The following is a 50,527-nucleotide window of genomic DNA, read 5'->3' on the forward strand; positions in this document are numbered from 1 at the left end:
TGGCACAACCCCCACAGTACACTCTCCCCCCCCCCCCACCTTTTTCCAACCTACCCGTTATGTTCCTTTTTTTTGTAAATAAACCTACTTGTCTTTAACTGCCTCACACGGTCCCTGTTTTATTCCCCCATTGGATGTCAGCGTTTCCCTCGTAACAAGTGGGGGCTCGTCCGGGATATACCTGTTTTTTTTCTTCTTCTGACAACCAATGGGAAATTATACATGGGGTTTGTTTGGCATGTGATTGAAAATGAGTTTCAATTTACAAGATTTTGTTGACAATCCCTCTTTCGAAACGGTTGATGTGTGTCGCAAGGATGATCTATTGTGTATTGCAGCACACTTTGATATTACTGTTCACAAGTACGGACTTAAGAAAGAAATAAAGACGCAGGTCCTAGAAAAATTAGTTGATTTAAATGTCCTTAGTCCTGCCCAGTCCGTGGCTGAAGTTTCAACTAATGATGTTCCTTCTACTACAGCAGGGGTTTTGTCTCAGAGTGCCGAGGAGACCGCAGCATTATTCACACCTCCTGCAGACCGTGTTGGGAAGTCTGCGCCAGCTACGTTACCTCGTTTTGATCCTTTCTCTCCTTCATACCCTCCAGGGTTCAGTTCAAGTTCCAAGCTGAAGGTTCGCTTGACTCGCCTTCAGCTGGAGGCCCAAGAAAAAGAGTCCATGCGTAAGGCAGAGTATGATCTCCGCCTGCAGGTACGAAAGTTAGAAATTGAAGCGGATAAAGAAGTAAGACTAAAGCAACTTGAGGTTGAGGCTCTGAAAATCTCTTCCAGTCACTCGTTGAACATGTCCGACCGGTCGACACCTTTTCAAACGGTAGCCGGTAAGCAAAGTTTTGATGTCAGTAAAAATATTTCTCTGGTGCCAGCATTTCGGGAGGCCGAAGTCGAATCATATTTCAGTGCTTTTGAACGAATAGCCTCCGCACTCGACTGGCCGAGGGACATGTGGCCTATCCTCCTCCAATGCAAACTGATTGGAAAAGCACAAGAGGTAGTCTCTGCCCTTTCCTTACAAGATAGTTTGCAGTATGATTCATTAAAGGAGGCCATTTTGCGTGCTTATGAACTTGTTCCTGAAGCATATCGGCAGAAATTTAGGAATCACAGAATATCTAATGATCAGACTTTTGTTGAGTTTGCACGGGAAAAGGGCACCCTCTTCGATAAGTGGTGTGCCGCCAGTGATGTCAAAAACGACTGAGTCACTTCGCCAGCTTGTTCTGTTGGAAGAATTTAAAGGCTCTTTGCCAGATAAGGTGGTGATGTTCTTGAATGAACAGAAGGTGTCGTCAATATCCAAGGCTGCTGTCCTTGCAGATGAGTTTGTGCTAACACATAAGAATGTCTTTGTATCTGCCCCTCGATCTGACAGAACTTTTGTTTCACGTTCAACCAGACCTGGTTCTGGTCATTCTGCCTCTGAACAGGCAAAAGGACCCTGGTCGCACACACAAGAGAACCATGAGTGTTTCTATTGCCACAAAAAAGGCCATGTTGTTGCTGACTGTTTGACGTTGAAACGGAAACAGCAATCTTCCCTAGCTTCCCAGCAAAAGGATGTGTGTTTGATTAAAACACTTCCAACGCTTGTTACTGAACAGTCTGAGGACGTTAAGGATAAACCTGATCCTTGTTTCAAACCGTTTATCTCAGAAGGCTTTGTGTCGTTAACTAGCAATCCAAAAGACCAGAAAGTGGTCACCTTACTGAGAGACTCAGCTGGTTCTCAGTCAATCATTAGGGATGGGGTCTTACCATTGTCATCTTTTACCTCCTGTCAGTCTAGTGTTAAACTCCGGGGGGTTGGGATGGTTAATGTACTTGCGCCACTACATAGAATCCATCTTCAGTGTCCTCTACTTAGTGGGTGGTTCAACGTTGCAGTACTCCCTGACTTGCCTGTTGCTGGTGTTGATTTCCTCTTATGTAATGATATTGCTGGGGGAAAGGTGAGTTCAACTCCTGTGGTCATGGACGTTCCTGTTGTAACAGACCCTGCTGGTGACAGCCAAGATTCGTCTGAGATTTTCCCGGCTTGTGCAGTCACAAGGGCTCAGACCAAGAAATACGGAGCTGACCTGTCTGACTCATTCATCTTTGTAGATCAGCCGTCTGGTACTGAAACTCCGTCGGAGGATCAGTCAGTGTCTAAATCAAACCATGAGCAGTTTGGTATCTCAAGGATGGAGGCAGTGGAGCTGCCAGCCACAAGAGAGGAGTTTATGGCAGCCCAACAGAGTGATAAGACACTACAAAACTGTTTTTCATCTGTTCTCAGTGTTGAAGATGCTAAGGAAAAGAAAGTGGCCTACCTCATGGATCATGGGTTGCTGGTTCGCCATTGGAGTGGCAATGACTTGGATGGGGGGGACTGGAATGTAACCTATCAAGTTGTTGTCCCCACGGCATATCGATCTCAGGTTTTGTCTCTGGCTCATGACAACCCGTGGGCGGGACATCTAGGTATCACAAAGACTTATAATAGAGTTCTTCGACATTTTTTCTGGCCAGGACTCAAGGCTGACGTGGTGCGCCATTGCCGATTGTGTCATGTGTGTCAGGTAACTGGCAAACCGAACCAAGTGATTTCTCCTGCCCCACTCTGTCCCATACCAGTGATGGGTGAGCCATTTGAAAAAGTAATCGTTGACTGTGTGGGGCCGTTACCGAAGACCAAATCTGGCAACCAGTTTCTTTTAACCATAATGTGTGTTTCCACTAGGTTCCCAGAGGCTGTTCCGCTACGGAGGATCACGGCTCCAGTGGTCAGTACAGCACTTATAAAGTTCTTCACGAAGTTTGGCCTTCCTAAGGTTGTTCAGACCGATCAAGGTACCAACTTCACGTCTCGAGTGTTTGCCCAGGTACTGAAAACCTTGGGCATTAAGCACATAATGTCAAGCCCATACCATCCTGAAAGCCAAGGGGCACTAGAAAGGTTTCATCAGACCTTAAAGTCCATGCTCAGAAAGCATTGTTTTGAGAGTCAAAAGGACTGGGATGATGCTGTGCCATTTGTGTTGTTTGCTGCTCGCGAAGCTGTACAGGAGTCACTCGGATATAGTCCTGCCGAACTGGTGTTTGGACATCAGGTTCGTGGCCCCCTAAAACTTTTGAAAGAACAACTTCTCTTGCCTGAAGGGAAGGTCCATAGCATCCCTGATTATGTTGCGAAACTCAGAGCTCGGCTTCAGAGAGCCTGCTCTTTAGCCAGAGAATCGCTATCCTCTGCTCAGGTGAAAATGAAGAAATACTACGATCAGAAAGCCACTGCCCATTTGTTTCAACCTGGTGACAAGGTTTTGATTCTTTCTCCCATCTCTGGTTCTGCCCTGTCGTCGAAATGTTCCGGTCCCTATCTTGTGGAAAAGAAAGTCAGTGACACTAACTTCATCATTCAAACGCCCGATCGCAGACGGAGAAACAGATTATGTCATGTGAATATGATGAAGCCATATTTTACAGCAGAGAATGAAAGTGGAACGTCTGGACTTCCTAAAATACAAAATGTGTCAGCGGTATCTGCTTGCTCAGCAAAGAGCTCCACTGAGGAGGATGGGTTGGTTATGTGTAGTGCCACCCCACAGGGGTTAAGACTGAAAAACACTGAGGTACTTTCGGATTTGTCTCACTTTTTGTCCCACCTGCCTGATGACCATCGTGGTGATGTGGAGAATTTAATATCTGGCTTCCCATGCTTATTTGGTGATATACCCTCTCAAACTTCTGTCCTTATGCATGACATTGTTTTGACTAACCCGAAGCCCATCAAACAGCATGCTTATCGAGTTAATCCTGCAAAGAGGGAATGCATGAGGAAGGAGGTGAACTACCTTGTGGAACATGGATTCGCTGTACCCAGCTCCAGTTCATGGAGCTCACCATGTGTCCTGGATGCGAAGTCCGACGGCAGTCAAAGGTTCTGTACTGACTTTCGTAAGGTGAATTCCGTGACTGTCCCCGATGCACATCCCTTACCTCTTATTGAAGACTGTATCGATGAGGTCGGTCCAGCAGAGTATGTCAGTAAACTTGACATGTTAAAGGGTTACTGGCAGGTTCCGTTAACCCCACGTGCCTCGGAGATCTCAGCTTTTGTCACCCCTGACAGTTTTCTTCAGTACACAGTAATGCCCTTTGGACTCTGCAATGCGCCTGCTACTTTTCAAAGACTTGTAAACAAGGTTTTGCGAGATGTTCCACACTGTAAGGCATACTTGGATGACATTGTTATATACTCTGATGATTGGAATTCTCACATGGCTACCTTAAGGGACGTTTTCAAACGTCTAGCTGAGGCATCTCTGACTCTCAACCTCTCAAAGTGTGAATTTGGGAGGGGTTCTCTTTTGTATCTAGGTCAGCAGGTTGGTCGAGGCCAGGTGTGTCCTGCGGATGCAAAGATCACTGCAATCGCTGCCTTTCCTGAGCCAACCACCAGGCGGGAGTTGCGGCGGTTTCTTGGGATGGCCGGGTACTACCGCAGGTTTTGTAAAAACTTTTCGACGGTGGCCGCCCCATTGACTGCACTTACCAGTTCGTTGAAGCCATTTACTTGGTCTAGTGAGTGCCAACAGTCTTTTGAGGATCTCAAGTGGCTTCTCAGTTGTAACCCTGTCTTGTCTGCGCCAAACTTTTCCTTGCCATTTAAGTTAGAAGTTGATGCCAGCGCTGTGGGAGCAGGAGCTGTACTCCTACAGGAGGATTCCCAGGGCATCGACCATCCTGTGGCCTACTTTTCAAGGAAATTTGACAAACACCAACTAAAGTACTCCACAATAGAGAAAGAAACTCTTGCATTGTTGTATGCTTTGCAACATTTTGAAGTATATCTTGTCTCCACTGGTAAACCTATAAAGGTTTTCACTGACCACAACCCTCTAGTCTTCCTCTCCAGGATGTACAACAGTAACCACCGCCTAATGCGTTGGTCCCTGATTGTTCAGAACTACAACCTGGAGATTGCGCATAAAAAGGGTTCTGAAAATGTACTCGCTGATGCCCTGTCTCGTGCGTTATAAATAAATGATTGTCCAAACCTTTGGTTGGACTTGTATGTGTGGGGGTGTTACGTGTAGAGATGTGTGCCTCTTACCCCCACCTTTTCTTTGTTTGTCCTGCAGGTGAGGGGCGGAGTATTGGCTGGCCCTGCCTCCAGAGCACCCCGGTATTGGCCCACACTCCGGCCAATCCGATATGGAGGGCAACTATAAAGCCTCTCACTGTGCTCTCTCTCTCGGTCTTGCTTTTTTCCATTGAGGTTTGTGGTGGGGGGAAGTGGGACTGAGGTAAGGCTGGGGTACCCTGTACACACCCACATACACGCAGAGTTACTGTTGTTATTCCACTAGGTTATGGGTTGTTGCCACTGATGTATTTCTGTTATTTTGAGCATTTGTAGAATAGAGTCAGGTCTTTTGTTTTCCTTTTCTTTCCACAGAGTTGAGCTAGGCCTGGTTTTATTGTACTTGGATAATTTTGTTTGGCACAACCCCCACAGTACACTCCCCCCCCCCCCCCCACCTTTTTCCAACCTACCCGTTATGTTCCTTTTTTTGTAAATAAACCTACTTTTCTTTAACTGCCTCACACGGTCCCTGTTTTATTCCCCCATTGGATGTCAGCGTTTCCCTCTTAACCGGAGGACACGTAACAGAGTGTAAGAAAGTAATAAATATATTGAGATGTTTAACAGGAACAGAATGGGGAGCAGATTATAACTCATTGAAATACATATATGTGAGGTTAATAAGACCAAGAATGGATTATGGAAGTATGGTGTATGGATCAGGGACCAAAACGTTACTTAGGAGGCTTGATGTAATACAGGCAAAAGCATTAAGATTATGTTTAGGAGCAGTTAAGACATCGCCAGTGTGTGCTCTACAGGTGGAAGCGGGAGAAATGCCATTGAGCATAAGACGAAAACAATTGATGGTAAATGATTGGGTTAATCTAAAAGGACATGGAGATAGTCATCCAACTAAAAGAATATTACAAGATAATTGGGAAAGGGAGAGAGCACAAAACTTCAGTTTTGGGTGGATAGGGGATCAAGCAGATAGAGAATTGGGAGTATATGAAAAGGAATTCTGCTCAACTGTAATATGGCCTGATACACCGGTATGGAAGTTAGAAAGTATGACTGTTGATTTTAAATTAAATTGGGCAAAAAAAGAAAGGAAGAATATTGACTTGGTAGCCGAATGTTATAGACATATAGAGGTTAAATATAAAGAATATGTTCAGATCTATACAGATGGATGAAAGGATCCAGGAACAGGAAAGACCGGATCTGCAGTTTACATTGGTGAGATAAGTAGACGAACCACAAATGATCTGAGTGTGTATGCAGTTGAGTTGTATGCTATATTGATGGCACTAGAATGGATTGAGGAAAACAAAATAAAAAAAGCTTTAAATGGCAGTGATTCAATGTCAGCTTTATACAGTCTCATGACTGGGGTGTCGAAGAGTCATCAGGATTTATTATATGCTATATTGACAATCTATACTAGAATAAAAGGAAAAAGTCACGAAATTCAAATGGCTTGGATTCCTGCTCATATTGGTATTGTGGGAAATGAGAGAGTAGACACGTTAGCCAAACAAGCTGTTAAAAAAGAGTATATTGAGGCAAGTATTAAGCTGTCAAAATCTGAAGGAAAAAGTGTAATATGGAAAGAAACCATTAGAAATTGTCAACAGCAGTGGGATAGGGAAAATAAAGAAAGACATTTGTACACTATTCAAAATAAAATTGGAGTTGTGAAGAAAAAGGGAGGAAATAGAAGACAAGAAATTGTTATGAACAGATTAAGGATAGGTCACAGTGATTTGAACAGCACACTTCATATTATAAGGAAGCACCCTACGGGTTTTTGTGGTTTTTGTCCGGTTGCAGAAACAATAGAGCATGTGTTAATGAATTGTAAACAATATGAAGGACATAGGAAAAAGATGATGGAAGAGTTAGGAAAGATCGGAATAAAAGGGATAGGAGTGAAGGAAATACTAGAGAGTGGGGAGAATGAACAATGTAGAAAAACTATTTTAATTTTTTTATTAAGAACAGGTCTGGTGAAAAGAAAATGAAATAAGGATATGATATAACAGAGAACTAAATCCGGAAGATGGCGGTAGTGAATTTGAATTTTTGAATTTGTTTATTTATTTGAGCAGTACACATGGTGCTCAAAAGGAGTGGACTGAAGCAAGAGCTTATAAGAGCCCACCCCCAAGTACAATAAAATAAATAAAGTAACAATAATAAAATCAAACAAACAAAAAGTAAAAAATAAAAAAGAACATTTCTGAGCATTTCAAACAGCTACATTTCAAGCATTCATTCATGCTCCCCCTAGTGGCAACACATTTCTTCTTGTCTGTATATTTCAAAAGTGTTTGTATTTAACTTTGAACAGGTTGATGTTTGGACATTGTTTCAACTCCATCTCCAGTTTGTTCCACAATTGTACACCAATAACTGTTGGACTAAAATTTTTCAAAGTTGTGCTATGTTTCTGAATCCTAAAGTTTAATTCATCACGTAATTCATAACAGCCAGTACGTTCTTGGAACCTTCTTTGTATTTGGTTTGGTAACAATTTATACCTTGCTTTGAATAACATCTGTACAGTTTGGAAGTCAACAATGTCACAAAACTTCATGATCTTTGAATTTAAAAATAATGAGTTTGTGTGGTCCAAAAATCCAACTTTATGAATTACTCGGATAGCTCTTTTTTGCAACAATACTATTGGTTTAACTGTGTTTTTATAAGTACTACCCCAAACCACAGTACAATAATATAAGTAGGGCAAAATCAGAGAACAATATAAGGTATGTAGAGCTTTGATGTTTAAAATGTGCTTTGCTTTTGCTATTACTGAAATGCTTCTAGAAATTTTCGTAGATATATATTTAATGTGAGATTTCCAAGTAATTCTGTCATCAATAATCACACCAAGGAATTTGATTTCATGCACTTGCTCGATAACAGCACCCTCTATCTGAATTGCTTCCTGAGCATTGGAATTACAGTTGCCAAATATCATCATTTTGCTTTTACTCAGATTTAGAGATAATTTATTTTGTTTGAACCACTTGACACTTTTGAGTTCCCAGTTAACAATCCGACACAGCTGCTGTAAGTCGTCTCCTGATGCAAAAATATTTGTATCGTCAGCAAACAAGATAAATTTAAGTACTTCAGACGTTTTACAAATATCGTTAATGTACATATTAAACAATTTTGGACCCAGAATAGAACCTTGAGGTAAACCACAGACAACTTGTCGACAACTCGACTGATAACCACCAATTTTCACACATTGTTTTCTATTTTTTAAGTAACTGGTAACCCACTGTAGAGCTACCCCCCTAATTCCATAATGTTCTAGTTTATTAATTAATATATCATAGTTTATTGTATCAAATGCTTTACTCAGGTCAATAAATAACCCTATTGCACATTTCTTGTTATCTACAGCATTAGTTATTTCTTCAGTTATATCAAAGAGCGCGTGTGAGGTTGAGTGATTGTTCCTAAAACCAAACTGATTGTCCGAGATTAAATTACACCTTTCGATAAAGCTGTCAAGTCTAGAGTTAAAAACCTTTTCTAAGATTTTAGAGAATTGCGGTAAAAGGGAAACAGGCCTATAGTTTGTAAAGAGATGTTTATCTCCTGCTTTGAACAGAGGAATTACTTTTGCCACTTTCATACTATCCGGAAATTGTCCAGATTGCAACAATAAGTTACAGATGTAAGTTAACGGCTTAGAGATACTTTCAATAACAGTTTTTAAAGTTTTCATGTCCATGTCATGGTAATCTGTTGAAGTCTTATTTTTACACCCTTTAACAATGTCCAGTATCTCCTTTTCCTCCACAGGACTGAGGAACAAGGACTTAGGATTTGTGTCTATCAGTTCACAATCATAGTTTTCAACGTTTGCAATTTTTGCAGCAAGGTTCGGTCCAACATCTACAAAGAATTTATTAAATGTTTCGACTACTTCATTCATATTATTTAAAGTGTTATCCTCATCTTTGAAATATTTTGGATAATTAATCGTTCTTGGTTTATTTCTAATTATACTATTTAAGATGTTCCATAAACGTTTAATATTATTCTTATTAATATCTAACAACTTATTATAATAATCCTGTTTACATTTTCTAATGATACCTGTCAGTTTATTTTTATATTTCTTATATTTATCCTCAGCTTCTTTTGTTTTGTTATTTATAAAGTTTTTGTAAAGATTCTTTTTTTTCTTGCAAGCATTTAGTAAACCTTTAGACATCCATGGTGTTTCTTTACACTTTCTGTTTTTACAATATTTCTTCATTGGGCAGTTTTTGTCGTATACCTTTTGAAATACTCGCTTAAACTCATCATTAGCCATATTCGTGTCATTCTCTCTGTACACAATACTCCAGTCTTGAGCTAAAAGCTCCTTTTTGAATGCATCAATAGTTTTCTCTGTTTTTACCCTTCTAAACCAATACTTGTTTTCCTCTTCATCTTTTACATATCCATTTTTATACAAAACGAAAACTGGAAGGTGATCACTAATATCGTTTATCATTAATCCGCTGACTGTGTCACTCTCTATTTCATTTGAGAAAATGTTATCAATCAAGGTGGCACTATGGGTTGTTATTCTACTCGGTTTGGTTATTAGAGGAAACAGACCTATGCTGAATAAGGTATTTATAAATTCGTCCGTCTTTTTATGTTTATATGGGTTAAACAGATCGATGTTGAGGTCTCCCCCCACAAACATGACTTTATGATTTAATCCTGAAAAGTGCTCCTCCATCCAATTGGAAAAAACATCTATATCAGACCCAGGTGTTCTATAAATAGAACTCACAATAATATTTTTCTTTTTTTGCCTTGTAATTTCTACAGTAAGGCATTCAAGTGTATCATCCACCACCATTGTCTTATTCTCCATTACTTTATAACTATAGTTGGAGTCTATAAACATAGCTACGCCTCCACCATGCTTGTTCTTTCTGTTCATACTTACAAATTCATAACCATCAATAGAAAACTCAAATTCTCTGTCATTATTAATCCATGTTTCTGTTATTAGAATGACACTGAATGGTGTGGAAAACTGTTTTAAGAAGCTTTTGATGTGGTCAAAGTTTGCATAGAGGCTTCGACTATTGAAGTGGATTACAGTGAATGCCTTAACGTTCTTAAGTTTACTATTGTAAAGATCCTCTGTATAGTATTGACAGTCATTGGTAGCTCTAGAAAAAAAGTTATTTTCAGGGTCGATGTCGATCTCGGTGTTCTGTAATTCGTATTGAGAGAATGTAAAATCCTGGGAGTTTGCTTCAGCAATTCTCCTTATTGAAAAGTCCAAGTCGGTGTTTCCTATAGAACTATATGTATTACTAGACATGTGAAATTATGTGCTTTTACATACCAAAATCCATACGTTTTTCCCGGTGTTTATACTGGATGTGGTGTACTGCTGCGTGGACGTATAATGAGTTTGTCATATCTCAAGAAGGCGATCTCCCCCTTTCTCGTGCAGCTCTCAGCTCCGGCATCAGTTCTTTACGTTTTCTTTTTATTAATTCGGTGTAGTCCTCGTTAATGAAGATTTTTGTTCCTTTGAGTCGTTTAGCGCGCTGCAAGATTTCCTCTCGATCCTTCCACCGCAGTAGTCTGGCGATGATGGGTCTCGGCCAGTCTCTCCCGCTGCCCGGTTTCCCTACGCGGTGAGCCCTCTCCACCTCGACCGCGTGATGTAGCTGGAGCTTCTCCTTCAATATTTCCTTCACTTTTTCCTCGGCGTCGGCCCAAGTCTCTCCGGGCGACTCCCACACTCCCTCAAAGACCAGATTGTTTCTGCGGCTCTGTCCCTCCAGATACTCCAGTTTATCCGTGATAATGTGCAAATTGTCACATACTTTATAAAAATCGGTTTGCAAATTGTTTGTGCGCTCCGTGAGTTTCAGATTCTGTTCTTTTAAAGTTTCCACCTCACCTTGCGTGAACTGCAGGCTTGTTTTTAGCTCTTGAATGTCCTTTGTCTGTAAATCCAATCGGTTGTTAGTAGATTCCATTATTATTTTTATGAATCCTCTAAAGTTCTCCTGTTGTTGATGGAGCAGATCCTTAAAGATGTCCTTTTGTTTATCCAGTAACTCAGTAATTCGACTCAGGCTTACGTATGAAATAAGGATATGATATAACAGAGAACTAAATCCGGAAGATGGCGGTAGTGCAACACAAAAGGATGCAAGCTGCCGATAAACCCAAAAGAAGCAGAAGAACAACAAGTTTGGGGGGGGGCCTGCCTTATATGGTCATAGCTACAGACGCCCCGGATGTTGGTCTCAGAGCAACATGGCGCCGATCGGTCGTAGAATCAGCACAGTGTCTTTGTTACGTTGATCAAGTATCAGTTATCTCCATCCGTTCTGATCCACCAGAGTCTCTGGACGTCTGGACAAACCTCCGATGGACTTTCAGCTGCTCAACTTTTTTCGAGATCACTTTCCTCTTTGCTAAACTATCGGAGTTAGCTTAGCATGCTAGCTGGAAGCAGAGGGAAGTTAGCAACACCGCGCTAGTCCGAGTTTAACGGAGTTTATCTGGAGGAAACGTGTCTGATTCAGTGAAGATGTCTAAAGCCCAAATGCTGAGATGTTTAGTGAAGCAGCGACTCACTGAGGCTGCTGAAGAGATATTTGGGCTGTTTGAAAGAACGATAGCAGAGTACGAGGAGGAAGCTTCTAGATTAAAAGAGGACAACGAGCGACTGAAGAAACATCTGCACGCTGTTTTTATCCCTGAAGTCCGCATCCAAAGAGCAGGTTGGTTCTCTCTCTCTTCACACTGACATCAGTAAAACGTTTCAACCCCCCTAACGTGTAATGAGGTGTTTCAAAATTCCGTAATATACGGCTGACATTTGTACATTAACAGACTGTATTTGACATGAACTAAGCGGAAGTTAAACGGGAGCGTACAGCCGCTCACAATACGCCTCTTCTTCTAGTTTTGAATTCATTTAATGATGCTGAGATCCTTCGACAAGCTGTTAGGAGTGATTGGCGGAGTTTTGAATCCAGGAACGCGCTTGAAGAGGCACATGAGCCGCTGTATCGTAGTGGGGGGGCAGCGGCTTTAACGGAGCGTGCAGACGCATAAACCCGACAGGACATGAGGGAATAACCGCAGTAGCGCCGAGTGCGGAAAGTGGTCGGTGGAAGGATCCTTTTTCTGAGCTCAGTTGGGTATTAAGCGGCATTCAAAGTCCACGTAACGTTAAATGAGTCTTCATGACCATGAGTAAACTTTCAAATCGGCTGCGCTACACACTCGACCAACCGAGTTTATAGGATTCCTGCTAAATTTCTATAGTTGTAATAAAGTTGTATATCGTCAGTGGCAAGCAAACGTTTTGTTTCAGGGTGAACATTATATGTTCTTTTATGTATTTCTTCATACGTTGCCACATTGACATAAAGAAGAGTTAAAGCCCCGTTATTATTGGACATGGCTACAATCCGAAGCCAAAGGTGTTTTGGGTGCTCGCTCCTTTAGCTTGACACACGCTTCTGATCTTTAATCTAGAATCGATTGCTTATCCTTAGTGTCCCGGATGTTGGTTTCTCAAGGTTGACATTTTTTGGGTTGAATATTGTAACCTCCATTTCTTTTGCGGCTGAATATTTCAACCTTTTTTTTAGGTTGAATTTTTTTGCGGTGTTTTAATGTTGAAAAACATTCAGGTACCTAATTTCAATGCATAAATATTCAGTGCTAGAAATTCAATCACCTCAAAAACAAATTCAAAAACCCCCGATGGCACAGATTTACTTCCATAGAAATTGCCCTTTAATTATGTGTCCATTTTCTTCCACCTCAAACACATCTGTAAAATGATGTAATTCATACTTATGGAAATAACTGTAGTCAGAATAGTCAGATACGGACAATAGGCCCACATATAGCCGTGTAAAATCAATGCTATGATTTTACCATGTCGTTTTCATGAATATCTTGCTGTCGGTTAATACTAATATGAATGCCATTTGTTAAGTGTTCAAAAAGCTGGGCAGGAACAAGCTGATTAAAAGGGAACCTTACAGATGTTTTATTTATTACTATCAGATAAATATTCCAGTATTTTATTTGTGGTATCGTATCTGGTATCATAATATTTTGGCAGGTATTATCAAAGTCATAATGTTGGTATCGTGACAACCCTACTTAGAAACGAGTTATTATAAAATTGCATCATTGTTGTTAGGACTGTAAATTCACACCAAATTTAGATCTTGGATTAATAAAGAATGCTGTGCAATAACAAATCTGCCTGCTGCGTCTTGTATAGTGTTGAGGACTCGTATTAGAACAGATGGGTGGATAAATATTCCTACTCCTCTTGCTTGGGAGGTCAATGAGGCAACTATGACCTGATCAGGCACCTTTTTTCCGTGTATTCATTGGGGAGCAGATGGGTTTCTCGGATAAAAGCTGTCTTTTTAGCTGCTTCAGTCTCGACATTACTTTAATTTAAATATCTCCCGGAGACCCCTAAGATTCCATGAAACAACATTTATTTTGGTGTCACCAACCATGATAAAGTCAGCAAATTAAGCTTAGTTGCACCCAATTCTTTAATCATGCCATGTTATAGAGTTAATAATGTGCCTTCAAAATAATCCAAAAAAACAATAACAAGGGCCTCTCCCAATTGAGGCCCCCTAAGTAGGCTTAGCCTACACCCTGTGCGGGTGAACACACACATCTCCCCTATCCCCCATCGTCTGGGTCCCAGTTAGACTTTCAACATTGCATGAAGTGTATCCTATCTTGCTTTAGGTAGAAAGGTACCAATATATTCATTTTGCCGGAGCCTCGCTCCACACGTCTCCTCAGTTGCGTGTCATAACCGGAAAGCTCTCCATAAGTGATTGTAGACCATTATTGAAACGTTAGTACGCAGAGAGACCTGTGCAGGCCAACGCGCCAATGGTTACTGAACCCAAGGACCCAGAAATAGTGACTTCATTCAATGGATTTAATTTCATAACCTGTTTAGGACATGTAAGTTAAAGTAGACAGATACAATAAGCAAATGGTTCAGTATGTACTTTTAATGTCTTTGAGATAAACATCTAACTAGCTTAGTGGACTATATTGTTTGTCCACAGACCTCCAGCAGCTGTTTGTGCTTAAAGAACATTGGGAGGATTCAGAGCCCCCTGTACAGTAATAGCCTGGTCACAGCATGAAATAATGAACTAGCTAAGTGGATGGTAATAGTTAATATTTTAGTTAATCAAGTATATTGTTTGCATTTTATTATTATCAACAGACCTCCATCAGTGGTTTGTGCTTAAAGAAGAACAGCAGGAAGATCCGGAGCCCCCCCACATTAAAGAGGAGAAGCTTCAAGGGCTGGAGAAGGCTGACATGACTGTGTCATTCACTCCTGTGAAGAGTGAAGATGTTAAAGTGGAAGCTCATTCCTCGCAACCCAATCACAGAAAAACTGAACAGATGGAGACAGGAGGTGATGGAGAGGACTGTGGAGGACCAGAACCAGACCGCAACTCTGGTCCAGCCAGTCCTCCAGATACTGATAAGAAAACTGGAGACTCTTCTGAGACTGAGGACAGTGGTTATTGGAATGAGACCAGAGAACCTCTGTCTGGTGAAGAGTTTGTCAGTGATTCTAGATGTAGAACAAGTGAGAAACCTTTGATCTGTTCTGAATGTAAGAAAACATTTGGTTGCATTCAGAAGCTGAGGAAACACATGATGACCCACACATCAGAGAAACCTTTCAGCTGCTCACAGTGTGGTAAATGTTTCACTGATAGTGGAGCGCTGAAGAAACACATTTGTTGTCATACAGCGAAGAAATCTTTCAGCTGCTCAGATTGTGGTAGAGGTTTCACTACAAATGGAGATCTAAAGACACACATGCGACGTCACACAGGAGAGAAACCTTTCAGCTGCTCACAGTGTGGTAAATGTTTCACCACAAGGGGAAGTCTAAATTTACACGTGAGATGTCACACAGGGGAGAAACCTTTCAGCTGCTCACAGTGTGGTAAATGTTTCACCCAAAGGGGAAGTCTAAAAATACACGAGAGATGTCACACAGGGGAGAAACCTTTCAGCTGCTCAGATTGTGGTAAATCTTTCACTTGTTGTGGAAACCTGAAGTTACACATGTATTGTCATTTAGGGGAGAAACCTTTCAGATGCTCAGATTGTGGTAAATGTTTCACTAAAAGTGATCATCTAAAGAGTCACATGAGAATGCACACAGGGGAGAAACCTTTCAGCTGCTCACAGTGTGGTAAATGTTTCACCCAAAGGGGACATCTAAATATACACGAGAGGTTGCACACCGGGGAGAAACCTTTCAGCTGCTCAGATTGTGGTAAATGTTTCACCCACAGGGGAAGTCTAAATGTACACATGAGATGTCACACAGGGGAGAAACCTTTCAGCTGCTCACAGTGTGGTAAATGTTTCACCACAAGGGGAAGTCTAAATTTACACGTGAGATGTCACACAGGGGAGAAACCTTTCAGCTGCTCACAGTGTGGTAAATGTTTCACCCAAAGGGGAAGTCTAAAAATACACGAGAGATGTCACACAGGGGAGAAACCTTTCAGCTGCTCAGATTGTGGTAAATGTTTCACTGATATTAGAGCGCTGAAGAAACACTTGTGTTGTCATTCAGGGGAGAAACCTTTCAGCTGCTCAGTGTGGTAAATGTTTCACTAGAAATAAGAGATGTGAAGAGACACATGAGATGTCATACGCTGTGTAAATCTAAAAGTCCACATGAATCCCCTTTAACGTCTTTCCCTAATTTACATAACCGTTTCCCACGTGAGTTTTGAATATCCGTCGCAAAGCAATAATGACACATATTTGAAGCTACTCTTCATGTTCACAATTACAACCAACTATCTAAGAATTCCTCAAAGGGATTTATTGGGACGACACTCTTGTTTAGTTTTTTTTCTATGCTCCCGAGGGTTTTGTGTCACAGGATGTCACGTGTGATAAAAAAAAATGAAAATAATTTAAATATCTTCTGACAGATGGTCAGAAGTTCATATTCCAAGAACAAAATGTTCTTGTCAGTCACACACAAACTATAAACTGTGCTAAGCTATTAATTCATTGGAAAGGTGTAATCTAAGGCAGTGATTCTAAACCATCGGTCCGCGAGCGCCACCTAGATGGTTTTTACCCGTTGGCTGCAGTTGAAATATTTCTACTCTGGGCAAAGAATTATTATAACCGTCTTTACGGAGACAAGTAACAGAGATAAGCCACGCCCCTTCCAGGCGCACATAAAGTGGGACATGAATGAAACAAAATAACTAGTTGGGTGAGTAAACAGTGGCGAAAATCCCCTTGGCATTTTAAGTGTGAACGTAGAATAACGCTCTCCACCAAAGCATTGAAGCCATCAAAATTTAAGCGGATGGCGTCATCTCACTGACTTGCAACTCTAAATCTTACTTAAAAGCCAGCTGTCTTTTTCTTTTCCATGAAGTGTTAGTGTTTTTTTTGCAGGTTTACATAGAGATAATAAATAAATGTTCTTGTGATGATCACTGAATCAGGTTTTTCCTTTTTTTATTTTATTTAGTCATTAAATGAAAATCCAACCTATAATTATATCAATTAGTTAATATAAAATAGTGTTGATATTTTAACGGGCGCCTTGGCATATTTGTTCATTTGGGCCCTGAGGTCAAAAAGGTTAAGAACCCCTTATCTAAGGCATGTTTCCCACTGTTAACATTGTAACATTACTCAACCTTATATTGTCCTGTCCAATGTTGAAATACAAGTTTGACTGATTTTTATGTTCCAATTGTTACTGCAAGCTGTCATATTATCAATGTATTAATGCTAGGGCCGGGACTCGATTAAAAATATTAGTCTAATTAATTAGAGGCTTTGTAATTAATTAATAGAAATTATTCGCATTTTAATTGCATAAATATTTGACCTGAGAACAATGAGAAGTAATTTTTTTCACATGGATTTTTATTTTTGTTCAACCAATTCCAGCAGACAAGTGTAGAAATAGCATATTTAGAAATATAGTACTTTCAGAAATTCAGGTAGCTTATAGGTAAGTAGACCTTCTGTAAACTATGTTTTTTTAAGTAGACCAATACTTTCAAGTACATTCAGAACATTGGTTATTTTTTCAGACGTGGACTTAGTTACCCTGGTCCTTAAAACAGTCATCTGGTGCAGTGTGGGTTGGGTGTGGGTCCTTGTACTCGGGTCGGGCTAACGTCCACTCTAGCTGCTAATTGTTTTGCGTTGAGGTGATACTTGAGGCTCGATGCGAATTCCTTGTTGCACAGCTTGCACACAATCATGCTCTTATCGACGCTTCCATCCGTGTGTTTATTATAATAAAATGTCCCATTCACGGGGCCACCCGACACGGTCTCGTCAGCTTCTTCGTTCATGTTCACTGTGGCTGAAGTCATGAACACTAGTTGGTGCTCCAGTATAATTGGTCCTCCGAAACTCATCCAGTGAGAAACGTTCCGCGGTGCAAAAAATAAGTGTAAAATGCGTAAAAAATGTTTAATGTGTTATTTTTTGTGTAATTAATTAATCTTGATTCACATTGTAATAATTAATCGTAATTAACGTGCTAAAGTCCCGGCCCTAATTAATGCATACATTTCCGTGAACTAAATTCTGTTTTGCATTTTTAATGTGCAGAAAAATACCAGAAGGCTCTTTAATGTTTTTCATGCATTGAGTTCTTACTCTTGTTTATATTGTTTTAACGTTTTTTTAGGAAACTTTTTTTAGTCTTTAGTTTTCCTAGTCAATCCTCATATTGAGCTGCTTACATGTTTATATATCGAACTAATACATCTTTGTGTGTTGAGAAACAAAAAGTAGAAAACATTGCTGAGCAAACACAGGTGCAAAAAAGTTATGAAGGCAATGAATGGATTTTATTTTGACTTTTGCAGAATTGAATAAATGTTTGAAAAAGAAAAATGAGAGTTGTCTTTTGCCATTTCTAACCCACACATGTTACATATGGAGAAGACTAAAGGAGGTAATTACAGACCGCAGAAATGTTTTAACGAAAATATTTGTATTTATTTCGTGAGTTACCCCACTGTGCAGCAGAACCCACAACGAAGGTAGATACATTTTAAATGATACTTTACTAATTTACAGGGACACTTAATTCTCGTGTTGTAAAGTGAATGTTACAGATGGTCTTGGGGAATTAATGTACATATACTGTGTGTATATATAAGGACGGGTGGCCTATCTGTGTGGAGTGCATGTCAGTCTTAGCCATACATCCCTCCCCCACTGCGCTGCTACAAATGACCGAGGTATGGGCACATAGCAGCAGCCTGTAATGGGAAACAGAGGTGTCCCAAATGTGGAGAGGATCATAGAGCTGAGGATTGTCAGGATAATGTGCAGCATAAATGTTGTAATTGTGGGTATAATACTGTAACATATAGTGGATGTAAAGTCGGGTAGAGGGCTGTGCAAATCCAGAAGGTAAAAGAGGAAACTATTCAAGCTATTCAAAGGTGATGAAAAGGGTGCAAGGACTTTGAAAATTATTGAAACAATGACAGGTAATTATAATAATTATAATATTTAAAATAATGATGATGATGATGATAGCAGCAGCAGAGCCACAGCAGGAGGCAGGATCAGGGTCCAGATTAAACCATGATCCATGGAAAAATGTGAGGCAATCTGTGCAAGAAGCTTAATTGTTGATGTGCATTAAAGAGTGAACTAGCAAAGTGGACAGTAATAATTCATATTTTAGTTAATACACTATGTTGTTTATTTTTTTACTATCCACAAACCTCCAGCAGCCGTTTGTGCTTAAAGAACATTGGGAGGATTCAGAGCCCCCCCACATTAAAGAGGTACAGAAGGAACCAGAGCCCTATTCACTTATAGTTGGCATTTGAAGAGACTCATGAGATGTCACGCAGTAGAAACCTATTAGATCAGGGGTATCAAATTAATTTCAGGTTTGGGCCAGATACCGCCGACTTTGATCGAACATGGGCCAGAGCATTAAAATCATAGGGTGGGGAAGCCTGTCTGTCAGACGCGACTGTGCATGCGTATGGACCTTTTCTTTTAGTCTCACAATGGCAGTCATCTGGTGGGCTGTCCACACTAAAATCTTGGGGAGGGATGGCGCAGACGATCCGACTGGCGGACGGTACGGCTGGGAAGACACGGCCAGCCTGTCACCCGTTTGAAGCGACCGCACATACGTATGAACCTTTGTTATTCTAACAATGGCAAAGTCAACCAGCGGGACGTAGAAACTGCTGCAGGCGGCCGCTAGTGTGACACATGTGTTTTAGATGCTCAAAGTGTGGTAAATACTTCACTAGAAGTGGATATCCGATGAAGCACTGCTGTCAAAATCTAAATGAAAACCCCTTTAGCCCTTTTACCCAGTCAACCCTCTCCTGGTTACATCACCGTTGTACCACCTGAAGTACTATAACAACAGACATTTATTGACAGCTACTGTTTGTGTTTCCTGTGCCGATGTTACATTTTTATGATTTAGGTTGGATGTTTTCCTAGTCACTCTGCACATTGAGCTGTGGAAATATTTGTATATCAAATAATCTTTGTGGATTAAGAAACAAGAATTAAATCACACTGTCATTTTAAATTGCTGGGCGAGAAGCTAGAAAAGATGGTAATGAATGAATTTTATTTTGTATTTTTTAGAAGTGAATAAATGTTGAAAAACAAATCAAATGAAAATGATCTTTTTCCATTTCCAACCCACATATTACAAACAGCGGGTGAAATAAGTATTGAACACGTCACCATTTTAGTAAATATATTTATAAAGAACTTATAAAGAACTTCAGAAATAAAGTATACACATACATACATATAATTTATATGCACAGGAAAGAAAGGAAAAAGGGAAAAGAAAAAGCAAGAGGGTGTCTGGATGACTCAGAGACTGCCACAAAGCAGGGAGACAAACAAGCAAGCTGCAAAGACGGACAAGTTTATTGTCATCAAAACAAACATTAAAGGATAGTGAGCCCAGAACCACGATGTTCTGCCCAAGCTACCAGGTCTTCCTCTCCCTCAACCCCGGGTTTCTGAATGGAGAGATCTTTATGGCCATCCATATCTCCCACTTGTCACAACATTATTCATCTTCGGTTCTGTTTTCAGCTAAGAAAACTTCTAGAAAACTGTTACAAAGCATCATTTCATGCGTCCATCCAGGCAAATTAGTGGATCCAAATGTGATTAACAAACATATATTGTAATGCCTTTGTAATCATCCAAAATATTGTTAAATGTATGGGTATTTTTACAAGTAGGCCACAGACTTAATGAAACGTTCGATGCATTGTATTGTGAGCCATACAGCAACGGTTCCCTTATGTCAGTGGTCCCCAAACTAAGGCACACGGGCCGGATACGGCCCGCCTCCACATTTGGCCCGGCCCCCTGAACAATACCAGAGGGGCATTATGATTTTTTTTTCAGTCTGGCCACGCAAATCCTAGACTAGCCCCTGTGAAGTAAAACGGAATAATGGAGAAAAGGTTGATTTAGAATGCAGGGTATTTAACCTGCAGTGGTCAAACGATTATTTGTTTGTTCAATGCTCTCATCTGTCAAGAGGCGGTGGCGGTTATTATTTATTTCAATTTTTTCTGTAAAGGCCCCAGAGAAGAATATTTAGTTATTATTTATTTCATTAAGTGATATTATTTATTTCATTAAGTGATATTATTTATTTAATTAAGTCATATTATTTATTTTCATCAAGTGATATTCTTTTTTTTCTGTGAAGATCCCGGATTGTTATTATTTGGTTATATGTGGCTTTCTGGAAAACAATAAATGTTTACATTTAGGCACCCACTGATAGCGTCACACTTTTTCTGACCCCGACCCCCTCCAGAGAAGGGAAAGGTTATCTGGCCCTCACAGGAACAAGTTTGGGGGAGAGCCAGGTGTGTCGGTTGGGAAAAGTTTGGTTGTGTCACGGTTTGGTCTCTTTCCCTGTCTTAGTTTGAAGTTTCATGTTCCTTGTGGTCCTGGGTTAACTTCACTTCCTGCCTTGTCCCGTGATTGCCTGAGTGTTTCCACCTGTGTCCAATCACCTGCACCTCCCTCGTGTATTTAAGCCCCGTGTGCCTGTTGTCCCCTGTGGCGTCATTACATGTCAACGTTCAAGTAAGTCAAGTCAAGTCAAGTCTGTTTCATGTTTCCAAGTCCAGGTCCCTGTTTTTGTCTGTTTTGTTTTCTCCTCCTTCCTCCCCTTTTTTTGGTTGGAGCGATTTTGATTTTGTGAGTTTTGACAATTAAAGTCTTTTTATTTTTCAACTCCGCGTCTGGGTCCTCCCTCCTTGCCCTGGACCTCGTCTCCCTCGTGACAGAATGACGCCACCAACTAAGGACCCAGCGGAGTGGGGTCCCCAGAACCCATTCTGGGGAACCCGCCTGGCCCTTGGTGGGCCCCGCAGCGTGCAGCAGGCTGCCCGGCGCAACGCCAACCCCAGCTCGCCAGCAGGCTCCGGGCGGCGCCCCGGTCACCGCCCTCGCCTCTCTCCAGACCCAGGTTGGGCCTTGCCAATGGAGGCCAGCGTCCAGCCCCCAGTCCTCAGCGCACGCTGGGAGCAGGTGCTGGAGCTGGCCACCCGCCTCCAGGCCAAGTACGACCCCCGCGCCCTGGACCTCCGCATTCGGCGGCAGCGACGGCGCCAGCGACACCCGTCTCCGCCCGAACCGGCCCCAAGACCCACGCCCCCAGCTCCAAGACCCACGCCCCCAGCTCCAAGACCCACGCCCCCAGCTCCAAGACCCACGCCCCCAGCTCCAAGACCCACGCCCCCAGCTCCAAGACTTCCGCCCGTTTCGGCCCCCAGAGTCTCGTCTCCGCCCGTTCCGGCCCCCAGAGTCTCGTTTCCGCCCGTTCCGGCCCCCAGAGTCAAAGTCTCCGCCCGTTCCGGCCCCCAGAGTCTCGTCTCCGCCCGTTCCGGCCCCAAGGCTCCAGTCTCCGCCCGTTCCGGCCCCCAGGCTCCAGTCTCCGCCCGTTCCGGCCCCAAGGCTCCAGTCTCCGCCCGTTCCGGCCCCGTCCCCACGGCCCCCGACCGTGACCCCTCCAGCCCCGTCCCCACGGCCCCCGACCGTGACCCCTCCGGCCCCGCCCCCACTCTGTCACGGTTTGGTCTCTTTCCCTGTCTTAGTTTGAAGTTTCATGTTCCTTGTGGTCCTGGGTTAACTTCACTTCCTGCCTTGTCCCGTGATTGCCAACCAGGTTGGAGCGGGAGCGAGAAGTTGCAAGTGGCGAGTTCCCGGTTCGGGCTGTTTTTGAGGCAAAAAACAGCGAGAGGAAGGAAGCAGCTATTTGCTGGCTGGAACACAAAGTTTATACTTGTTCGGTGTGGGTGAGTTAAATCAAGTAGGAAGTGGGGTGGGATAGTATCGGCCGACGGCCTGTATAGGTCCGGTAGCGGTACTATCTCACACACACAGCCTCTGATTGAATTAAAATAATAAAAATTAAAAAAAAAAAAAAACTTAAATGGAGCTGCTTCAGGGGAGACAGGAGGAGGATAGTATGGATTTTAGTGGAATGGAGGAAAATGGAAGTGATGGGAGGAGGGAAAGTGATTGGGAGGAGGTAGGGAAAGTGCGTAGGGAAAAGGAGGTTAGTCGTAAAAGAAAGAACAATAAAGATTGTGCTAGTTCAAATGGGACGGAAAGTGAAGAAGATAAAAGGAAAGCTCCTAAAGCAGGAATGCTTAATGTAGTGGTACGACTTAAGGGAGAAGGAGTTAAAAAAATGGACCCACTTAAGTTAACTAAGATAATAAGAGAAAGTAGGAGTAGGAGAGGTGAAGTATGCAAGGATCCTCGGAGATGGAAATCTACTTGTAGGATAATAATAGTAATTAAGTAATAATGAAGAGCAAATGGAAAAATCAAAGAAGATGAAGTGTATAGGAAAAGTAAAAATTGAAAAAGTAGTAAGAGTGGGGGAGAAAAGAAGTGGAGGAAGTAAGGGAGTGATATATGGAATCCCACTTACTATGAATATGAAAGAGTTGGTACAGAATCTGAAATTGAAGAATAGATCAGTCAAAAGTGCAGTTAGAATGACAAGGGGAATGGAAAAAATGGAAACCGAGTCTGTGTTGATTGAGTTTGAAACAAAGGATGTATCAAAAGAGGTATACTATGGATTTATGAGATACAGCATAAGGGAGTATGTGCCTAAACCATTGAGATGCTATAACTGTCAAGACGTTGGGCACATGGCTAATGTCTGTAAAGGAAAGAGAAGGTGTGCTAGATGCACTGGGGATCATGAATATGGAAAGTGTGGAGAAGTAAGACCAAAGTGTTGTAACTGTGGAGGGGATCATAGTGTGGCATTTTGGGGATGTGAAGTGATGAAGAAAGAAGTTAAAGTACAACAGATAAAAACACAGGGAAACATTTCATATGCTGAAGCTGTTAAAAGAGTGGAAAAGGAAAAGAAGAATCAGAGCGAAGGAGTTGAAAAAAGTGTAGTACGAGAAGATCATCAAGAAAAGAAGGAGAAATGGGAAGAGAAGAAGAAAATAGTGACATTCCTAGCAGGGGTGATAAATGCTACAGCTGAAGTTAAGTCTAAAACGGAAAGAATTCAGATTATTGTTAAAGCAGCAATACCCCATTTAGATATGGCAGGATTAAAGTAGGAAGAAGTAAGGGATGAACTTAGTGTACAGTCGAGTCAAGAGACAGAATGGGTGGGCTAACCATTTTAGTAATGTTAATCCTACATTGGAATGCAAGAAGCTTGATCGCGAATGGGCAGGAGTTTGTTGGGAGTAGAAAAGAAAAACGAGATGTAATATGTGTCCAGGAATCCTGGTTAAAGCCAAATTTGGAGTTTATAATACATGGATACATATCAGTTAGACAAGACAGGGAAAATGGTGGTGGAGGGGGATGTATTACATTCATAAGGCAAGGGATTCCGTATAGGGTGTGTTGAGCTGAATCTGGACTACATTTCCCAGAGTGCACCAGCAGCAATCCCTGTAATTGTGGAGCACCTGTGTAGAGGTCCTCATTCCCCTTTTTAAACAGCCACAGCGGAGTAGGGACCAAGTTACTCTACGGATCGGTCCAAAGACGCCAATGGTTGGTAAGATTTTATTTACTTTTGTTTAAAGCGCTGATTTATGTTTAAAGCATGGGTGTTACGTCTCCCCTAGTCTAGGTATAAGGGAGCGCAACCCCCGCAAACATGAGCCCTGATGACCGCGGCGACCAGAGGTGTGGGGTCGTGGTGTGAGTGACTACTACGGACACATAGGCAAACGGTGCAAACAAAATAGGAGGTTTATTCTCTCCTTACAAGGAAAAACCAAACAAATGTTCAGGGGAAAAGGGGCTGGGCGAGACCAAAGCAAAGAAACAAACAAAAAGGGTGAACACTTCCCTAACTGACCTAATTCCCCCCCCCCCTTTACTCTACCTCGGGCACGGATTAGGCCCGCTAACCAAAAGTACAGGGAGTGGTCCGCCCAGGTCTTGCCTAGTGTATCTAGACAGGCAGTCAGCTACGGGTTGTGTATACCCATGGGTCTCTTCCCTAACAATACCCCTTCCCCCCCCTGCAACACAGGACGAAAAAAATGTAACTCAAATAACAAACAGTATACACAACAAATGTAACATACACACTAACCCAAAGAGCCCACGCTCAGAGACTACCTTTTAACAAACAAAAACTCTCTCTCTTACAAACCCCAACGACGGAAATAAACACAGAACCATGAGCGAGGACACCAGCGATCCACCAGAAGCGCTCTGCCATCAGAGCTGCAAAACCCTCCTCTCCGTTGTCCTCACGATCTACAATGACAGGTCTTTATAGACCTGCACCAGCTGCATCCAATAATGAAGGGGAGGAGTCCCCTTTGGTCGTATCCAATCGGCTGCACCTTGGTTGAAGGGTAGCCATCTTACCTGCAGATTTCCAGTACCTGGAGAAACAGGACACAAACCAACACAAACACCCCCAAAACGTAACAATGGGTAAGCATGAGTGGATTTGCTAGAATATTTAATTAAATTTGAAAGTATCTAAAGTGGTTATTTTGATACAAACCCAGTTGAAAACTTAATTTGAGAATGTTTAAATGTGAATGTTTAATTTTGAAAGGTAACTTGTGTTCTTTGTCTTTAAAGGTTTACAACCTAACTCTGAACTGGCAAATCAATGGACAAAGGCAAAAGAAAAACCAAATAAAAGTGATTGAGCCAGAAACTTTGAGTTGTCCTCGTGTCCTTTGGATTTTGAGCTGGAGATAACCTGACAGGGTGTTAGGTATAGGTAAGGAGCAAGAGTATGTAGTAGTAGAAACGTGGGGGGAAAGGAAAAACATTAAAATTATAAATTTTTACAATCCATGTAGGAAGTTAGACTTAATCAATTTAGAGGAAATAGAGGGACAAGATAAAAATACTATTGTATGGTGTGGGGATTTCAATGCACATAATACATTGTGGGTAGTGAGAAAATGGATAGTAATGGACAAGTAATCGAAGAACTATTGGATGAGAAAAACGTAGTGTTGTCAGGCACCGACAGGAGACGACCCAATAGCAATATTTATGAGCAGCGTGGCCTGAGCGGGGGCACGATGCGGGAAGGTCAGGCAGGCGGGGTTCAGGCAGGAGACGGATGTAGTCAGCCAGGTGGGGGGGTCAGGCAGGAGGCGGGCGTAGTCAGCCGGGCGGGGGTCAGGTCGGAGACGGACGTAGTCAGCCAGGCGGGGGTCAGGCAGCAGGCAATCAGGCAGGCGGGGGGTCAGGCACGAAGGGCAGGCCGGGAAAGACAGGGAGACAGGAACGCTGGAAGGCTTGGAAAAATCACAAGACGATCTGGCAGGGAGCCGACAAACGAACAGAGGTTAAATACACCGGGGAGGCAATTAGGGAACGAGAACCACCTGGGAGGTGGTAGAGACAAACACTTGACGAGACACCGGCTGTGACAGTACCCCCCCCATCAACGGGCACCCCTGGGCGCCCTACCGGGTGCCGCGCCTGGTTGACCGGGAGTGCGGCGATGGAAATCTTGTATAAGTGTTGAGTCCAGGATGTGCCGGGTCGGGACCCAGCAGCGCGCCTCGCTGCCATAACCCTGCCAGTCAACCAGGTACTGGAAACCCCGGCCCGTCTATGGTCCGGGGGGCGGGAACGGGTCTGGGGGATGAAGACAAAGGACTGTGAGAGACAGGTTTGACGCGAGAAACATGGAAAGTGGGGTGGATACGAAGGGAAGAGGGAAGCCTGAGCCGGACCGCCGCCGGATTGATCACCCGCGTGATAGGGTAGGGACCGATGTAGCGGTGAGCCAGCTTGCGATTATCGGCCTTGATGGGCAGGTCCTTGGTGGACAACCAGACCCGTTGGCCGACAAGGTAGCGAGGGGCGGGGGTCCGACGACGGTTGGCCTGGGTTTGGTATCGACGGTTGGTCGGGCGCGCCCCCAGACCCTCCTACAGCGACGGACAAAGGCTTGGGCCGAGGGGAATCCCACGTCAACCTCTTGGTCCGGGAACAAGGGGGGCTGGTGCCCCAAGGAACACTCGAACGGGGAGAGACCGGTGGACGTGCAGGGCAGGGTGTTCCTGGCCATCTCTGACCAGATCAGTTGCTGGCTCCAGGTGGTCGGGGAGGCGGCTACCATGCACCGGAGAGAAGTCCCTAGGTCTTGGTTGGCCCTCTCAGCTTGGCCGTTGGTCTGGGGGTGGTAACCAGAGGAGAGGCTGGCAGTAGCCCCGATGAGGGCTAGGTGTGTGGTGACAAGTGTGTTTATATGATGGAAGTAAAACGAGGATAGAGGTCAAGACTGGGAAGGAATCTGCACTGGATCTAACAATGGTATATAGTAATATGGGAGCGATATGTAAATAGAGTGTTTATAAAGAAGGAACAATAGGTAGTGATCACTATCCAGTAATGTGTGAAGTTAATATGGCAGTATCTCAAAGTTTACGAAATAGAGGAGGAAGATGTTTTTTTAAGAAGGCTAATTGGGAAAGATTCCAGGAGGAAAGTGACAGGTACCTGAACCAGATTGAATATAATGATGATATAGAGACACTGGAAAGTAAAATTAAAGAAGGTATAATAAGGGCAGCAATGGAAACAATTCCAAAAAGTAAAGGTAATCTGAAGAGGAAAATAGTACCATGGTGGAATGAGGAATGTAAAGAAGCAGTTAGAAATAGAAATAAAACATTTAAAGTAATGAAAAGAACACATAATTTTATGCATATGATTTAATATAAGTATGCTCAGGCAATAGTAAGGAAAACAATTAGGCATGCAAAAAGAACGCATTGGAGGAATTATTGTAGTACAATTGGGAGTACAACTCAGATTGGAGAGGTGTGGACAATGATAAAGAAGATGGGTGGTGAAAGAAGAGAATGGAATTACCCAGTTTTAAGTAGTGGAAATGAAATCGCAGTGACGAATAAAGAAAAAGCTGAAATGTTGGCAAATACATTTGCCGAGGTGCACAGCTCTAATAATATGTCTGAGGAAGAGAAGAGAGGCAGAGAAAAAACTAAATCCGAAAATGTAGAGGCACTTGCAGAGATGGGAAAAGTAGATGATGAGCTAAATGTATTATTTAATATGGGAGAACTAAATAGGACAATGGCCAAAACTGGGAAGACGGCACCAGGAAAAGATGACATTTGTTTTAGCATGTTGAAACGGTTAAGTGAAAAGGGGAAAGAAAAATTGTGGATGCTATATAAAAACGTACGGGAGAAGGGTAAATTGCCAAAGAGCTGGAAGGAGGCAATTATAGTTCCCATAAGGAAACCTGGGAAGGACGTTAGTAAACCAGCAAGCTATAGGCCTATTGCCCTGACTTCTCATAGTTGTAAATTAATGGAAAGAATGATAAATGAGAGGCTAATGTATATTATGGAAAAAAAGGAGTATGATGGCTGAATGTCAAAGTGGGTTTAGAAAAGGTAGAAATACTATGGATGCAATACTGTGTTTAGAAGATAACATAAGAAAAGCACAAGTAAACAAAGAGATGACAGTAGCAGTATTTTTCGATGTAGAAAAAGCATATGACATGTTATGGAGAGAGGGATTAATGATTAAATTATATAACATAAGAATTAGAGGAAATCTTCTGAACTGGATTAAGGATTTCCTGGAAGGAAGAACAATCCAGGTTAAAGTAGGGGAAGACTTGTCAAGGGAGCAGGGTGTAGAGAATGGAACACCTCAGGGGAGTGTTGTAAGTCCCACATTGTTTTCAATAATGATTAATGACATATATGTAGACATACCAATGGATATGGGAAGATCGCTATTCGTGGATGACGGGGCAATATGGAGAAAAGGAAGAAATATTGAACATATAGTTAAAAAGATACAAGAAGGGGTCCAACAGTTTGAAAAGTGGGGAACAAAGTGGGTTGATAAATTTTCTGTAGAGAAAACTAAAGTGATGTTTTTTTCAAGGAAGAAAATCAAGGAAAATATAAATGTTAAACTATATGGAAGTCATTTAGAGAGAGGTAAAACATTCCGTTTTTTAGGAGTACAATTTGACACAAAGTTGACATGGAAAGAGCATATTAAAAATGTAGAAGATGAGTGTAAGAAAGTAATAAATATAATGAGATGTTTAACAGGAACAGAATGGGGAGCAGATTATAACTCATTGAAATACATATATGTGAGGTTAATAAGACCAAGAATGGATTATGGAAGTATGGTGTATGGATCAGGGACCAAAACGTTACATAGGAGGCTTGATGTAATACAGGCAAAAGCATTGAGATTAGGTTTAGGAGCAGTTAAGACATCGCCAGTGTGTGCTCTACAGGTGGAAGCGGGAGAAATGCCATTGAGCATAAGACGAAAACAATTGATGGTAAATTATTGGGTTAATCTAAAAGGACATGGAGATAGTCATCCAACTAAAAGAATATTACAAGTTAATTGGGAAAGGGAGAGAGCACAAAAGTTCAGTTTTGGGTGGATAGGGGATCAAGCAGCTAGAGAATTGGGAGTATATGAAAAGGAATTCTGCTCAACTGTAATATGGCCTGATACACCGGTATGGAAGTTAGAAACAATGACTGTTGATTTTAAATTAAATTGGGGAAAAAAAGAAAGGAAGAATATTGACTTGGTAGCGGAATGTTATAGACATATAGAGGTTAAATATAAAGAATATGTTCAGATCTATACAGATGGATGAAAGGATCCAGGAACAGGAAAGACCGGATCTGCAGTTTACATTTTGAATCAAAGAGGTGAGATAAGTAGACGAACCACAAATGATCTGAGTGTGTATGCAGTTGAGTTATATGCTATATTGATGGCACTAGAATGGATTGAGGAAAACAAAATAAAAAAAGCTTTAATTGGCAGTGATTCAATGTCAGCTTTATACAGTCTCATGACTGGGGTGTCATCAGGATTTATTATATGCTGTATTGACAATCTATACTAGAATAAAAGGAAAAAGTTACGAAATTCAAATGGCTTGGATTCCTGCTCATATTGGTATTGTGGGAAATGAGAGAGTAGACAAGCTGGCCAAACAAGCTGTCAACAAAGAGTATATTGTGGAGCGGACCAACCCGGACTCTTTGGTTATTGTCCTCGGTGACTTTAACAAAGGAAACCTCAGCCATGAACTTCCGAAGTTCAAACAATTTATTAAATGCGCGACCAGAGAGGAGAACACACTGGACCACTGCTACACTACAGCAAGCAGGGCTTATCACGCCGTCCCTCGTGCTGCGCTGGGACACTCCGACCACGTCATGGTCCACCTGATTCCTGCATACAGGCAGAAACTAAAGCTCTGTAAACCTGTGGTGAGGGAATCCAAGAAGTGGACCAGCGAGGCTCTAGAGGATCTTCGGGCGTGTTTTGACTGCACAGACTGGGATGTTTTCAGGACTGCTTCTGACAATCTGGATGAGTTCACAGAGGCTGTAACTTCCTACATCGGCTTCTGTGAGGACATCTGTGTACCATCATGCACAAGGGTGAGTTATAACAACGACAAACCCTGGTTCACAGCGGAACTCAGGAAACTACATCTGCAGAAGGATCAGGCATTTAGGAGTGGGGAAAAAGACCTGTACACAGAGTCTAAATACAGGTTTAGCAAGGCGGTGAGAGACGCTAAACGACTGTACTCTGAGAGACTCCAACATCAGTTCTCAGCTAACGACTCTGCTTCGGTTTGGAGAGGCTTTAAACACCTCACGAACTACAAGCCGAAACCCCCCCACTCCATGAATGACCTCCGCCTGGCAGATGAGCTGAACGAGTTCTACTGCAGATTTGAAAGACAATGTCCTGTCTCCATCCCCCACAACTCCACCACCTCCCCCGACCCATCAGGTGCTCACACCTCTGGACTACTCTCCCCTCCCCCACTGCCCCTCTCTGTCTTGGAGAGTGACGTCAATCGGCTCTTCAAAAGACAAAACCCCCGGAAAGCAGCCGGTCCGGACTCAGTCTCGCCCTACACCCTGAAGCATTGTGCTGACCAGCTGTCTCCTGTGTTCACCGCCATCTTCAACACCTCCTTGGTGACATGCCACGTCCCAGCCTGCTTCAAGGCCTCCACCATCATCCCTTCTTCCAAGAAGCCCAGGATCACAGGACTGAATGACTACAGGCCCGTCGCACTGACCTCTGTAGTCATGAATTCCTTTGAACGGCTAGTCCTGTCCCACCTAAAGTCCCTTACCGACCCCCTCCTGGACCCCCTGCAGTTCGCCTACAGAGCCAACAGGTCTGTAGACGATGCTGTCAACATGGCCCTCCACTTCATCCTCCAGCATCTGGACTCCCCAGGAACCTACGCCAGGATCCTGTTTGTGGACTTCAGCTCTGCCTTCAATACCATCATCCCGTCTCTACTGCAGGACAAACTCTCCCAGCTGCACGTGCCCGACTCCACCTGCAAGTGGATCACTGACTTCCTGTCCGACAGGAAGCAGCACGTGAAGCTGGGGAAACACGTCTCTGCCTCTCGGTCCATCAGCACCGGTTCCCCCCAAGGCTGCGTTCTTTCCCCTCTGCTCTTCTCCCTGTACACCAACAACTGCACCACCAGTCACCAGACCGTCAAGCTCCTGAAGTTTGCTGATGACACCACCCTCATTGGACTAATCTCTGGTGGGGACGAGTCCGCCTACAGGTGGGAGTCTGACCACCTGGTGACGTGGTGCAGTGAGAACAACCTGGAGCTTAACGCCCTGAAGACAGTGGAGATGGTCGTGGACTTCAGGAAGAACACAGCCCCACCTTCCCCCCTCACCTTGGGTGACTCCCTCGTCACCACTGTAGACTCCTTCCGTTTCCTAGGCGCCATCATCACCCAGGACCTCAAGTGGGAGCTGAACATCAGCTCCATCACCAAAAAGGCTCAGCAGAGGATGTTCTTCCTGAGGCAGCTGAAGAAATACAACCTGCCAAAGACGATGATGGTGCACTTCTACACAGCCATCATCGAGTCCATCCTCTGCTCCTCCATCACCGTGTGGTACGCTGCAGCCACAGCCAAGGACAAGGGCAGGCTGCAGCGTGTCATCCACTCTGCGGAGAGGGTGATTGGCTGCAATCTTCCGTCTCTTCAGGACTTGTTCGCTGCCAGGACTCTGAAGCGGGCCAGAAAGATTGCAGCCGACCCCTCCCACCCTGGACATGAACTGTTTGTGCCCCTATCATCCGGCAGGAGGCTGAGGTCCGTCAGGACTACCAGTCCCGCCACACGAACAGTTTCTTCCCTTCGGCAGTCGGGCTCATCAACAGAGCCCGGGCCCCCCCTGACTGACTCTGACTCCCATGCTCATCATCACTGTGTCACTTTCACTTGTCACCCGTCACTTTGTTTAGCTGGTGCACTTTATCCTTATTTTTATTCCTAATTTTATCTTATCTCCTCTAACTTACTAACCCATAGCTTTAGTTTTTAGCGTACTAACCCATAGCTTATATTTTACATTTTATTATACTTTTATTTTATTCTATTTTTATCTCATTTGCACTATGTTGTCTTTATTGTACTGTCTTCATGCACCACTTCAAGACAATTTCCATGTATGTACAACATACTATGGCAATAAACTTTTCCTGATTCCTGATTCCTGATTGAGGCAAGTAATAAGCTGTCAAAATCTGAAGGAAAGAGTGTAATGTGGAAAGAAACCATTAGAAATTGGAAACAGCAGTGGGATTGGGAAAATAAAGGAAGACATTTGTACATTGTTCAAAATATTATTGGGGTTGTGAAGAAAAGGGGAGGAAATAGAAGACAAGAAATTGTTATGAGCAGATTAAGGATAGGTCACAGTGATTTGAACAGCACACTTCATATTATAAGGAAGCACCCTACGGGTTTTTGTCCGGTTGCAGAAACAATAGAGCATGTGTTAATGAATTGTAAACAATATGAAGGACATAGGAAAAAGATGATGGAAGAGTTAGGAAAGATTGGAATAAAAGGGATAGGAGTGAAGGAAATACTAGAGAGTGGGGAGAATGAACAATGTAGAAAAACTATTTTAAATTCGTTATTAAGATCAGGTCTGGTGAGAAGAATATGAAATAAGGATTTGATATAACAGAGAAATAAATCCGGAAGATGGCGGTAGTGCAACACAAAAGGATGCAAGCTGCCGATAAACCCAGAAGAAGCAGAAGAAGAACAAGTTTGGGGGGGCCCTGCCTTATATGGTCATAGCTACAGACGCCCCGGATGTTGGTCTCAGAGCAACATGGCGCCGATCGGTCGTAGAATCAGCACAGTGTCTTTGTTACGTTGATCAAGTATCAGTTATCTCCATCCGTTCTGATCCACCAGAGTCTCTGGACGTCTGGACAAACCTCCGATGGACTTTCAGCTGCTCAACTTTTTTCGAGATCACTTTCCTCTTTGATAAACTATCGGAGTTAGCTTAGCATGCTAGCTGGACGCAGGGAAGTTAGCAACACCGCGCTAGTCCGAGTTTAACGGAGTTTATCTGGAGGAAACGTGTCTGATTCAGTGAAGATGTCTAAAGCCCAAATGCTGAGATGTTTAGTGAAGCAGCGACTCACTGAGGCTGCTGAAGAGATATTTGGGCTGTTTGAAAGAACGATAGCAGAGTACGAGGAGGAAGCTTCTAGATTAAAAGAGGACAACGAGCGACTGAAGAAACATCTGCACGCTGTTTTTAACCCTGAAGTCCGCATCCAAAGAGCAGGTTGGTTCTCTCTCTCTTCACACTGACATCAGTGAAACGTTTCAACCCCCCTAACGTGTAATGAGGTGTTTCAAAATTCCGTAATAGACGGCTGACATTTGTACATTAACAGACTGTATTGGACATGAACTAAGCGGAACTAAGGGAGCGTACAGCCGCTCACAATACGCCTCTTCTTCTAGTTTTGAATTCATTTAATGATGCTGAGATCCTTCGACAAGCTGTTAGGAGTGATTGGCGGAGTTTTGAATCCAGGAACGCGCTTGAAGAGGCACATGAGCCGCTGTATCGGAGTGGGGGGGCAGCGGCTTTAACGGGGCGTACAGACGCATAAACCCGACAGGACATTAGGGAATAACCGCAGTAGCGCCGAGTGAGGAAAGTGGTCGGTGGAAGGATCCTTTTTCTGAGCGGCACAAGCCGATCTCAGTTAGATATTAAGCGGCATTCAAAGTCCACGTAACGTTAAATGAGTCTTCATGACCATGGGTAAACTTTCAAATCAGCTGCGCTACACACTCGACCAACCGAGCTTATAGGATTCTTGCTGATTTGTATAGTTGTAATAAAGTTGTATATCGTCAGTGGCAAGCTTTTTGTTTCAGGGTGAACATTATATGTTCTTTTATGTATTTCTTCATACGTTGCCACACTGACATAAAGAAGAGTTAAAGCCCCGTTATTATTGGACATGGCTACAATCCGAAGCCAAAGGTGTTTTGGGTGCTCGCTCCTTTAGCTTGACGCACGCTTCTGATCTTGAATCTAGAATCGATTGCTCTTCCTTAGTGTCCCGGATGTTGGTGTCTCATTGACATTTTTTGGGTTGAATATTGTAACCTCCATTTCTTTTGTGGCTGAATATTTCAACTTTTTTTTTTTTAGGTTGATTTTTTTTGCGGTGTTTTAATGTTGAAAAACATTCAGGTACATTATTTCAATGCATAATAGTTCAGTGCTAGAAATTCAATCAACTTTTTATTTCAACCCCCGATGGCACAGATTTACTTCCATAGAAATTGCCCTTTAATTATGTGTCCATTTTCTTCCACCTCAAACACATCTGTAAAATGATGTAATTCATACTTATGGAAATAACTGTAGTCAGAATAGTCAGATACGGACAATATGCCCACATATAGCCGTATATAATCAATGTGTGACAAAGTACAACTTTGGACTAGCCACCATGTAGTTCCATATTGCAGGTTACCCAAAATAAATGGATAAAACCAGAAGCAGTTACAGACAGTCAATAGTTTATTCAGTCTCTTTGCTTGTACTTGGCAGGGGTAACAAAGCATAGATAATTTACTATACATCATGACAAAATACCAGGAAACACAAAGAATAAACACATAACATAGGCACAGAGAACCAACCCAAGTAATTAGTTGTACTGCTGAATTTACAACGGACAAATCAGCTATGCATGATTTCTGATATACTCATGCACATGCTAGTGAACACTGCAAACTTTAAAACACCTAAATTGGGTCACACGATGACATCAAGCAAAAGAATCACAAAAGAAACAAATTATATCAAAACTCAATCATTAAGAGTGTTTACACTGTAAGCGTTGCAAGGGCAGAGAAATGCCCGCTATATTCTCACAGTAGAGCCATACCTGGGTTAGGCCCACAAGGGGATCAGACATCAACAAACCGCACAAGACACGTGGCTTTAACTGCCTTAGTATGCCAAAGAAAAAAAGAAAAAAATGAATCGGGGAAAACAGTGGTCCGGCTACGAATGATGATCGTTTGTAGATCTATAACACAAATTGTTCATGTTAGCAGATATTCCACATTTTCCCAGTACATCATTCCTCTACTACTCACAAAATTGAGAATAACTAGAATAAAAATTAACTAATTTAAAATAGGGCAGTATGATTACATTACACGTATCGTAATCTGACCAACTAATAATATGGCCCACGTCACGGTCGCTTTGCCCAGGTGAATGCACTTAAAACCATGCCTGAATTGCATACCTGGTCGTCCTTTGTTAATTCCAGTGAAAAGACTTTACATGTACGTCTATGGGTATCGCGCCGCCACAGTCAGACAAACCAAGGGCTATGAGGAGTAAGACACACACTAGTGAGCTGTATGCCTGCTAATAACAAAACACAGGGCGTAACATGCACGGCATACCATAGCTAATCAGAAATAGTAAAAAACCAACTGAGCATAACCGCTTACCTCCTAATGCCCAGTGTATAGTTGGGCAGCCTCAAATAGCGTGCCAACCAGCGACGGCAACGTGAAACTCAAACAATTCCCGAGGTTATTTCCTGGTGTATCAAGCCGGATGTTATGGGCTCATTAGTCCTCATCTGGTGCACCTGTGGGTGCCAGCCAATACACGCCTACTTGGGCCGACCCTATCGCACTTGCTATGATTTTACCATGTCGTTTTCATGACTTTCTTGCTCTGGGTTAATACTAATATGAATGCCATTTGTTAAGTGTTCAAAAAGCTGGGCAGGAACAAGCTGATAAAAAGGGAACCTTACAGATGTTTTATTTATAACTATCATAAATAAATATTCCAGTATTTTATTTGTGGTATCGTATCTGGTATCATAATATTTTGGCAGGTATTATCAAAGTCATAATGTTGGTATCGCTACAACCCTACTTAGAAACGGGTTATTATAAAATTGCATCATCGTTGTTAGGACCGTAAATTCACACCAAATTTAGATCTTGGATTAATAAAGAATCCTGTGCAATAACAAATCTGCCTGCTGCGGCTTGTATAGTGTTGAGGACTCGTATTAGAACAGATGGGTGGATAAATATTCCTACTCCTCTTGCTTGGGAGGTCAATGAGGCAACTATGAGCTGATCAGGCACCTTTTTTTCAGTGTATTCATTGGGGAGCAGATGGGTTTCTCTGATAAAAGCTGTCTTTTTAGCTGCTTCAGTCTCGACATTACTTACTTAATTTCAATAATTCCCGGAGACCCCTAAGATTCCATGAAACAACATTTATTTTGGTGTCACCAATAAAGTCAGCAAATTAAGCTTAGTTGCACCCAATTTTTTAATCATGCCATGTGATAGAGTGAATAATGTGCCTTCAAAAAAACAATAACAAGGGCCTCTCCCATTTGAGGCCCCCTAAGTAGGCGTAGCCTACACCCTGTGCGGGTGAACACACACATCTCCCCTATCCTCCGTTGTCTGGGTCCCAGTTAAACTTTCAACATTGCATGAAGTGTATCCTATCTTGCTTTAGGTAGTAAGGTACCAATATATTCATTTTGCCGGAGCCTCGCTCCACACGTCTCCTCAGTTGCGTGTCATAACAGGAAAGCTCTCCATAACTGATCATAGACCATTATTGAAATGTTAGTACGCAGAGAGACCTGTGCAGGCCAACACGTCAATGTTTACTGAACCCAAGGACCCAGAAATAGTGACTTCATTCAATGGCTTTAATTTCTTAACCTGTTTAGGACATGTAAGTTAAAGTAGACGGATACAATAAGCAAATTGTTCAGTATGTACTTATAGATGTTTATCTCAAAGACATTAAAACGTAATAGTCCGTTTAAAGGATGAATTAGCTAAGTGGACTATATTGTTTGTCCACAGACCTCCAGCAGCTGTTTGTGCTTAAAGAACATTGGGAGGATTCATAGCCCCCCCACATTAAAGAGGTACAGGAGGATCCTAACCCCCCTGTACAGTAATAGCCTGGTCACAGCATGAAATAATGAACTAGCTAAGTGGATGGTAATAGTTAATATTTTAGTTAATCAAGTATATTGTTTGCATTTTATTATTATCCACAGACCTCCATCAGTGGTTTGTGCTTGAAGAAGAACAGCAGGAAGATCCGGAGCCCCCCCACATTAAAGAGGAGCAGCTTCAAGAGCTGGAGAAGGTTGACATGACTCTGTCATTCACTCCTGTGAAGAGTGAAGATGTTAAAGTGGAAGCTCATTCCTCGCAACCTAATCACAGAAAAACTGAACAGATGGAGACAGGAGGTGATGGAGAGGACTGTGGAGGACCAGAACCAGACCGCAACTCGGGTCCAGTCAGTCCTCCAGATACTGATAAGAAAACTGGAGACTCTTCTGAGACTGAGGACAGTGGTGATTGGAATGAGACCAGAGAACCTCTGTCTGGTGAAGAGTTTGTCAGTGATTCTAGATGTAGAACAAGTGAGAAACCTTTGATCTGTTCTGAATGTAAGAAAACATTTGGTTGCATTCAGAAGCTGAGGAAACACATGATGACCCACACATCAGAGAAACCTTTAAGCTGCTCACAGTGTGGTAAATGTTTCACCCAAAGGGGAAATCTAAAAATACACGAGAGATTGCACACAAGGGAGAAACCTTTCAGCTGCTCAGATTGTGGTAAATGTTTCACTATGAGTCACAATCTAAAGAGTCACATGAGATTGCACACAGGGGAGAACCCTTTCAGTTGCTCAGATTGTGGTAAATGTTTCACTATGAGTCACAATCTAAAGAGTCACATGAGATTGCACACAGGGGAGAACCCTTTCAGTTGCTCAGATTGTGGTAAATTTTTCGCTAAAAGTCAATATCTAAAGAGTCACATGAGATTGCACACAGGGGAGAAACCTTTCAGCTGCTCACAGTGTGGTAAATGTTTCGCTAAAAGTCAATATCTAAAGAGTCACATGAGATTGCACACAGGGGAGAAACCTTTCAGCTGCTCACAATGTGGTAAATGTTTCACACACAGGGGTAATCAAAAAATACACGAGAGATTGCACACAAGGGAGAAACCTTTCAGCTGCTCAGAGTGTGGTAAATGTTTCACTGATAGTGGATCGCTGAAGAAACACATGTTTTGTCATACAGGGGAGAAACCTTTCAGCTGCTCAGATTGTGGTAGAGGTTTCACTACAAATGGAGATCTAAAGACACACATGCGACGTCACACAGGAGAGAAACCTTTCAGCTGCTCACAGTGTGGTAAATGTTTCACCACAAGAGGAACTCTAAATTTACACGTAAGATGTCACACAGGGGAGAAACCTTTCAGCTGCTCACAGTGTGGTAAATGTTTCACCCAAAGGGGAAATCTAAATGTACACATGAGATGTCACACAGGAGAGAAACCTTTCAGCTGCTCACAGTGTGGTAAAGGTTTCGCTACAACTGGAGATCTAAAGTCACACATGCGACTTCACACAGGAGAGAAACCTTTCAGCTGCTCACAGTGTGGTAAATGTTTCACCCAAAGAGCAAATCTAAAAATACACATAAGATATCACACAGGAGAGAAACCTTTCAGCTGCTCACAGTGTGGTAAATGTTTCACCCAAAGAGGAAATCTAAAAATACACATAAGATATCACACAGGGGAGAAACCTTTCAATTCCTCAGAGTGTGGTTAAGGTTTCACTAGAATATATTTGAAGCTACTCTTCATGTTCACAATTACAACCAACTACCTAAGAATTCTTCACAGGGATTTATTTGGACGACACTCTTGTTTAGTTTTTCCTATGCTCCCGAGGGTTTTGTGTCACAGGATGTCACGTGTGATATACAAAATGAAATTAATTTAAATATCTTCTGACAGATGGTCAGAAGTTCATGTTCCAAGAACAAAACATTCTTGTCAGTCACACACAAACTATAAACTATGTGTAGGAGCCGCATTTATGTTTTTGTATTTTGAATGATTTATATATATTTCTTTCCTCTTTTGTGGAATCGCAAGTGTGCGCCCTCTGTAGGTGGTGACGGCGCCACCCTTGAAAGGACCGAAGGACACGCATGTCGGGAGGAAGGCGGGCGCAAATACCTTCATTGACCTCAGGGCTGAGGCTGTGAGCGAGGCTGTCTCCGTTTTGGGCCCGTTCAGCTTGTCATAGTGATTTTGTTTTGTGACGACCTTTTTTTGTACAATAAACCGGCAACATTGATGGTCAAACTCCCCTTTTCATTTGAATTATTGGACAGAACTGCGAGTCTTGACATTGCTTTCCTGCTTTCCTCATGGTGGTAAAATCAACAAGAACACAGGAATAGGATCTAAGGGTTTAAAGGAAAAAACTAGGGCTGTCAAATGATTAAAAATTTTAATCAAATTAATCAGAATTTTCAGCGGATTAATCATGATTAATCACCTGAATCCTAACCATTTTTTCTTTCTGAAATGCATAATAAAGATAAATAACAGGACACAGATACATAATTATCATTATTATTATGATAATTTTTTTTTTTACATAAATACATGTTATTGATATTTGATTTTTTAATTCATTCCAGAAAATAATCAAATCAATGTTATTTGATAAGTTAGAGACTGATTTCCCTGCATGGCTCTAGAAGGGTCTCGAGCCTCTGCAGTTTATCCCACTCTGCTGTGAGTTAGTGCTCCTGCAATGACCAGACATGACCAGACATGACCAGACATGTCAACCCTCCCGATGTTTCAAAGCCCCTCCCGAAAATCTCCCGGACCGAGCTTTCTCCCGATTTCCACCCGAACAACAATATTGCTGGGCGCGCCGTTTCAGACCGAACAATAATAAAGGTTACACCTTAAAGTCAAGCGCGGCGATTACAACGACTACCACCCCCATTTCAGTGTGAAATATCCCCTGTTTTAGAACAGTATTACGGGTCTTTTCAATGGTCTTTCCTCTATCTCAGCGCTGCTCTTTATTTATTTTTCTTAGCAAAGCTCTGCTGGGCGGAGCTTTTCTTCTTCTCTGTTCCGCTGCGCGAGAACCGGGGGGAGGGGGGGGGGGTGCGGGTCACTGGCGCAAACGACTTGCTGAACCTGACGGCCTGACGTATGCCTGCAGGTGGCAGTAATGTGCTGTATAGGATGAAGTGCATTCCCTAGAAGAAGAGGTTCTTTCCGGACCTGAATAATTTGTCACACTGCGCATGCGTGAAATGCGTCAAAAAAATTGACGTAATTAACAACAAACAGCTAATTAACGCCGTTAACGCGCTATTTTTGACAGCCCTAGAAAAAACTCAACTGTTTTTGCCACTACACTATGCTAAGCTATTAATTCATTGGAAAGGTGTAATCTAAGGCAGTGATTCTAAAGCATCGGTCCGCGAGCACCACCTAGAGGGTTTTTACCCGTGGGCAGTTGAAATATTTCTACTCTGGGCAAAGAATTATTATAACCGTCTTTACGGAGACAAGTAACAGAGATAAGCCACGCCCCTTCCAGGCGCACATAAAGTGGGACATGAATGAAACAAAATAACTAGTTGGGTGAGTAAACAGTGGCGAAAATCCCCTTGGCATTTTAAGTGTGAACGTAGCATAACGCTCTCCACCAAAGCATTGAAGCCATCAAAATTAAAGCGGATGCTGTCATCTCACTGACTTGCAACTCTAAATCTTACTTAAAATCAAGCTGTCTTTTTCTGTTCCATGAAGTGTTAGTGTTGTTTTTGCAGGTTTACATACAGATAATAAATAAATGTCCTTGTGATGATCACTGTATCAGGTTTTTGCTTTTTTTATTTTATTTAGTCATTGAATACAAATGTTACGTGCCGTGTTTTGTTTTGAGCTGTGTGGTGTGTGTGTGTGTGTGTGTGTGTGTGTGTGAGTGTGATTCTCAGGTGTGATGGTGACGTCACTCCTGCAGCTGCAGCTGATCAGCTGATCAGCGAAGGATATATGGTGGTGCCAAGCCAGAGTTTGGGGTGGTGGTGGCAGTGGAGCCCAGAGTGAGCAGAGAGGTGGATTCAGTTGCAGACCAGTTGCAGACCAAAGAATCCAAGCTCGTCTTCCGTTTGAAGATTGTTTTCATTTGCTTTTTGTTGAGGCTTTTCCATTAAATAATTGTCTGTTAAGACCTCCCGGGTTTATTATTTTACATTGTTTGCGTCCCCCACCCCTAGACCGTATAGGGATGTAACAACAAATCCAACCTATAATTATATCAATTAGTTAATATAAAATAGTTTTAATATTTGAACGGGCGCCTGGGCATATTTGTACATTTGGGCCCTGAGGTCAAAAGGTTAATAACCCCTTATCCAAGGCATGTTTCCCACTGTTAACATTGTAACATTACCCAACCTTATATTGTCCTGTCCAATGACTGATTTTTATGTTCCATTTGTGTTACTGCAAGCTGTCATATTATCAATGTATTAATGCATACATTTCCGTGAACCAAATTCTCTTTTGCATTTTTAATGTGCAGAAAAATACCAGAAGGCCTTTTAATGTTTTTCATGCATTGAGTTCTTACTCTTGTTTATATTGTTTTAACGTTTTTTTAGGAAACTTTTTTTAGGCTTTAGTTTTCCTAGTCAATCCTCATATTGAGCTGCTTACATATTTATATATCGAACTAATACATCTTTGTGTGTTGAGAAAAAAAAGTAGAAAACATTGCTGAGCAAGCACAGGTGCAAAAAAGTTATGAAGGCAATGAATGGATTTTATTGTCTTTTGCAGAAATGTTTGAAAAAAAAGAGAGTTGTCTCTATTACGCTTCAGTTACTCAGCCACCCTGCAATGGTTAACCGATTTTTTTATACGAAATACTTTCCCGGCCATACAGCAACGGTTCCCTTATATCAGTGGTCCCAAACTAAGGCACACGGGCCGGATACGGCCCGCCTCCACATTTGGCCCAGCCCCCTGAACAATACCAGAGGGGTATTATGATTTTGGCCACGCAAATCCTAGACTAGCCCGTAATCATATGCATAATTTTATGCATATGATTCAATATAAGTATGCTCAGGCAATAGTAAGGAAAACAATTAGACATGCAAAAAGAACGCATGTTCTTTAACAGGACTTTACTGGCAGCTGGGTTACCATTATTTTCATGTTAAATCACCATTTATTTAGTTTCCTTTTAATATTGCTTTTAAAATGTATTGGTTATTATTTTAGCATAGTAATGTGTACCATTGATTGTAATATACATATTCTAGCTTGAGTTATTATAAGAATAGGCATAATACATCACATAACACTTAAGTGAAAGAAAACAAATAGTTCCATGTTCAAATTAACTTTTTTATTGTAATAGAAACACTGAAAGTTAAATACTTACAAATATAGGCACATATGGATCGGATCAATCACAGAAAAATACAGTACATTGCCCAGAACGCACCTGAACACACCTCCACTGAAAGAGAGAGAGAGAGAGAGACATAAATAATAGAAAGTCTAAAAAGTAAAATTTATTGAAACTATGGCAAAGAGCATGAATGTATGTATATATCTCACCTTTTAGAAATTAAATCCCACTGGAAGTCCATCAGTCTGCGCAAGAGGCTGGCGATGTGTGAATTTACCGTTCTTTTTTTCCCCTTTGCAGCCTTTGTCTCCTTTTCAAGGTTTATATCCACAAAGCGTCTGAAAAATTATACACGGGTTGGAAATCTAGTAATTCACACAGACTAACACTACAACAAGACAACAAATGTACATGAACTATCCTCAACATACTATCCTATGCATCTATGAATATTGTAAGTTGCTCTAAAACTTTCTAAAGCAAAGTTAATTGCTAAATCCCATCACCAGACCTGCTGAAACCATGCTTGAGCCACAGCTAGGCCAGAACAAATGCAGGTGTTAACGGACAATGTCTTACCTCTGGATGAATTCAAGTGTGCACGCTGCCTCCTCTTGGTACTGTAGGTTGAAGATATAAAAACCGGAGAAAAAATACGCCAGCCCTGTCACAAAGGTTGACTGGATCCCTTCGCCCACAATCTGGCCCTCAATGCTGAGCATCCAGCGTTGGAAGTGGCTTCCTGTTTCTCCTGAAACAGAAATGTTTTAACTGTCAAATTTCTGTTTTAGTTTTCATTTTGAATACAGAGTTTAGTTTGATACCATTTAATTCACTACATACAACACTAAAACCAACTTACCAAGAAGTATCAGACGAGGCGTTGCAGGTAAAGCTAGTGAATTCTCAAGGTCAGCTGCACTGGCATATCAATGAGTCCTGAGACATCTTCGGAAAAGTGAGACAGAAGAAGATGGATGACTTGATAGGACAGCTCGACATCATCATCAAGCTGACGAAGAACTTCCCGGTTGTATATACACACAGTGCTGTCATTAGCATTATTTTTACTTACTACTTTATTCATTTATATATATATATATATCTATATATCTATATATATATATATATAGATATATATATATCTATATATATATAAACAGCATTATTTATAGTCATTTTTCTCAAATAACACTGAACATATTTGCAGTAACAGATCACCTCGTCCTTCTCCAAACAATGTGTGGACCAAGTGAAGAAAAGAAGCTGTAATCAGTAAACAATAAGCACGTTGCAGAGGGAACTTGTTGGCTGAATAAAGCTTTGTACACTTTACAGGAAGGTGATCTGACCGCAGGTATGAATGAATCACTCTTCACGGCGATAGTTATTTTGTCTCCACAAGGAAAGACTGCAGACACCCCCCACCCACTGGGTGCAAAGTGTGACGTCATGTGTCCGCGGAGGTGAAAGTGGTTTGCGGTTCTCGGTGCTACAAAGAAATAAAGCAGTGAACGCTACGTGGCTATCTAACAGTTTAATACAACGTTAGTATGTTGGCACTTTGAACAACAGCATTTAGGAAACGTGCGCTAAACAACTGCTGTTGTTACGCTGCCTTCACGTTAAACAGGAACTCACAATTCAAAGCTCCTCAGACACATCTCGCCCGGTAGAAGCCATGAGCTGCTCGCAGCTTCTAGACGCGCTACAGGAGCAAAGTGCTGGGATCGATTGCTTCTGTCTCGCTCCTCTATTTGACCAATCCTGCTCAAGAATGAGGTTCGGCTCGCCTGAGCTCATTTACATATGGACACAGAAATACAAGTATATATAAATGAAGAAATACAGAAATGTAGAAATAAATAAATAAATAAATGTAGAAATAAGGAAATGTTTGGGTGTAAACTTATATTAATACATTAATGTATTTATTCTTTTATTTACATTTATTTATTTATACGTGTATTTACGCATTTATTCATACATTTATTTATTTATTTATTTATACTTAAGTCATTTTTCGTCCTCCATACGGTTAAGTGAAAAGGGGAAAGAAAATTTGTTGATGCTATATAACAAAGTGTGGGAGAAGGGTAAATTGCCAAAGAGCTGGAAGGAGGCAATTATAGTTCCGATAAGGAAACCTGGGAAGGACGTTAGTAAACCAGCAAGCTATAGGCCTATTGCCCTGACTTCTCATAGTTGTAAATTAATGGAAAGAATGATAAATGAGAGGCTAATGTGTATAATGGAAAAAAGGGGAATGATGGCTGAATGTCAAAGTGGGTTTAGAAAAGGTAGAAATACTATGGATGCAATACTGTGTTTAGAAGATAACATAAGAAAAGCACAAGTAAACAAAGAGACAACAGTAGCAGTATTTTCCGATGTAGAAAAAGCATATGACATGTTATGGAGAGAGGGATTAATGATTAAATTATATATTATGGGAATTAGAGGAAATCTTCTTAACTGGATTAAGGATTCCCTGGAAGGAAGAACAATCCAGGTTAAAGTAGGGGAAGACTTGTCAAGGGAGCAGGGTGTAGAAAATGGAACACCTCAGGGGAGTGTTGTAAGTCCCACATTGTTTTCAATAATGATTAATGACATATATGTAGACATACCAATGGATATGGGAAGATCGCTATTCGCGGATGACGGGGCAACATGGAGAAAAGGAAGAAATATTGAACATATAGTTAAAAAGATAGAAGAAGGGGTCCAACAGTTTGAAAAGTGGGGAACAAAGTGGGGTGATAAATTTTCTGTAGAGAAAACTAAAGTGATGTTTTTTACAAGGAAGAAAATCAAGGAAAATATAAATGTTAAACTATATGGAAGTCATTTAGAGAGAGGTAAAACATTCCGTTTTTTAGGAGTACAATTTGACACAAAGTTGACATGGAAAGAGCATATTAAAAATGTAGAAGATGAGTGTAAGAAAGTAATAAATATAATGAGATGTTTAACAGGAACAGAATGGGGAGCAGATTATAACTCATTGAAATACATATATGTGAGGTTAATAAGACCAAGAATGGATTATGGAAGTATGGTGTATGGATCAGGGACCAAAACGTTACTTAGGAGGCTTGATGTAATACAGGCAAAAGCATTGAGATTATGTTTAGGAGCAGTTAAGACATCGCCAGTGTGTGCTCTACAGGTGGAAGCGGGAGAAATGCCATTGAGCATAAGACGAAAACAATTGATGGTAAATTATTGGGTTAATCTAAAAGGACATGGAGATAGTCATCCAACTAGAAGAATATTACAAGATAATTGGGAAAGGGAGAGAGCACAAAAGTTCAGTTTTGGGTGGATAGGGGGTCAAGCAGATAGAGAATTGGGAGTAAATGAAAAGGAATTCTGCTCAACTGTAATATGGCCTGATACACCGGTATGGAAGTTAGAAACAATGACTGTCGATTTGAAATTAAATCGGGAAAAAAAAGAAAGGAAGAATATTGATTTGGTAGCGGAATGTTATAGACATTTAGAGATTAAATATAAAGAATATGTTCAGATCTATACAGATGGATCAAAGGATCCAGGAACAGGAAAGACCGGATCTGCAGTTTACATTTTGAATCAAAGAGGTGAGATAAGTAGACGAACCACAAATGATCTAAGTGTGTATGCAGTTGAGTTATATGCTATACTGATGGCACTAGAATGGATTGAGGAAAACAAAATAAAAAAAGCTTTAATTGGCAGTGCTGGGGTGTCTAAGAGTCATCAGAATTTATTGTATGCTATATTGACAATTTATACTAGAATAAAAGGAAAAAGTTATGATATTCAAATGGCTTAGATTCCTGCTCATATTGGCATTGTGGGAAATGAGAGAGTAGACAAGTTAGCCAAACAAGCTGTTAAAAAAGAGTATATTGAAGCAAATATTAAGCTGTCAAAATCTGAAGGAAAGAGTGTAATATGGAAAGAAACCATTAGAAATTGGCAACAGCAGTGGGATAGGGAAAATAAACGAAGACATTTGTACACTATTCAAAATAAAATTGGGGTTGTGAAGAAAAGGGGAGGAAATAGAAGAGAAGAAATTGTTATGAGCAGATTAAGGATATGTCACAGTAATTTGAACAGCACACTTCATATCATAAGGAAGCACCCTACGGGTTTTTGTGGTTTTTGTCCGGCTGCAGAAACAATAGAGCATGTGTTAATGAATTGTAAACAATATGAAGGACATAGGAAAAAGATGATGGAAGAGTTAGGAAAGATTGGAATAAAAGGGACAGGAGTGAAGGAAATACTAGAGAGTGGGGAGAATGAACAATGTAGAGAAATTATTTTAAATTTTTTATTAAGAACAGGGCTGGTGAAAAGAATATGAAATAAGGATATGATGTAACAGACAAATAAATCCGGAAGATGGCAGTAGTGCAACATAAAAGGATGCAAGCTGCCGCTAAACCCAAAAGAAGCAGAAGAAGAACAAGTTTGGAGGGGGGGGGGGGCTGCCTTATATGGTCATAGCTACAGACGCCCCGGATGTTGGTCTCAGAGCAACATGGCGCCGATCGGTCGAAGAATCAGCACAGTGTCTTTGTTACGTTGATCAAGTATCAGTTATCTCCATCCGTTCTGATCCACCAGAGTCTCTGGACGTCTGGACAAACCTCCGATGGACTTTCAGCTGCGAGATCACTTTCCTCTTTGCTAAACTATCGGAGTTAGCTTAGCATGCTAGCTGGAAGCAGAGGGAAGTTAGCAACACCGCGCTAGTCCGAGTTTAACGGAGTTTATCTGGAGGAAACGTGTCTGATTCAGTGAAGATGTCTAAAGCCCAAATGCTGAGATGTTTAGTGAAGCAGCGACTCACTGAGGCTGCTGAAGAGATATTTGGGCTGTTTGAAAGAACGATAGCAGAGTACGAGGAGGAAGCTTCTAGATTAAAAGAGGACAACGAGCGACTGAAGAAACATCTGCACGCTGTTTTTAACCCTGAAGTCCGCATCCAAAGAGCAGGTTGGTTCTCTCTCTCTTCACACTGACATCAGTGAAACGTTTCAACCCCCCTAACGTGTAATGAGGTGTTTCAAAATTCCGTAATAGACGGCTGACATTTGTACATTAACAGACTGTATTGGACATGAACTAAGCGGAAGTTAAACGGGAGCGTACAGCCGCTCACAATACGCCTCTTCTTCTAGTTTTGAATTCATTTAATGATGCTGAGATCCTTCGACAAGCTGTATCGTAGTGGGGGGGCAGCGGCTTTAACGGAGCGTGCAGACGCATAAACCCGACAGGACATGAGGGAATAACCGCAGTAGCGCCGAGTGCGGAAAGTGGTCGGTGGAAGGATCCTGTTTGGGGGGGGGGGGGGGGGGGTTCAGCGTGTTCCGTGTGTGTTTGTGGGAGGGGTGTTCCTTGGGTTCCTGTGGGGGGGGGGTCCCCGAGGCTTTTGCTTTTGTGGCAAAGCAGTGGCTTTTGTGGCGTCACAACAGAAATACTCGTTCTGCACTCACCTACCAACTTAAACCTCCACGTTAAATGAAACGTTTTTTCTTTTAAAAGCAGCTCTGAGAGAAGACAGTAAAAACAGAAGAGAGAAAGTTGACATTCTGCAAAGCACTTTCATTGAGTTGGGAGAGCAGTGATCAAGGTTCAGAGCTTCAGATCTTCATGGATTAGATTAGTTTTTCTCCATTGGTTTGGTTCATTTTTTGAAACAAATTACATTCTCAAAACTCTAAGATCATTTGGCAAAACAGTCTTACAGTTTTGCACACTAATCCTCACTTGCAAAAGCACATAACTCTCCTAAAACAGTTCACTCGTGTGTCAAAACTACATTTCTTTCTCGTTTACGTAATATGAATATGAAAACAGTGATCCATTTGAAAAACATTTTTTGTAATATCACATTAATTGTTCCTTTCTACACAGCCTGTGAAGCTTGATCTTTAGTGTGTTCTTTCCCCACTTTTAACATTTGTTTAAATTAGTTACGGGCAACACTTACACTGTAATAAATGTAATTACAAACTGTGTTTTATACATTTATCTACTATTAAATTAATATTTGCATTACTTTTAGGAAGACAAAATGTAAGTTAACCAATTTCAAGCACCAAAACAGCACTTATACCAGCAGGTTGCAGTATACATGTATTTAAAAACATTAGTTATCGGTACCCCTAATACAAGAAAGATAGATCTAATAAGGGGTTGACAACTATAGGCCTGTAAGTGTAGCTTGTTGGGGATGTGTGACCACAGCGGTGCATCAATCAGAACCAAACAAATGTTATTCCAATCATCTTTATTGATTGTATGAATGTACAGTAATTATGAGTTTGTGTGGTTCTACAACAAAGCAGTCAAAAAGCAATATCAGGCCACTGCTAATTAGGGTTGCCAACCGTCCCATATTACCCGGGACATCCCAAATTATGGGCAATTTTGATTTGAATCACAACCTCCTAAGTCAATGACGAACACTCCCGGTTGTTGTGAAGTTGTGCGCTGCTCATTGTGCAAGCCCAGCCGCCGACCGCTAGCAGCCCCACCCTTGGGTTTGATTTGTTTTCATATATAAATACACCCTTCTTTACAGTCTCTGCGTCTCATTTTATTCTTTTGTTTCCAACTTTTAAATTACATGTCATTTAGCTGACGGTTTTATCCAAAGCAACTTACAATAAGTGCATTTCCACATAGAGATACAAACTCAGAAGAACAAGTAACAAGAAAGTACAATTTTCATCAAATAAGCAGTTTCAAAACATCTTACAGCAGAGTGTCATAATAAGAACAATAAAGCCATTTCTGTGCCACAAAAGCCACTGCTGACCCCCCCCCCCCCCCCACAGGAACCCAAGGAACACCCCTTCCACAAACACACACGGAACACGCCAAAACCCCCCCTCGCGGAGCCCCCCGCAACGCCCGGCCGAGGACCACCACATCCCCGCGGAACCTCCACACGGACCCCCGCCCGCCCCCACACGGAACCCACAGACATGAGATCGAAGTGGCCAGTATCGGGTCCAAAGCTAGAACGTTTTCTAGGAAAATTTGGCTCCGCCCACTCAGCGTGCCGCTGAGACGCTCGCTCCGGACTTGCCACTTAATTACTGGCCATTGCCACTCGCTTGCCTTGTTTTGCCACTGACGTGCCACTAGGTTGCCATTGCTTGCCAGTGCCACGAGGAGGATCTCGTCCCGGCTGTTTTTCTGAGCGGCACAAGCCGATCTCAGTTGGGTATCAAGCAGCATTCAAAGTCCACGTAACGTTAAATGAGTCTTCATGACCATGGTTAAACTTTATTGAGGATCTGGCACAACACAGCGACCTGCAAGTAGCACAGAGTCTTACATAAAGGGATGTACGTCTTAATGCAAGGCTTTAGAATTTATCTCAAAGGGATCCTGTATTTGCTCAAAAAGTCTGAAACGAGAACCCATTTTTCAGTGACAGTGTTACGTGCCTACTGGTTTTTGAACTTACTGGTTTTTGAACTACTGGTTTGGCTACGGGTGCGTGTTTGTTTTCCCCCGGCAGGCAGGTGTTGTCTGCCTCCGTCACTTGAGTTGTCACACATTTGCAAGCATATTGTGCTGAAAATGTTCAAAAATGCATCCCATATCCATTGCAGTGATTACGATTGTATAAGTGAGCACTACGTCACTGCCACGTATGAAGAAATACATAAAAGAGCATTTATTAAAAGTCCGCCACAACCGGGATTCGAACCGTGTCGCGCAAAAAAACGGTGTGGCACAAAGCGGCTGCGCTACACACTCGACCAACCGAGCTTATAGGATTCTTGCTGATTTGTATAGTTGTAATAAAGTTGTATATCGTCAGTAGCAAGCAAACGTTTTGTTTCAGGGTGAACATTATATGTTCTTTTATGTATTTCTTCATACGTTGCCACACTGACATAAAGAAGAGTTAAAGCCCCGTTATTATTGGACATGGCTACAATCCGAAGCCAAAGGTGTTTTGGGTGTTCGCTCCTTTAGCTTGACGCACGCTTCTGATCTTGAATCTAGAATCGATTGCTCTTCCTTAGTGTCCCGGATGTTGGTGTCTCAAGGTTGACATTTTTTGGGTTGAATATTGTAA

At 41.9% G+C, this 50,527-nt stretch overlaps 2 protein-coding genes across 2 annotated transcripts; both read left to right on the forward strand.

Annotated features, from left to right (window-relative positions):
- The first annotated feature begins 14,475 nt into the window (after positions 1-14,475).
- Positions 14,476-18,218, forward strand: LOC119213872 (oocyte zinc finger protein XlCOF6.1-like). Its single transcript, XM_062565912.1, has one exon. It carries the CDS (start codon positions 14,483-14,485, stop codon positions 15,797-15,799), a length of 1,317 nt encoding a protein of 438 aa, XP_062421896.1. The 5' UTR covers positions 14,476-14,482; the 3' UTR covers positions 15,800-18,218.
- Positions 18,219-37,788: 19,570 nt separating this feature from the next.
- LOC134132929 (gastrula zinc finger protein XlCGF17.1-like) lies at positions 37,789-39,438 on the forward strand. Its single transcript, XM_062565921.1, has one exon. It carries the CDS (start codon positions 37,789-37,791, stop codon positions 38,785-38,787), a length of 999 nt encoding a protein of 332 aa, XP_062421905.1. The 3' UTR covers positions 38,788-39,438.
- Positions 39,439-50,527: the final 11,089 nt, after the last annotated feature.

Source organism: Pungitius pungitius, chromosome 12, assembly GCF_949316345.1.
Source record: "Pungitius pungitius chromosome 12, fPunPun2.1, whole genome shotgun sequence".
Lineage (NCBI taxonomy): Eukaryota > Metazoa > Chordata > Actinopteri > Perciformes > Gasterosteidae > Pungitius > Pungitius pungitius.

What these genes read in the sequence shown, in the direction of transcription:
- LOC119213872 (XM_062565912.1), top strand. Translation starts at nt 14,483, where the DNA reads ATGACTGTGTCATTCACTCCTGTGAAGAGTGAAGATGTTAAAGTGGAA.
- LOC134132929 (XM_062565921.1), top strand. Translation starts at nt 37,789, where the DNA reads ATGAGTCACAATCTAAAGAGTCACATGAGATTGCACACAGGGGAGAAC.